The 72089-nt window shown below is 46.8% G+C and overlaps 1 protein-coding gene across 1 annotated transcript; it reads right to left on the bottom strand.

Moving 5' to 3' along the window:
* Positions 1-37845: 37845 nt before the first annotated feature.
* Positions 37846-57175, bottom strand: LHX2 (LIM homeobox 2; the record flags this gene model as incomplete). Its single annotated transcript, XM_082067802.1, has 5 exons — positions 57041-57175; positions 54172-54374; positions 52991-53373; positions 44757-44962; positions 37846-38133 (listed from the first exon to the last, which is right to left on the bottom strand). The coding sequence occupies exons 1-5, from the start codon at positions 57158-57160 to the stop codon at positions 37846-37848; spliced, it is 1200 nt and encodes a 399-aa protein (XP_081923928.1). The 5' UTR covers positions 57161-57175.
* Between the last annotated feature and the right edge of the window lie 14914 nt (positions 57176-72089).

Genomic DNA, 72089 nt, shown 5'->3' with positions numbered 1-72089 from the left:
AGCTGTGGCTGGAAAATAAACCTGCCCTGTCTGCAGCACAGCTTTTCACATCACAGGAGCCAATGAAAAAGTGCTCGAGTGTTCTCACTGCTCAGACATGTGCAACCTGGACCCTTCGCTGGGCTCATTGTTCCCTTGCAAAAGGCCCATTTATAGCAAGCCCAGCAAGCCTGAGAGGGGAAGGAGGACAATGGCAATCTCTCCCATTCAGCAGCAGAGGCCTAGGAAATATTTGCTACTCCAGGAGAGCAGCAGAGGCGCCTTTTCAAAGCTCCCTTTGCTGGGAGCTGACTGACAGCTGAATCACAGGGCTGCTTTCCGAGAGCCAGACCTCAGTAGCACTGCCAAGAGTGCCCGTTGTATTCAGAGCCCCGACACAGCTGCAGTTACTGGGAGGTCCTGCCATTGTCCTCCCCCAGCAGAAAGATGTTTCTGTCTCCCCTTCATAGACCTCCATCGCTGCCCAGTACAGGCAGGCTGAATGAAAATGTCAGCAGCAAGCATGGAGCAGATGTGAAGGGACCGTGCTCTCTGACCTGGATTCACCCATCACGTGGGCCAACACTGCTAGGTTCAGAATGGCTTTATACGGCAACTTCAGGGGGATGGGACGCTGCCATTTGAAGCAGCGTGAATGTGAAGCACAAATCTGGCTCACTCAGGAGCGGTGCTGCAGGGGAGGCAGGGAGAATCCTTCCAGAAGACATCGGGAGGAGATCACCACTGCTAAGAGTTCAGTGGGATTTGTGCCCTCGGAGTGAACTGCAAACTCTCCCCAGCTAATCCCACTCTTAATTTCCACATGGTGCGCACTGGTCGCAATTAATACTCCATTTTTGAACAGAGGCTGTAGATCCCAAATCCAAGCTTTTGTAGAAATAAATCCAATACAAAATAAAAGTTTTAGAAAGCATTAATAATAGAATGTCCCCAGGAAGTAAAGTGTCTGTGGCATCATTCTGTCTGCAGAATAGTAATATGAAATTTATTAAAACAAAAATATGAAAATAACTAGTGTAGTTTCACAGTCCAAAGAAACTAAGATGCAGAAAAATACAGAACTGAGTAAACCAAGAGAAAAATGCCATAGATGTTCAAAACAAATTTTAAGCAGATTCGGTCCCCACTATATCTGTGGCACTTGTGGCACTAGAACTGCAGTTCGTTAGTCCAGTGCTCACGTTGAGATCTTCAATATTCATCCGAAGTGCATCCAACTGTCTGACGATACAGAGATGCGGAAAGTGCCCGGTCCCCGTGCAGGCGCTGCCCCGCCAGCAGCACACGCCGCCACGTGACCCAGGGGACTGCCCGTGGCTGCGGCGGCATATGGGCACCGACTGTCAGCATCTGAAGAAAGGACCAAACAACACGATTGATAGCTGGGCCAGGAAAGGAAAGGAAGGAGAAAAGACTCGGGAGGTCTGTCACCAGGGCAGGCAGTGTGGTCCAGGGGGGATTTTACTTCATTTGGGAAACAACGGGACACTTACAGAAGGGACTGTGCTCCTGGGGATAGTACAGGAGAGCAGCTGCTTTACGCTGTCAGCCAGATCAGAGAGAATTCTGCATCCAAGGGCTGGATGTGAGCCAGGTGTACTAAACAACTACAGAGATACCTAAGATACGGGGATGGTAATCTCTCACCAGGTTTGAAATGCAGATGAGGGTCTGCAGAAAGGGCAGCACCACAAATATCTGGGAGCTGAGAAAAGCCGACTTTGAAGGGCAATGCAACAAAGCTGAAGGAAACTGGCTGGGATTCAATAAAGCCTGAGAAATGCACAATGGAAAGGGCTTGATGCAGTCAGAAAGTAATTACAGTGAAATAATTCTACTTTACAGCATTTTTTGTATCATCAGAATTTTTTTGGTGTTCTTTCTCGATCGGTGGCAGAAGCCAAAACTTCAAGAGGAAAAAGAAGTCCTGAAAGAAATCTCATGTGCCAGAGTGCTAAAGACTCAGGATCTGCAGGATCCAGGCTTCCCTGCAGCGGAGAAGGCAGCGCTGGAGCAAAGCAAACAGGCTCAGCGGTGTGACACGGTGTGAGTGCCGGTGTGCCGCCGTGAGAGCACCAGTGTGACACGGTGTGAGCGTGGGTGTGCCGCCGTGAGAGCACCAGTGTGACACGGTGTGAGTGCCGGTGTGCCGCCGTGAGAGCACCAGTGTGACACGGTGTGAGTGCCGGTGTGCCGCCGTGAGAGCACCAGTGTGACACGGTGTGAGTGCCGGTGTGCCGCCGTGAGAGCACCAGTGTGACACAGTGTGAGCGTGGGTGTGCCGCCGTGAGAGCACCAGTGTGACACGGTGTGAGCGCCGGTGTGCCACCGTGAGAGCACCAGTGTGACACGGTGTGAGCGCCGGTGTGCCGCCGTGAGAGCACCAGTGTGACACAGTGTGAGCGTGGGTGTGCCGCCGTGAGAGCACTGGTGTGACACGGTGTGAGCGCCGGTGTGCTGCTGTGAGAGCACCAGTGTGACACGGTCGGTGTGAGCGCCGGTGTGCCGCCAGTGAGAGCAGGGCTGCAGGAACGCTGCCCGCTGCTTATACTGGCCACTTCGAGAGCTTCCAGGTGTGCCGGCAGGAGAAACAGCTGCTCCATTCAAAGGGCTCCTGGGTAGAAGGTCAGTGCTGTGAGTGACAGAATAAAACTAGAGGGACGGAGTAACTTCTTACCCACACTTCAAACCAAGCGAAGTGCCAGTACAGACAGCACAATGGGGCCATTGAAACCAGAGAGCGATAATGGGAGAGGAGGCGGCACCATACAGCTTAAAACCAAAGCAGATTCTTCCCAGAACACGCTCCCAGAGGCACTACAAACCAAAGGGAAAAACAAGAGGGTAAAAATAGATTCAACTCTGATCCACAGTAATTGCACAACAGGGATAAGAAGGATCTCAGAGGTGGAGATCACAAAGTGGTAGAGTTTTAAAAGTTAAAACTGCAAGGACCAAGATTTAAAGCAGAAGTTGATGAATCTGAAAACTACAACCTAAAATGCTGCTTCAGTTCTGGGTTGCAAAAGTTCTTGAGTAACCACAAAGGTTAGAAATATCTATTTTAAAATGAGAGATCAAATTGCACAAGAATCCACTTCTTTCAGCATCTGGAAGAAAAGTCCCCACCAAATACTGGAGGACTTAGTCACACTCCCGCCAGGACAGCAGCGAGCGCTCTGCCAGTGGTCACAGCCCGAGCCAGGCGCCTTGTCCCCCCGGCAGCCCTGCCTGCCGCCACCCGGTGGGCTGCCCTGGCTGTGGGCACAAACACAGCCATGAAGAGAGCCAAATGTGTGCACAGTCACATGGGTTTTTTTCACGTCCACCAGATTATAACTAAAAATATTTCAACAGCTGTTTCTTTTTGCTGCAGGGGAAGGGAAGCACATGGCCCAAATTTTTATCTCAAGGATACTTGCCTTAATGTTGTTACTAAAAGGAACAGACAATATAGTCAAAAATTTATGTCCTACTGTGGACTGAAGAATGGGAATTCCCCCTTCCACCTGTAAGTAATTATTTAGCAGCCATCTTATGACAGAGACTTTGATGACACCTGAACAATCATTCCACTGTCCAATGTAATGGGTGAATTAGTAGTTCATGGCAGGTTCTTTCCTCTTCCTGCAAAGCACAACTGTTACTGAACAGGCTCAAGAAGGAAGGAAGGTCCAGGGTGTTAGGCTGGGCCTGGAGGAGCCCCTGCCTCCACTTCCTGGAAGAAGGTGAGATGAAGGGCCCCCCACATTGCATTTGCTGCACTGTACCATGTCAGCTCCTGGCAAGAGCAGGTGTCCTTTGGACTTCTGGACTCACTCCACAAACCCCTTGTTGTCTCAGCCTAGACCACGGGCATTTGTTCTTTCAGGTGATTTTACAAGTGCTTTAGGACTAGTCTCCCAAAAGCAAACCCTTGGCCTTGCTGCTGGCTTTGGGCTCCACTGCAGCTACCTTGGAGGAAGTGTTTCCTTCATGCTCACTCCTGGTGAGGTGCCTGATACGGCAAGGCAGCATCCCCTGTATTTTAACTGTCTAGTATATATTTCAAATACTTCTGGTTCACAGTTCAAGCATTAAAAACAGCCTTGTCCCAGGATAACAAGCTACCTCTGCCTAGAAAGAGCAATGGTTTATGCCTTTCTATCTGAGCACGTGAGAGAACAGTAGCAGAGTGTCACCATTCTTAGCTAATTTGGCACTTCAAGCAAGAATGGGGCTTTTATCTCTTCCTTTTCATTATAACATGGCGAGACAAGCATTAGATATCAATAAGTAACTAAGCTGGCTACAGAGGACAAACAAATAATTGCAGACTGTTGCTTGGTAAGTGATAAGTCTTTTTGGGCTCAATCACCACCTGTAGTCGAGCTTTGATTCATACATGAGATCATGGAAGAGAAAGTCGGGCACAAAGAAGACACACACAAGAGAGTCACATGTTGTTTCTTCAGGTACCTGGGACAGCAAACACAAGCAAGTACAACTCCTCTAAAACCCCAGTGGAGAAAGAGGCAGAGGGGATTACTCCAATGTTTTCTTTTTTCTACCCAATTTAGTATCTATTCTTTGTGCACGTGCTCTTCCCTGTTCCCACCCCAGTATACACACTGCACTGTGCAACGATATCTCCAGTGCAACGGCTGCTTCAAATAAAGAATCTCATGTTCCCTCGGTCTTAAGGGACTAGAGGTCAATTCTTCCTCACTCGTGTGTACACATAAGCACACACCAAAGCACCAACCTGACAAGCATTTCCTTGGGGCAGGAAACTCAGGTAGTGGCAGCAACACAACAGCTTTTCTCTCATTCACAAAGCCAGGTCAAAACAGAGAAAGAATAACTTGAACCATATTCTGCTGAATATGTACAACGTGGAGAATTTGGTTCAGCTTCAGGGAAATGCAGCCAGGCTGAGACACTGCTCAGACCAGGCAGAAAACCTCAGAGGCTCAGCCCTTGCGCTGCAGGACTGTGTGTGGAGCTGGTTCCCGTTTCTAGAGGGCTGAACCTGACACAAATGCTCCCGAACTGCAGCCTCCGGCCTGACGGCGCGATCGCAGCAGAGCTGGAACGCCCGAGGGCTGCTCAGCTGCAGCCAGCGGGGCTGGGAGCTGGGAGCTGCCCCAGCGCAGCAGAGTCAGGGAGGTGTCTGCTGCCGCTCTCTCCTGTCCAGCGGGAGCAACAGGAGAACCCAAAACACAGGTAGTTTTAACAAGGGGCTTATTCGCACTTCATTAACAAACATAGTAGCCACTAGATGGCAAACTCACAGCCAAAACTGAATACTGACCGCAACAGACCGCTCAAGTGCTGTAAAATCAAGGGTGCAAAAAGCCGACGGGGGACACACCAAACACGGCTCGTTCTTTTGTGTGTTTTCTGCTTCTCTGTGTATTTCTGTCCCATCACTACACTGCACACAGATGAGCTATAAACAGTGTGCTGTGAACTGCATAAACCATCTCCTGGTATTAATGGGCAGTTCCAAACATCCCAGGCACAGTTATGGCAGAAGGGACAAAATAAAATTCCAACACATCCAGTAAAAAACATATTGCTTAAGCCAGAAAAAACCTGCAGCCTGCAAATAACACAGCCAAAGGAGCCCAGATTGCAGATGATGTATTATTCATTGCTATCATCATCGTAAGCCTCCAGCCAATCTAGCTTTTCAGTGTGGGCTGCAGGAAAGGTGGGGCCACTATGTAAATCAGAAATATCTTGCAAATGACTCTTACATATTAGCTGCATGTCTATGAAAAGAAATGAATTGCATGGTAGCCAAAGCTCTACACAAGCAATCATCTTTGTCTTGCAAAGTGGCCATTTGTATTTTATGTCAGCCTGTTATTATCCTGAATCAGTTCTTGAGCAAAGATCAAAGCCCGTCTGGGTAAAGCAGTCCTCACTCATTACATGCTGATAATTTTTCTAAGTAGGAGTCCTTTCCAGGAGCTGAAGTCACAGCAATGGGCCCTGCTATGTGCACGGGTTCTGCAGAAGCGAGGTCACGCTGAGCCAAAATTTCAGCAAAGATGCTGAGGGCGGCTGCCGGCCCCGTGTCCAGAGAGACCTGATGCTCAGAATTGCTGAGCATCTGTAAAAACACAAGGGAAGCAATGTGATGACGATTTTAAAGAAAGCTCAATACTTGTAATTTAGCTACAAGGGGAAACATCCCTAACTTCAAGAATAATAGGAAATAGAAACATTTTTATTTAGTGTCCAAATGTACAAATCATGAGTGATTTTACCATAGTACTGTACAGGGCAAGACAGACTCTCGGGCAGTCAACTTCCCTTGTATTGCTTTAAAAAGAGTTGATCAAAACCATTTTCATTTTTACATCAATTTTGCAAGTTCATTTTCCCCAATAGTAGAGTTGTTTGCTGCATTCAAAGCAGCACCCGTGCTGTGTACCCAGGCTCAAATACTCCTTTCATCCACAATTACTTTAAGAATGACAGGCAAGAATAAGCTCCCAATCCTGCAAGCATTATTGAAAATATTTGCCTCACCTGATGCTACTATTTCATGCCCCTCAGCAAATTCAGCATAAATATATAAATATAGTGGATCTTACTAATCCCCATTTGTACATGTGCAGAGCCATTCAGCAGAACCCCTTTCCCAGATCACACTTTCACACAACTTATTAGTACATTTTGCACCGTCAGTTCTGAATTACAGTAGCTTCATGAGATCTGTGGATCAGCAAAGTCAGGGTGTATCTTGTTCATGAAACACAAAAACCATCTGCTCCTTGCAACTGTGACCTTCGGCTCCAGAAAAAGATATTTTCATTGATCCACTTTCCAAGAATCCAAACTGAGGTACTCAGAGGTTCGTTCTTACGGCTCACCCATACAAACCCTCTCTGCTCTGCCTTTTCCAGTTCCAGGGATTTACACAAGCTGGACACATTTCTCCTGAGCGGGTGCTGTGCAACCTTAAGCAACAACACATTGCTCCCTTTTGCTGTTCCTGTTCTGCTGTTTTCCTGCTTTCGCACCTACTCCTTTAAACTGTTGACACATCTCATAAGCGTGTCCGTTATGACCAACATATTTGATCAGTTTGTTTCGAACCTGAGCACTGCACTTGCCCATTTAATGAGCAATATTTTAGACGTTGTCCAAACTTCCTGTCACCAGCATTAGCTAACACACGAGTGAGCCAGGCAGACTCTTTTGTTCTGAGCAGCTGTGCTGTAGAACAGACTGAGTATCTTTGTGGCCACAAACTGCTCTCCAAGGTCTCCCCATCCCCAGTCTGCCATATGTTGCCCCTATACTTTGTACAAACTCTTTCATTTCCTCTCTATCCTGTTGCATTTCATCAGGTTAAACTAAAAGCACACACCAGCATCCAAAAGCCCAGTTATTCATATTGTTCTCTGTGCTCTGCTCTATTTTGCAGAGGGCACACAGCCTTTCAGAGAAGTTCCTTACATGGTCTTCCACTAAGCTCTCTGATTTTTAGGTTTTGCAGCATTGCAGCTCTGCCGCTTTCAAGGCACACGTTAGCGAGCGCTGAGCTCTGTGAGCACTGGCGGTGTCACATTCAAAGCACTCCATAGCAAAGACGCTGCTAGGTGGGTGTGCTGCAGTGGGGCTATTGCAGGTCAAAATCGAGAAGTCAAAGAGATTTAGATACGGAAAATCAGCAAAGAATTTTGAAACCATCCACTGCGGCTGGAGACAGACAGGGCCACTCATTGGTCAAAGCACTGGGAACCCAGATTAGCTCTCTGCTATTCTGCTGACCTGCTGCACAGCCTGGAGTTCATCGGGATTTCCCGCTCCCCCTCCATCCCACTGTGGACTGTTCCCAATACTGGGGACAGCTAATTAAATGAATATTGGTGCCACTAAAGGAGGAGCCAGTGGGGCCTCGCTAACATGACAAGTAGCAATGGTGAGAGTGAAGAAACATTCACAATCTCTTGAGTTCTGAATACCAGGAGAAGCCTCTTCAGATCTCAGATTCAACTTTGGAGGCCAACGAGACATGAATAGGTGTGAAGCTCAGTGTTAGAAGGGTGCCGGTGTGTACACGTAGCCAGTCTGACAGCCAGTCCCACCGTCTGCAGATTTTCTCAGCTCTGAACCAGCTCTAGCCATCCAGAAGCCGTGCACCGCCAGTCCCTGCAGTGAGCGCACTGCAGAGGCACAGCACAGCTGATGGGCAGCACTGCACTGTCTGCACCTGCATTTGCAGCACATGCACATGTATTTCTGTCTGGACAGGCCGTGTGAGAGCCGTACCCCTGGCCAGGACCCAGCTGGCTGTGCTCCGCACTCGCTGGAATTCAGGAAACATCTCTGCTCCAGGAGACACTGCTGCACTGAAGTTAGCAGAGCTCAGTTGAAATGCCACTTCTCCTGTGATCGCCGCGACTCACACCCCCTGCCACCGAGGGACAGCACATTTTCATTTTCTCAGAACAATCTCACCAAGCTGCAGCACCAGCAGCACTCAATTCCGCTCTCCTTTGGGAAGGAGCCAAGGCTGCGAGTGTAAAGCACAGGATGTGATTTCCTGCCCCTCCTGGAAAAGGAAGCTACAGTCCAAAAGGTAGAGAAAGAACTATTAATCCTAGAACAACCATTTTAATGTTGATGATCACATGGTGCAGCTGCAGAAATACCAATTCAATTCAAACAGAACTTGTAATGTGCCGAACATGCGGGACTCATCATACAGAAAAGGAGATATTATACTGGATCCGGGTGCTAAGAAGAGGAATTACTGTTCACAGGGCTATGAGGAAAGGTGCCTCTAGGACCATTGCTCTTCTGACAGAACTCTTTAATCAAGAAAAGACTAGAAAACCGTGAAAAACTAATGGCAGATTCTCTACAGCATCTCCTACAGTTCTACTTTATACTGTATATATGAGCCGATTAGCAGCAAGGTGCTGGACTTCTTGGGAAAGGCACAGCTTATGGAGTGAAAAGAAAACTAATGCACGACCCCAGCAGGTTTACTTTTGCACAGGCTTTAAAAAGAGATGGAGAAATAAGCGGTGCTATTGAGTTAGTGCAGAGATGGGCTGTACAATTCCAGTAGCTATTGCCTGCTATGCACAATGAAATAAGATGAATAGAAGCCCTAATGTGGCTGACTCACCCTCATTACCCAACAGCCTAAAATGGGGGGGTCTTCTGAGGAGATCAGAAAATATATTTTTAGATGTCTTAAGGTGTGAGTCTGTACGGATTATGCAGCCCAAGCCACAAGTGCCTGTTATTTTCCATCTGTGTGATTGTAAGAACTCTCCTGTGTGCAGAGCTCAACAACTACTTTTGTTTTCAGAGTGTCTGCAACCATTTGCCAAAGACTGACAGACATACACGCACAGACACACACACCGTGCTGTCATGGGGACTTGCCTTCTGTTCTTTCTCACTACGGTTTTCTTCAGCCTAAAATAAAAGCATGTTATGCTGTGCCCTTTGTGCAAGAAAACATAACACGAGAGTGTTTATTTGCCTATGAACACTATAATCTTCATAGATCAATATTAAACCCCTTCACACTTATTTTCACTGCCTAGTTCAGCTGAACTTAGGAATTCCAGCGTATCTTAGAGAGTGCTGAACAGCTGCAAACTAGCCAAGGGATCACATTCCCACAGCTGGTATTAGAGTCCAAAGCCCTTCATGTTTGACTGTGGGATATGTACAGGTCAAATGAGAAGTTATACTGTCTGGCAACAAAGTTTCACAATCCTTGCAGACAGTGTTATTTCTTTTTACAGTTCTTTTTGATTTAATGCTGTTCACTTGGAAACTGCTGGTTTACATGTTGTTTTCTTTTTTTCTACAGAGGTAATTCAAGGCCAACTAGCTCTCACCGGAGGCCATCTTCCACGGAGATTCTGGTGTGTCCAAATTTGGTAGCTTCTCCACCAACCAACTGATTAAACTTAAGATTTGAAGTAGTGTTTTCAGCACTAATCTGACAGATGTCCAAAGAAATGCATTAGGCTACACCGTGGTCGAAAGAAGGGATTAGGAGCTAGGACTCTTAAACTCCAGATCTGTTCAGTATTGTTAATTACGCTTTGCCAAATTTCCTACCCTCATTTGCAATCTGTCAGAGACATGCAGTGAATTTCCTGGCTGGGGAAGGAGGAGGATGTACGTGGCTGTTTGGCTCTTGCAGGCACTCTCTGGTACGGCCGGTGCTCAGCGCGGTGCAGCGAGGGTCAGACTCAGCCCCGGCCCAGCAGCCCCGCAGCTGCTTCCAGCTCCCAGCTCAGCACCCGGCTGAGCGGCCAGGCCAAGGACGGCCAGTAACCAGGGTTCACTCATCAAAAGGCAAATGGATCACGACAAACACGGGAACTTGCTGTTGGTTGTGATTAGTAGCACCAGAAAGGATGCTACTAAGTCCAGAAAGACCAAAAAGCATAGAGCACAGCACCTGTCTGAACAGGAACTGTTTCCATGTATTTACTGCTATGCTCAGTAGTGATCCAGAATTCCAGAGTTTTGGAACATGCATTTCAGAGGCAGTGACCTTCCAAATGCTTAGAAAAAGCAGATCTTTTCATGATGGCTATTTCAGAAAGCAGGTCAGCAGAAAACCCCAGCTACCCAGACTTTGGACAGTGTAGGCACAATTTTATGTCCAGATGCAGTAGCAACTTGTTCCCAACCTCTGCCTGAAGAGATGAACTCTGGAGTCATCTTTCATTATCTTTAACCAAAGCTCAAGAGCTCCTTGGCAGACACAAGCTCTGGATTGCTAGGCAAGCACAAGGTTTTATTGTCCCTGTGTGGCTGAGAGGCTGGCCTGACTCCCACAGGATTTTTGTTTCCTGACCTCATGTTTTCAGCAAACACTGTAAAGGGCACAACAGTCAATGTGGCAGCCTATCTGCAACAGCCAGGGCAACAGGCAATTATGCTTTGGAGACAAAATGATTGTATGCATCTATATGTGAGAGTAAGAGAGAAACAAGGGGGAGAAGAACTGGTGGGAGCAAAGCAGGCGCTGGCCCAAATGCCCTGCCTGCCACAGCCAGAGCAGCGGGCACCGCTCCTCACGCTGCCCAGAGCTGCCGCGGCCTCCAATGAAAGTGTCGCCTTCAAAACTGAAAGAGGTGAGCACAGCCCGAGATCTGCTGCTGATTGAGTTCCGCAGCCTTCCTCAACACCTGCGGTCCACCCACCTTGTGCTGGCCTGGCCTGGTCTGGCCACCCACAGCCAAGAGCCCACCTGGGGGGATCCCCACTCAAAGCTGTCTCCAGGATGCAGGAAGACAAGAATTATCTAAACACACCTGGACAGAATATGTATGCACTGCAGCAGGACGGCCAATCTCAGAGCTTTCCAGTGGTATTCACAGTGTCTTTCTTCTTGTGAGCTTCCAGAATTAATCACCAGTGTACGAATTTGGCTTCCCATCCCTTTCCCCAGCTGACAGGAATTGATGGCACCAACTGCCATCACCACGAGAAATAAGTGATTCCTTCACTAGCATGGCAGACATATGCCAGCTAGGAAGAGAAGATCTGATCATCAGACTTGCTTGTTTTGGCTTTTCAATGCACAAAAGGCTGTTTTTCTCAGAATTAGGGTGACTGCGACAATCTGTTTTTAGACAGAGTTAGAACCACAAGATAAAAGAGGCAGAAATCTTCTCATCTGCATATTTATCATCAAAATGCAGCAACTGCATAATTTAAGCTTAGTGTTAAAAATATTGTATGTATATTTTAAGGTTTTCCTGCTCAGGTGAAAAGGAGACATGCTTTCACTAAGGAGGTTAATTATTTCCTAATGGTGTGAAAACAACAGGAAAAAAAAAAAAAAGAATCAAAAGGAATTTTCTTACCCTCCCCCCTACCCTGAGGCGCAGCAAAGAGACATCTCCGTCCATATCCTTCACAGAGATATACAGTAAAATAACTCAGAACAATGGAGCGGAGGCATGCACTGGTAACTGGGGTCCTACTGAGCCCCGTGAGAGTCTGGACAAAAGTGCAACTTACAGGAGATGTACAGAGAGAGCAGGAGCATCCCTTCTCAGCTCATTAAACTCTCTACCTGGGAAGGGAAGCGCTTCCATGTGCAGCGCATGGGCACAGACACTGCCTGGCAGGCTCTGCCAGGGAGAGCAGGTTCTCCAGCACCCGGTGGTGGTGCCACCCTACTGGGCGAGCACCCCAGGCCCGTGCAGCACGGGGATGCCGGCAGCTGCCTCCTCTGCGGCCCGGAGCAGAGCTGGGCTCGGGGCCCGGCGCCAGCCTCCCCACCCTGGGCACACGCAGGAACAGGACAGAGTGCTCTTCACTAGCCCAGGCGCTGTGGGGCAGAAGGAACTAAACACAGGCTCTGTGGGACTCAGACCCAACTGAGCTCTGTCAGTGGTGCCGTGGAGGTTTCTTATTGTTCTTCCCTATCTCTGCTATACAAATGGAGCCTTTACACCCACAGAGCTGAAGTGACCAGCTGGCTGTACACGAGGTCCAGATTCTTAACAAGAGGACTTGTTCATCAAGAGGTGTCCTAGTTTATTGTTGCCTTTCCCACTGGTTGCTTCCTTAGCAGAGATGGTTTTTACATGACCTCTGCTGCTGAATGTGCAGACAGGTGGTGTTCCCTGCTTTCATGTTAGGAGACATCCTTTCCTCTCCAGCACTGCCCAGGAACCCCACAGCACGGTCAGTTGCTGCTCAGAAATGTTTCCATAGCTCTGCATGCCCCGCAAGGGCTGCCGAGCTGGCCGGGCGGTGGCGGCGGGTGCTCCCCAGCTGACACAGCCGTCCCATGTGCTCCGCTGGCTGCCTTTGTATCCTCACATGGCCACACAGTCCGCTCTCCTTTGACAGCCTCATCCCTCAGACCCTAGTCCCTGCAACTAGCTGATGTGCACATGTGCTTCTGTTTAAAGAGACAAGTTAGAAGGGCAATACATGACAATACAGCACAATCTGAAGACAGCCAATCAAACCAATAAATCCCCACTCGCTCCCCAACAGCTGTAGCCCAATTAAACTCAACAGTTCACAGGTGTTCATGTAATGACTTTAACACAAAAAAAGCACTGGTCCCTTTAGGGGCCTTTAAAAAAATTTAGAGCTCTTTAAATTTTATATACCAACAACATCAAACCAAAGTAGGAAATAATAAAGAAGGAAGGGAGATAGAGCAAAGAAAATGCACACAGCGTCAGCATCAACAACAGCCTAATTAAACAACAGCCACCAGAAAAATGCACATTCTGCTCAGGCAGGCACGGCCCTTCTTGAGTTCTATATGCTGATGCACAAGCAGTTTTCTGCACAGCCTTTTCAGCACTGTTGCACCAGCCACAGCGCCATTCATGAAGCCCCTCTGCCTCCTCAGAACAAGGCTGTGAATGAACTCACGCCAGCAAAGCAAAGGCCCGCATCTATCATTGCTCTCAACTCTCTGAGTCCCTCCCCAGCACGAGGCCGAGGCCGGGCTGGGCTGCACAGCGTGCTGGAGGCAGCTGTACCCTCTGCGAGTGACTGATGACCCCCCCACTTTGCACGGCCTCGCCGCACACGTCAGCGGATCAGGGAGCCCTGGCAGGGCTGACACCCTTGCTGTTCAGGTTGGCTGACCATCTGTTTGCTGCGTGCCAGTAGCAGGCTTTTGCCAGGTGCCTCCTTGTTCTTGGGGTTTGTTACACCTTGCTTGGAGTTCTGACCACAACACCATTACTTTCTGTTGTATTTTTCCCATTGATTGCAGGTGTTACCTCTCCTTCTAACTCACCGTCATCCCCCTCATTCTGACAGACCTGCACACACGAGCCCTTGCCAATGTCAGGATCACAACTAGGAGCTGCCACGTCTACTCATTGCAGGAGGGACGAGGAGACAGAAAACACAGTTCTCAAAAACCTAGTGCATCAGGCCCCAACCTGGGAGCTTCCTTTAGGAATTGCAGTAATATAAACAGTAAATAAATGTGAATAATTATATGAGGATGATAACCAGTGATTTAGATATGAAAAGGCCTCAGGATGCAAGTGCTAATCTCCCGAGATACTTAGCCATCCTTTCAAGATGCTTGAAGACATACAAGTAGGCTAATTACAAAGGGAACTGCCTCTTGTATCTAAATCTCATCTAAATTCAGAAGTGATGCAAAAAATAAGTTGAGAAGATAACCAGGAAAAGTTCAATAATGTTGCTGGGAAAGGTTAATTTTTAGAGATTTTTTTTTTAAGATAACCCGAAAGATCCTTAAATACAAAAATAGTTAAACTCCTAATACCAACTGCAAGTGTGAGAGCAGAAAGGCTCTCTGAAATGAATACAACTATTGAACTGTGGAAGCATCAGAGCAAAAACCACAACAATTTCATTTTCTAGTTTAGTTTCAATTTATAATTCACACAAGTAGCTTAAACACGTCGATTTGAGATCAAAACAGAACTGCAGGTTACATAGCATCTGTTCTATAGGAGGGTGCTGTGTGCACTGAGATAATTTTAGATGAATGTGTTATAAACAAGATCTGTGGAACATTGCAGAGTAGCAAGTTTTGAGAGAGAAAAACATACAGTTTAAATGCATAAATTGTTTAGAATGTTTAGTACATGGTTGTAAAGCGATCAACCAAGTAATCTTTTTCCAGAGTAGGACAGCTCACACAGATGAAACAGTTGCTTCCTCTGTATTTAATGTAAGACTCATTCAGCATTCAGAGAGACGTCTTCTGACTGTGCAGACCTGGCGATCACAAAGCCACAGCTTTAGCCGCTGCTTTTGCTCTTTTCCAACAGGTCCCCAGGCTGCGGCTGCAGGACCGGGCCTGCATGCACAACGTCTTCTAGCTGGAAAAGTCCCCTGACCGCCAGCCGAGACCTCTCCTGGGACACGCTGGTTAGCGTGGACCTACACTTGGATACTGTTATTTTGGGATATGGTCACTTTTGCTGTGAATTTCTGGGATTAAAGCAGCATGGAGAAATAAGCATATTTTTATTCTTTCTTGGGAGGACAGTTTTGGAGATACCCAGGAACCAATCTACACCATTGAGGTGCCTTTCCAGATTCATTTATCCACACATTCAAAGGACATCAGGCTGCCTTTTCTACCTATAGCAAGGCAAACACTTAGGGATACCATGCTGTCTGCTGCACTTTCAGGACTGGTTTCTAACAGGTTTTCCTACCCTAGTCCTAAACTGAACATTCCTCTAGTACTCCAGAGCTGGGTCATCCCTCAACGTATCTTATCAACCCCACAAGTCCTAGATAAACTTAGATGATAAGAATGAGAAATTTGAATCTAGAAAAGTAAATTAAACGCTGCATATTTCTGTGTAGCTTTTTTTCTGCTATGTGAAAAGGAACAGGTGTCTGTGTAACAGGAATTTCGGACATACTATGCATCAATTCATGGATACCAAAGTATTCTGCATTTCAACTCTTCCTTTAATCAAACCTAAAATCAAGTTCATGATAATGGTGTAGTTCAGCTCAGAAAAAGGCATTTAATGTGTGAATGCAAATGAAGATGCATGAAAATGCTTCTCCTTTTAGAAAAAAAAAAAAAATCCGATATTTCAAAAAGTGTGAAACAACATAGAAAATATAAGACAAAAATCAGTTCCGTTGGTTGATAATCCTGTTCAGGCTGCAGTGGAACATTTTCCTGAAACATTTCCTCCTTTGCTAGGTTATTTATGGTTTGCTTTCCAGCCTGACTGCAGCAACTGACACCCCACAAAGCATCAGAATAAGAAGGGGAAGCAGCTCGCACCAGCTCCCGCTGAGATCCTCTAACCTTCTGCCTCCGAAGCAGATGCAGCTCTTATCAAACCATCACCACAACTCGCTACAGGAGCATCACACTGTTGTAGTGCTGGGGAGCAGCTGCACAGCCACGCTGCACTGCTGAACACACAGCACCCGGCTGCTCAAACTGCGGGGAGGAGCTGGCGGGTGGACCAGTTCAGCTCAACATCAATGTTTAGGTGATCCGCTCCGGAGATCTGCTGAGGTCTACAGCCCTCTGTGAGCTCTCACTTGAGCAAAACCTATGCTGAACACTTCCCATCGTCTAGAGCAAGGGCTAAGCACAACCTGCTGCCCAGTGCCAGCCCACTGCCACTAAAGCACAGCGGCTGCCAAGCACTCCCTTCCACGTCAGCTTTTCCTGCCAGCCCTGAGCCTGCAGACCCGCGGTGAGCCACAACCGCAGCAGGCACGCTGCAGGCAGGGAGCAGAGCTGGCTCTGCTCTGCTGCTGCAGACCAGGGGCAGACTGCAGCAGCTCTGTTCTGCCCTATGGAGTGGAGACAAATGGGTCTGACTGTCTCTGTAGCACGGTCGCCCTCTCATTGCGACCTCCGAAAATTCTCTGCTGCAAGAGCGCAGAATGCAAGAGAACATCAGGCATTGACACAGAGCCTGAGCAGCATTAACAGGGACACATATTCTCACCGCAGCCGGGTAAACTACCCACCAGCGAGAGCTCCAGCAGAGCCCTTCTGCGGAGACCAGAGGTGTAAGGGAGAGAGGTCATGGCGCGTGATGTGAAAATACCCTCCTTGCAGTCAGTTCTGGTCTCCTAAAGCACTCTGCAACAGGAAAAATTACACCTGTGCTCTAAACCAGCATAAAACTGCAAGTAGACTACCAGAACTTGTTGCCTATGAGGACAAGGCTCTGGGTGTGGGGTAGAGCAGGCAGAGATGTCTCTTGGCTAGACAGACTCTCCACTCTCTGCTCACGTGTTTGCAGCTCCCCACCGGCCCCGAGACCAGGCCGGGGGGTCAGGTGCCCGTCTGCGGTGTGCACGGGTTGTGCACAGGACATGCGGTGACCTCCTCCCGCCCTGCTCCAGACACCAGCCGCTTCCACACATTCATCTTCTCGCACATTGAGCCAATGTGCTGTCACTCACAAAGTTTATATTTAAATAAGCCCTTCTGTTGAACTCAAATTAAATATAGCTTGGTTGAATCTGATACCATGAGAGAACCAAGGCTGGAGGCGAGAGAGAGAACGGGGAGGAGATCACAACTGAACAAATACATTTAAAGCTGCGAAGTTAACACCGGGCTGCACATCTGACTGGTACACACTGGGTTTGTTTCTTTTCAGCTCAGCTCTAGTATTAGTTGCACTGAGGTCATCCACACACGTCCTTCTGCTTTATGTCTCTGACTAGACAGACACACACAAATCTTCACATTTTACAGACAGAATGAAAATTCAGACAAACATTTGTCTCCCTGACCTGTCAGCACTTGCAGCAGCGCCTGGCTGACAGAGGCACAAGAGGGGAAGTCAGAACCTCTGAAGAGGCAGGTATCTCAGAACTAATTTTGAAGTCTACTGACAACAATACCAATCAGCTCTTAGCTAATGTCACAGTGCAACAACAAGGCCTGCGGCAGCTCGGGCTGCAGTTCGGGCCAGGGCCTCATCCTGGGCTCTCTCCCGATCTGGGTTGCCTTGCCAGCATTTTTCAACAAGATCTTAAAATCCATTTGGGGACAGTAGCCTGGGTGGCTGGATCTGAGAAAGGACCAGAGCTGTATGTGTGCATATTAGCAAAGATGTAATTAAGGAGCCCAGGCATGAAAATACAGACCAGAAAGAGTGACCATTACAGTGAAGGAGCAAAGCTGTAAGACAGGTCACAAGATGTAACACAATAACATTAGGAAACAGATCTTCAGGCCTGTGGGACTCAGGTGTTCAAATCCACTGAGCTGTGTGCTTGGTACTCTAAAACTCTTCATTAGGTTTCAGGATGAACAGCTTCTAGTAGCTGAACAGATCTCATCCAGGTCAGCCCCAAAAAGCCTCATCAGTCATCGCATGATTACTTTGAACCATCCGCATATATTTAAGAAACCAGTCCCATTAGTTGCATTGTAAGGAACCAAGCCAAGTTGCTCCTGTTTCTGTCCCAGTATCCTAAAAGCTAGTCCAGATGTACTTTGCTCTGCCTGGCTGACTTCCTTTATGGCCTCTCGTTGCCTCTGACCGCTATGAAATCCCCCTTGCTTAGTTATAAACTGGGCAAGGAGAAGCAGAGGAAGAGAAGGCAAAGCATGCTGAGCAAACCTGTTGGGCTTGCAAGAGTTAAAGATGCTGTGTGTCCCGGTGCCTGTAGACTGTCTCCAGTACCGATAAAACAGTGTGCGTTGAAACATATGGTAGGCAAGTTCTGCTTTGTCCCGCTGCAATCGCTTCAATTATTTTTTGTGTTGTGTATTTTACAAAGGATAAATCAGGGAACATTTCAAGAAATGTTTTCTCATTCTAAAACTTATCAAAATATTGCTGACACTGATCCATGGCTGGGAATGTCATTCCTGAATAAACATGATGTCATTCTCATTCCATTCATAGTTCTCCTGGACAGCTGCTGTCAGCCTCAGTGAAGAAAAATGCCACCTCCCGGGTGACAGCTGCCACTTGAGGTACTTTGTGTATCAGCCTCCATAGGAATAAAAAAAAAAAAAAAAAAAGGAGAGCCAGTCATGCAGATGCTATTTAAAGTATGTTGCATCTTGATGAGAAATGTAAAAGTTAATATGAGGCAGGTTTCTCAGTGTCAAAAGTCTGGACAGTGAAGAATAAGGAACTTTTCTGGTCTCACCTTCCTACGAAGCAAGGCTCAGACGAGACCCTCAGTCCTCAACCATATTCACTTAAAAAACAACAGAAGTGCTGGCTAAAATGTGCTTTGGTTGCTTTACTTTATTTTAGTCTAGACCTGGAAAATCTTCTAGAGCTTAGGACTCACGGAGGGACAAAGAAGTGCACGAGCAGCCCCAGTATGGGTGTTCGCTGGGACTTTATACCTTCTGTGTCCCCGAAAAAATGTAGTATTTTCCAGCCCGGACTAGAGGTGATAGGAGGCAAATAGCAGCACTGTCACTGGGAAGACAATTGAACAACTCTCAATTTAGCCAGCATGCAGGGATGGTACGGCATGCAGATTTGTAACAAATCATTCCTTTTCCAGTACCGCAATTACATTTGCAATTTGTTGGCACCCGGCAATTGCTCTAGGAACTGTTCTGGGCTGGTGTAGCTCTCCAGGTGCTTTCCAAGCATGGAGACAGACAATCCTTGCCCCAAAGAACAGCCCAGACTAAATCTGTTTTCTGTTCCTTCTGGCCTCCAACTTGCACTGCTGCTTCAGTGTCAAAGGGGCAGATGTATAATCTGGGAAGCTTTCCAGATGCATCTTGAGCAAAGCAAAGCATTGTGAATCATTGCTACGAAGCAGGATCTTTCAATCTGTCACAGTACCACTGGCAGCACTCAATATGTACTCACAGCACCTCATGGAGGGACACTAGTATTCGCCAGAGCCAGATTCTCAAAGAACGAATAAATAAGTCATGCAGACGGTGCCCCAGCAGGACTGCTCTGTCCCCAGTAGAATGGCAACAAGCCCATGCTAGGCATGAGCTCCTTTGCAGCCATTAATGTTGCATTAATAGGTTTCTTGCCAGTACTGGGCCAGCACTTTAACTTTTGCTACTTCTCCTGTCTCATAAATGCTCTCAGGTGCTCTTCCAAAGAGTCTGTGCAGATTGCCAAACAGAGGAGAAGAATGACAGTGACATGGCCTCTGGCTCTCCCCTGAAACAGCAGCTTTTCTGTCATCCCCTGGAAGTGCTCCAGTTTCTTTACAGCTCTGGAAGCGTGGCTCAAGCAAGGTTGCCAGCACATGTTCCTCCGTGTCAGACATTACTGTGATTCTGGAGCCTGTGAGGAGCCTGTCAGCTATCATTCTGCCAGGAATACCCCAGCCCTGGTTCCTCTGCTTTCAAATTCAGTCTGTGTTATGTTGAGTAAGAGGAGCTGTCAGGTATCTGGGAAAACAATAGCACCTCTTGCTTTCATTTGCATGCCCAGTATTTAAATCTTTTGTCACTAACTCAAGTGGGCAGTGGATAAAAACTAAGTGAAACATAATGATGCAATTCACATAAGCGTGCAAAGAGAGCATCTCTGCACCTAACCTCATGCCTGCCAACGTTCTGGTGCAAATTTGTTGTGTCAAAGTATCAGAAAATAAGTGGATATCCAGCATGCTGGAGTCCTCTGATCAAAATGATGTTTATCAAGTCTCCTCACAGGCTGTCCAGTTGTCCTGATTTCAGGGGAATGGCAAGTTACCAGTTCTCTCTTTAAGCTGCTGTGCATCCCCTGACCCTCTGCTGGGACTGCCCTCAGGCATGTCCCACACCAGGTGGCTTTAGCATTTGAAAGAGAGTAGTAAAATCTCAGTGCAGATTTTGTATGTGTGTTGCCTTTGCCACAGAGATCCTCTGCTTCTTCACCATTTCCACCTGCTTTTCTAGCCTGTGTGTGCAGCCTTATTCTCCCGTCAGGGCTGCATGGCAGGAGGGCACCGCGCACTTTGGGGAGCTGAGACGCCTCCAGCACCATCAGCCCCTCACAACGTGAGGCAGGAGGAGAGTGAGGGAGCTCCAGCATCTCAGCATTAAAGAAGAATGTTCATTTTTACAGCACTCTTACACAAGATTTTCACAGTCAGCCCTAGCGGAAGGTAAACGTTTCTCCACTGTGGAAGCCCTGCCCTGTCTCACAGCTGCGCTCCCCACTGGTGTCTGTGTCTCTGCAGCCATAGACCTCCACAGTGCTCGGATGTGACACACACCAAAGTCCCAGCCTCACTTTTTGTGAAGGACCGTGCCCCCGCCATCCCGTTTTTCAGGGGACATACATAGGGGGACGTACATATACACAGGGGACGTACATAGCTCTGCCTCTCGCTTTGCATCTCCCCACCAAACGCCCTCAGCGGCGCCCAGGACCCCGCGGCCCTGCCTGCTCTGTGTGGGGACGCAGCACCCGGCCGACTGACCGCCAGCACAGACATCACTGTCATTTGTAACAGAGCGGACCCAAGAGAGGGAACCAGGCCCCACGCCTCGTGTCGTGCGCGGCACCACCCAGCGCCCGGCGTCCTGCCAGCACCTCCTGAGGGGAACAAACGGCGGCTCCACCCGCTCCAAGCCCCAAATGCCCCAGACCTCCAACCTGCCCCGCTCCGGCCTTACCTGGTGCTGTCTTCTGGGGGATGTTTCCTCACACGGTGCCCACAAGAGATCGCCTGCTCCGCAGAGTCCTCCACTGGCACTGGCTGCCCGTCCCTTCACAAAGAACCGCCATTGCTGTCAGAACCGCCATTCCTGTCAGAACCGCCACTGCTGTCAGAACCGCCATTCCTGTCAGAACCGCCATTCCTGTCAGAACCGCCACTGCTGTCAGAACCGCCATTCCTGTCAGAACCGCCATTCCTGTCAGAACCGCCACTGCTGTCAGAACCGCCACTGCTGTCAGAACCGCCATTCCTGTCAGAACCGCCATTGCTGTCAGAACCGCCATTCCTGTCAGAACCGCCATTCCTGTCAGAACCGCCATTCCTGCCAGAACCGCCATTCCTGTCAGAACTGCCACTGCTGTCAGAACCGCCATTCCTGTCAGAACCGCCACTGCTGTCAGAACCGCCACTGCTGTCAGAACCGCCATTCCTGTCAGAACCGCCACTGCTGTCAGAACCGCCATTCCTGTCAGAACCGCCACTGCTGTCAGAACCGCCATTCCTGTCAGGGCAGCGGGCGCCAAAGGCCGGTTCCTCAGAGTTCCCGCCGTTCCCGCCAGCAGGTCCCCAGCTGGGTGAGGGGTCACTGTGCACAAGCAAATTCAAGGATTTCCTCCACTTTTGAGGATAAAACAGAGGCCATTGTCTCACTGAAAGCGTCTTGCACTTGAGCAGTGCCCCAGCTTTGACCAGCACCCACTGGAACAGCACAGTTCTGTGAAATGTTGTTTCTCAGAACACGGTTACCTCAGAAAACCCAGCATTTGCCTCCAAAGCAGCTCCTCCAGGTCCCTGCCTGCTGCAGCGCTGCCGCCAGGTCTGTGGCGGGAAAGGCGGCTGCTGACTGGGGAGCAGGAGCCCACCTGTGCAGCTCCGGAACCTGCCGGAACCTTCCGGAACCCACCCCAGGGAGCTGCGGGTTCCCTCAGGTTACTCCAGAGAGGTGAGGTTGTCTGTCCGTCCAGCCCAACAGACCTCCCTGGACGTGGGCTCCCCCGGCAGAGCCCGCGCTGGGGCAGCGGGAGCAGCGCGTTCTGTGCAGCGGCTTCTGCCAACAGGGGCAGCTCGGGAAGCAGAACATTGGAGCTTCAACCAGAAAGTTCAAAGAACGTGGGGAGAAAGCATGAAAAATAATTTTGACACTTTGAAGTAGAACTCAATTGTTCCATTAAGCTGTATTTTTAATAAAAAAATAACAATAACAGCATTCCAAATATCTATTTTATAAGCTTTACTAATGTATATTTTTTCAATACATGTCAGAAATTCTTACTTGAGGCAAATGCAATATTTATAGAAAGCAAGAGACTTCAAAACAGCTCCAGAGACTTTAAGCTCTCGATTTATTCACAGATTTAGAATAACTCAGGAATACAAAATGACAAAATGTACATTTTTTATATTGTTTACTAATGTATTGTCTCTTGTCCCTGATCCGTCATTTTCCTGACTGGAGGAAACACATTCGGTTTCTTCACTCCCTTTAATGCTACGTACTTCTGGAGGGAAATATTCCCACTTGGTGCAAATCTATCACAATTCTGTCTTGCAGAATATCACTCCCAGAGAATTAGGTGAAGATCATTAATAAATACATCTTTGCAATGACAGTCATTTCTTCTTTGGTCATGATTTGTATCTATTATCTGCCTCAGCCTCCCGCATTCCCAGAGAAGCTGCCGTGAGAGCGAGGAAGAGAAGCGGCGGCGCCGGAGCCGAGTCGGAGCGGCGGTTCGGGGCGGCTGTGAGGCTGACGATGCCGGGGGTGCGTTAACCCGCACTCAGACGTCAGCGGTGGGGACAGCGTCCTCCTCTGCGCCCCTGGGCCCACGGCACCCGGCGTGAGAGGTGCCACAAACAGCCCAACCACAGAGAACGGGTCAGAGATAGGACAACAGCCCGAATATTCCTTCTGTTGGCATGGTAAACCTTCACTTTTCAAACCCAATGACTCTAGTCGCATCAAAGTGCATTGCTTAAAGAATACCAAATATTAGCTCCTTTTATATATTAAATACGTGTGACATTCTTCAACCTGGGGGCATCTCTGGAACTGCAGAATCTCCCGTTCCGTCGTGGCTCCTCCGGCAGCCGGGGAGCAGGTGAGCGGCTTCGCTGTTGCTGGCCGTGTTGTACCCACGCAGTTTCACTTCCCGCCATCACCTGTTCTTTCATTACATTACAGTGCAGCTGTATTTTTACAGCCATTCCTAAACGCTGCTATAGTGAACACTGAACGTTTTGGAGTAACTGTTCTGTGACACCTCACCTGTGGCACAGGCACAATGTCGCTCCAAAAAGGGTGATGGGGAAGCAGCCAAAAACCAAAGAGAAGGAGGAAACCTTACAGTGTGAGCTGAAGTCTGGTGAACAAAGTCGTGACATTTGGTTGCAAGTATCTCTGCACATCAGTGAAAATTCCAGACCAATACCATGCTTTGTTAAGAAACCATAAACACTTGTGTATTTGCTTCTCCTTTTTATTTCAGCTCCATGTAAATTTCAGGGTGAAAGTTGTCCGATGTTCTTCTAAAAAGTAATCTAGCCTGCGAGTTTGGGGTGTACGTTTATTCCACGTATTTTGCTATGTGCCTAGAAGAGGACACTGGGAAGCAGAGGAATTTGTGACCCACATACACAAATAACTGTATGTGCAGCACAATACAGCTCTAGGCAGACACAGGGTTATTTTTCTTTTCCAAGAAAATCCTGGATCAGAATTAGTCAAAAAGACATGTTACCCTGGCAAAAGATAAGTCCAGAGCTCTCCCAAGTGTACTGCTGATGAATCAACAGCCACAGCACTCAGCCAGCTCAGCGTCGTGCTGGGTATACAGCGAGAAATGATGTGCTTTTGCTACACAAATTGCAGCAGTGAAGATCCGCCACAAAATGCGTAACTGTTGTAAGATGATAAGCACATCGGTTCACTGTACTGCTAGAGTTCCTTTCCTCATTAGACTTTTGCTAAAGTTTCCAACTTCTACCAAAGTCCTGACCAACCAAAAGGTTTCAGTACCAATGAACGACCACGGAGTTTGCCTACTCAGTTTCCTGAGAGAGAAGAAACAAATCTAAGGTTACGCTTCCAGCTGGACCCACGTGGGCTCCGCAGACACGCTCTCTGCCCGAGGTGCGTCCATCGGCAGCCGCACGTCCTCTCCACAGCTTGAGATCACACCGTGGCCATGGGGCTGCCTGCGCCCTTCAAACTGCCTCAGAGGCTTTTACTTCATAAATAGGTACTTTTAAAACCGATATATTTGCAGTCATTTAAATCACTAGCATCCAAAAGTGTAACTCAAAGCACTAAACAACAACTTAAAAGCTGGGATCTTTCTTTTTTTCCCGTGGTAACTCAAGTTCAAGCTGTAATTCCCCCCATAGTGCCTTGACTCTCGCAGCTGGGCTTTAAGAAAAAACAATAATAGTCCAAAGGCATGTGACAAAATCATGCAAGTTGGTAAAGGCGGAGCCAGAGGGGTGGAAGAAACTAGTGAGTCAGCTCATCACAGAAATATATTTAGAGCTTAACTGGCTGTAAAACTCAACAAGGGCTGTGTGTTCTGGGGCACTGGGCCAAAATATGCCCAGGAGCCTCCAGCTCTGTGTGACAGAATTAGCACTATCATGCAAACACACACTTTTCTGAGCAAAGGTGTTTAGTTGAGAGAGCCAGTCCTCTCTGTCTCAGCTTTGGCCATTTCCGCGCCGGCAGACGCGGTGCTGTCACCGGGGTGCAGCGGGGCTGGGACGGGGACACGCGTGTGAGCAGGACCCGCAGGCTCCCGTGCCGAGGGAGCAACTTCTCTCTGATACTTTGTCTTAGCAGGACCTCGCATTTTTGCATCTTGCTCCAGTGCTCTTTCACAGGCTGACACGTGTGGCTGGACCCTGTGCGTCCCCCACGAATTCATGACAACACGAGTGACTGACAAGAGCTGGCACCTTCCCCATCCACACACACTCTGGGCCAGCATGAGCCGCAAACCTACAGTCGAGTCATCTCTTAAAGTAAATGCTGGAGTGAGTGCCTGTGGCATCTTGCAAGTGCTGTTCAAGCGACTTGGCTCCTGGGGTTAGAGTAGATCGTCTCCAGTATGAACATTGCTGAAGTTAATATTAATGCTAGAAATATTAATGCTGCAGCTAACCCAGGCAGCTGCTGCACAAAGCAAAGAGGAGAGTTCACAGCAGAAAGGTCCCTGCAGCCTGTCAGTTCCCTGCGAGGCAGCCGTCTCGTCCTTCCAGATGTGCGCTCTGGCATTCAGCTCCGGAGCCTCCGAGCGCTGCAGAGCTGGCAAGCTCCACACATGCCAAACACGTGTCAGAAACACTTCTGAGAAGCATCTGCTCTCGCTACCCCTCCCACGCTGTCCCGTGCTGTTGCTGACATGACCGCAAACAGCCGTGTCGCACACCAGGGCTCTCCGGCAGGAGTGACGATCTGCAGCCCCGCTCCCCTGCTCAGCTCCAGCTCTGCCCCGGGCGCCGGCACCGCGGGGCTGACGGGAGGGATGGATTGTGTGGCTGCTGCCTTCGCCCCCTCTCCCTTCGACAAATAAGCTCTTTTGGGGAATTAGAGAACGGAAATATTAGCAACCACTGGCACTGTCATGGACACATGTCACAACCCAAAACAAAGGCACATCCCGATAGAGAGGTTCATGAGGCTTTTTTGGGGGGTGAATTGTATTTCCATGAAAGAGAGACAGTAAGGCTAATGATGCAGACGGAGGAATTAGCCCGGATGTGACACAGGCATAGTGAGTAACGCACTGGAAGTACCAGTGGGGAAAAAGGTTGAGTGACACGTGGTTTTTTTCACATTTGTGTGTGTACAGATAATACATCATCAGACCTCTCCATGTGTTCTATATCAGCCTCCCTGGGGTCACTGTCTGCCCTAAAGGACTGATGTTTCTCACTCTGCCCCTCTTTCCACAGAAAGTTTTCAGTGGCATCTACATAAGTAGAGAACAAATTTTGTTCCACCAAGTTCTGGCACATTAAACCTAACAAATATACAAGAGATGCAAGAGTAGCTAACGCCGTGTGCCTTTGTGAGACATCACTGCTGAGGGAGCGCAGAGGGGCCAGTCCAGAGCTAAACTATTGTTTGCAATTGCCTTTTCCTTTTGACATTTTCATTGTATGTTCTTTTAGGATTGTAAATCTCCTGCCATGTCTTTACAACACAGCTGCGAAGAGGCAATATCTAACAGGCTGAGGCAGAAAATGTCCTGCCACCTGGGAGCAGCACTCTTCATCTCCCCAGTACCATCCCGGCGCCTTGGGCCGCTCTGGCTCTCTTCTCTTCCCCTGTGATATTTTTCAGTCAATGCATGCCTGATTCTTTTTTTGTTCTTTCCTGAATTGCAGGTAGCTTTGAAAAAACACGCATGAACCAGCCCTGCCAGCTTAAAAATAAAGGCTCCTGATTGCTGTCATTATTATTATACTGCTAGACATTTTATTAACACTAAAGTCTGACATTTCCCTCCAAAGAAAGGCCTTCTTCTGCCCTTCTGCATGGCTACTTTATTGAATCCAAACTCCATTTCCGAGGATCTTCACCTGTTTAAACGCTGCTGTGTTTCTAAAAGCAATTTAACCTTTCATCTTTCATAGATGGTTCCTTTTTTAACAAAAATCCTATAGGGCCATTTTTCTCCTCATCTCCCTGTGATCTCAGTGATATTACGTGATGCAGCTTTTGAAGAAGAAATGCCGAAACAGCAGCTTCACCACCTGCAGCTACTGCAGCAGGAAGGCGGAAAAGGCAACCTGGAAAAATCCCTTTTCAACATTTCTCTCACAAGCTCCCGGTAAGAATCCCCCAAACCGACAATGTCTCTTGCATAGAAATGAAGGGCAAGAGCTCAGGAAAGGGAGAAGGGCCTGGAGATTTTGCCGATATAAAACCCATCAGCTTGTTTTCCAGCCTCACGTCCTCTCACACCAATGATGACTCAAGTGCCACCCAGCTTTAATTCTTTATTTTTGGCAATGGCTGTGTGTTGTCAAAGGTAACACTGTCTCCTGGGATGGGGAAAGTCATTCTGAACACAACCAGTGCCCGGGAGGCACCGTGTTTAGAGACAGAACTGTTTTCCAGGCATTGTTGGATGATTTTACTGCTTGCTTACTGCACGGCTCACATGGGACTCTTGGTTCAATAAAAACCAGACAAACTACAGACACTAGTACGTATTTTCCTCTACTAAATCCTCTAATCCTAGTTCAGTCCAGAACGCTCAGAGAAATTCAGCCTTCCTCCATACCAATCCCCGGTTCTCCTCCCTCCTCAGCCCTGGCACGTCTCTGGGGAAGGCAGGTCTGTCCCACACAAGCCCAGCGCCCCAAGCGCAGGGCTGCCACCCCGGGCAGGGGTTTACCACCAGGGACCACAAAAACACAGGGCTGTGCTGGCACCTGCCTCAGCAGGTCCCTTTGGCCTCCTCCCGTGTGTCCCAAGAACAAGGCCGAGTGCCGGCTGGAGTCCCCGGGTTTTAGACAGAGCCTGCGCAAGCGCAGAGCCCTGCACAGAGCCGCTGGCTCCAGCTCTGCCCTGTGCCCGTGCACAGGCAGCTGCCTCCGCTGCCCAGCCGGAATCACCGGTACCACCAGCCGGGATCACCGGTACCACCAGCCGGGATCACCAGTACCACCAGCCGGGATCACCAGTACCACCAGCCGGGTTCATTGGTATCACCGGCCAGGATCACCAGTATCACCGGCCAGGATCACCGGTACCACCAGCCGGGATCACTGGTACCACCAGCCGGGTTCATCGGTATCACCGGCCAGGATCACCGGTACCACCAGTCAGGGCGAGCACAGAGACCTGGGGCTGCAGGAGCACGTGGTGCCTCCAGCCAGCTCCGGACACCTTCTCCCCTACAGCCACATTCGGTCCCTTCCCGAGTCCCTGGCTGGGGACAGCAGGGCCGCAGGTGGCTGCCATGCCCTGGGAGAGACAATGCATCCACAGAGGTTCTTTAGTGACCCAACCCTCCGGTTATCCTACGTTCGCATAGTGTTAGTCCTGTTTCCTCATCTAATGGCTCTCGGAGGCTGCTCCACTCTCCCAACACTGCTCAAGGCACCAGGTCCCCCAGGAGGCTGAGTTGGTGAACACAAACAGCCACCGCCGCAGCCATAACAAGGTCCGCCGGCGCCACGGGCTTAAGCCACAGGCTCAGGACCGGCAGCCGGGGTGAGGAGGACGGTCAGATCTTGGCGAGCAAGCCCTACTGTGAAATAAACGGTCCCTGGTTTTCCTGACTCACTGAGAAGTTTTTAGGTTTTCAGGGCATTTTGAACAAGGGACGAGTAGAGAACTTGGATCTTTTCTTTATAAAATCTCTGGATCTCTGACCTGAGGACGAGCGAGGGCTACGGATGGGGACTGTTGAGAGCTGCTAACGGCAATGTCCTCCTTGGCGTGGGCAGGGGTCCCTGAGCAATCACAGCGCTCACTGACCCTGAACACGAGTTATTTTGCAGACCTCCTGCTCCTTTCCCTCTCCCCTTCCCTGCCCCTCTGCACTCCAGGGGGCAGCTCATAGTTTGGGAGCTTTGGCTTCAGCAAAGCTTCTCCCAGTCCCACCTGTGAACATCCTCTTGCTATGGACGATGTTATTGTGCATTTCACTCACAAATGAAAGATCGTGAAGTCTCACAGATGTGCCATCTCTAAGCTGCTGTTAAAATCTACATTTATCTGTAATTTACTTTAGAAAACACATTAATAAAAATAATTAAAACCACATAGCCCAAGCATCCACCAGCTAAAGAGACATCATTAACATTCCCTGCACCTGAATAACAAGCAAGGAAAAACAACACGGGGATTTAGAGTTCAACTTGCAAAAGATAACACCGTGCATTAGAAGCGAATGAGCCTCCCAATGGGAGCAGCACTAGAGAATGGAAAGAAAATAAAGTAGGGCAGTGTGCCAAATTCAGGAGGTTTAAAAAAAATAAGCAGCGTAGCCATCACAAAAGAATCCCCGTTTCAGCCCAGCATGGGAGGAAGTATGAACTGAAACCCAACGAGGATTTCCATGTTACTGTCTTAATTTGTAAAGGCTTTGAAAAATAACACAATGCTGAGCTGGTCTTTCTTTTTGGGGAAGAGGGGAGAGGGTCAAAGGGAACTGTATTGGTTATCAAATAATGACAGAAAAAGCTATTCTCTCTGGCTCCCCTAAACTCCCAAGTGACTTGAAGGGACACAAAACACATCCAAAGAAACCGTCGCAGAGGAAGGCAAAGCAAAGCGCGCGCCGCTCTCCCGCGCGTCCTCCTGTGCGCTGCGGCCGCCTCGCTGTGCGCTGCGCAGCAGCTGTCCCCGCAGGGACGGGACCTGCGCCTCGCAATGGAGACGGGCGCTTTTCCTCCCGCAGGAAGACGAGCTTTGGAGACTATAAAGCATCTGGCAATAATGGCAGGATTAGATGGCGTGCATTCAGGGCCAGTTCTGGGCACACACCGCCACAAAGGGCTCATACCTTCTAATTACTGGGCCAAGCTGGAGGGAGTTTATGCTAATAACGCCCACAGGTACTGGAACAGAGCCTTTCTGTCCATATTTTGGGGAGAAGCTGCATTCATATCTAACTTTGCCTCCTGTTTTCAAACCTGTGCAGGATTTTTGCTTTTCCCTGTCCTTATTCTGACAATTTTAATTGCATAAACCCAGCTTTTCACCTTTTGTTGCTCAATGGATACAGGAGAAGGCGAAATGCAGGTAGAGCACCACAAAAGCCAAAGGCAGGTGAGCTTTGAAGGAAAAGGGATCTAGGAAAGGGACAAAGAGGAGCATAGAAATGGAGGGTTGATCTCTGTTGTACTCACAGCATGGAGTAAGCCAAGCAACAGCTACTGTACCTTAACTAGGCAACCAGTAGAAAATCAAACCTGTGTGATCAATAGGATAGCGGTGAGAGTTTGATTAGCCTTGGAAAAATTACAATAAGGAGAGAACTTTTTCTCTCCGTGGGCTGGGTGATTTCCCTGTGAAAGTTTTTACAAGAATGAGGCTGCATATAATGCGTCTTGTTAACCCAAATTACATGCACTCGAATTCCCTCTCTTTCCCCAAAGAAATCAGGGAAGAAATCAGGCGTGAAATGGCGTGTGGGTGGGGCTGAGCAGAGCAGGCACCACACTCGTAATTAAATGAGACTCGCTGAGCCCCCACTTCTCTGAGCCTTTCGGTTCTTCTGCTGGGCTGCGCTCACTCCCCAGAAACGCGGGATAACTACGTGTGCACAGACTCTCCAGCCCCTGTGCAGGAGCAGCGTGCGGGGGTTGTGGGGTCCCTCTGGCCTCTCTGGGTCAGGAGACCCTCAGAGCTGAACTTCATGCTGGAGCCCTAAAGCTGCTGCTAGAAACGCATCTTCTACTGATTTGTCAAGTCCACTTCCTAACATCTCCAGCAGAAGGCTGGCTGCCCCTTGTCTCCTTCTCGGCTTGTGTCTCTGTTTCTGTTCTGCTGCTGGCGAGTTGTCACCTGCCTGCTGGGGCTCCTCGCTCTCAGGCCTCCCTGCAGTGTCTGGCTTTGTTTTTGTCAGTGAAGAATACGATGAGGCGCAGTGGCCCTGGTGATGCAAAGGAAGGCTACGATTGCAATAATAAGCAGAGTAAGTAAGCCCTAGGGAGAGCGACCTGGGACAAGGTGGTGCTGCTTCCTCCAGGGAGCAAAGACAAGGGAAAGAAACAAAGGAGACGCTGTGCAGAGAGGCGAGCGGCCCGCTGGGGAGGCGGCAGCTGGGAGCAAGGCAGCGGTGTACGGAGGATGAGAAGGGGAACGTAAGGGGAATCTGAAACCAAAGGAGGTGCTCGGGCAGGCACAAGGCACTGCTGAAGAAGGAGCCACATTTTAGGCCTTTGCAAGAACAGGCTGTGAGGAGCAGGTCTGCCGGAGAGAGGAGCAGCTCTCCTTGACTGACAGCTGCTACATGTGTCAGGAGCTCGAAAGGAGAGGTTTGCAGTGCGTGCACCTCAGGCTGCCCCTGCTGACCCGCTGCCTCAGCTCAGCTGTGTTTTATACACTATAAACCAGGAGCATCTGCAACAGTTCCTGAGAACCTCCCCTCCGCAGTCATCAAAATGCACCCCTCACCCGCAGCCTCCTCCCGGCACTGGGAACATCTCAGCCCTTAGCAACAGGTGATGACAGGGCACGACATGTTGTATCCGTGTTTCAGTCTCTAGAAGATGAAGATTAGATTTCTCCCACTTTTGCATTAATGTCTTGAGAGAAGCACAAGGCTCAGCTTGCAAGTGAAATATCATGTTTCCTACACACAGTTGTACAGCTGAGCTCTGCAAAACACAACTAGCATAGCGGTAATCCTTTTATCTATTATTTTTTAATTCAGAAAACCTTTATTTGGGGACAACTTAATGCAATGCTTTGACACTCCGGATGCCACATCAAGAACACATAAAATTAAACTCATTTTTCACTAGTGCCCCCTCACAAACAGCAGAAATACCTTGTGGAAAACACAGGCACAGCTGCATTTTTATTCAAAAGATGTTGTGTGCAGCTGAATTTACCACAGACCGGAGTGTGGGACTGACGGTCCTGTCCGGGTTGGTTTGGTGAGGAAGCTGCCGGGCTCTGGATGCGCTGCCCTGCCCCGGCTGCTCAGCACCGCTCAGCACGAGGCGCCGCAAAGATTCGCAAACCGTGTGCTGGAGACCAGTGCCCTTGGTCTTGATCTGTGTCCAGAAGCAGCAAGGAGAGTAAAGCAGAGAGGCTCTGATGTTACTTACGTATTTACTTCTTGTTCTTACTGTATCCGAATGCTCTCGGAAACAGTTATGGAATCTTAGCACGGGCTTCCAGGTCCTGTGCCTTGGTGGGCCGGGGGCTGTAAGCGCAGAACCGCAGCTCTGGGGAAGGTTGTGCTTTAGCACGGCTGGAAAAGCTGGAGGTTTAGTGTTAATCCAAAGAAATTGCTGCAGCTGGGCCACATCAGTCTGTTTCTGCAGATGAACAGAAATGTAGGGACAGGCAGGTTGGGCGTGAGGGACCCAGCCGGGGCAGCTTCGCGTGTGCCCAGGCAAGGGAGCTTTCCCAGAGCCGTGACGGGTCCGGCCCCGCCGCAGGGCGAGCACCACGCACCCCCTGCGTGACCACGAGGCTCCGGCCTCCCGCGTGAGCCCTGCTAAGCGCATCATTAACAGTGATCAGCTATGCAAATGGCAAAAGAGGTAACCAGTTATTAACAGTGGACTCGTTTATTGTTTCTGAAAATACGTGTGTGCGGCTAGGTGTTTTCTTGTTCTCTATGCACATATTAAAAAGAAACTGCAGAGCAATAAATGTTAGTATTTAAAAACCCCCAACTTAAGAAGGGTACATTCACTATAACTTCCCTCTTTATGAGGAATAACAAAGGATCCCTAAGCTTCTATGGTTCTACAGAGACTATAAAACGATTGTGAGTTTAACTGAATCTTTCCTGGCTTTGAAGGTATAAGATTAGTGTATGTCAAGGGAATATGCTTTGTTAATACTTGAGGTTCAGTCCAGCTGCATTTTTCCTGCATTTTATGGCGTCTGTTTTTGTCACTCTCAACAGTTCGGTACGGCACCGAGATAAGAAACGTGTCCAAAATTAAACTCTGTAAAACAAGAGGTTTGGCTCACAGTTTCCCGCTCCGGGCTTTGCAGGGCTGGAAACGCGGGCAGCCAGAAACGTGCGGCCCTCGTGCAGCAAGGACACCTTTCCGTGTCAGTTATTCATACCTAACGACAGATCTACTGCTAAGTAAATACATTTAAAGAGGAGAGCCAGCCTACAGGAGCAAAGAGCAGATTTGCCTGCAAAAGCAGCATGTGCTTGGGTTTGGCTCCGCCAGATTTCTGACAGAAAGCCTGGAAGCAGGAAAGAGAACGGTAAGCCCTCCAACACACTCTTGCATCTCTTACCGTCTGTTAACAGCAAGGGCCGGGACGCTGCGCGGTTGCTAAGTATTGAATGTTTCAGCATTGTTGCACACACTGGAGGTTGTTTTCTCCCGACCCGTACAGCACAAATCTGAAATGGTTCCTCAAACCAAAAGCCTTACGGGTGACAGGGGATGGCGTCACCTCTAACACCATCACCTCTCCTTATCCCGGCAATCCTGCTCTCCTGACCTCTGGGCCCGGGGCTCTTCCCAGACAATGATTTTTATACAGAAATGTACCTTTACCTTCTCTCTGCTGTAAAGCTCCTAGGACTTGCACTGTCTCTCAGGGCAGGAGAATGGATAGACTTCTCATGCTCTCGGCCTTACCTGTTTTAACGGTGTTTAGTTTTCCACATCCCTACTTCACAGGCCTGTGCTTTCTCATCTGCACTTACCAAATAATATCATCTAGTGTCTCCTTCCTGGAAAAGGAAGATTTCCTTCAGTACCAGCCAGTATAAATCCCTCTGAGTTTGTTGCATGTGATTCGTCTGTGCGTTCTCACATATCTTGCAAACCCCTAAATTGATGTGCAATAGTTTCTGGTTTCCATTTTCCAAAATAATGTAAATTAGGGTCTCCTGTCTTCCACGTGGCTCTGTGAAGCAGCGATTGGGACTTGGAAGGTGAGACTAGAGGTACACACACATGCTCACAGTCGTCTGCTGCAGCTCCGTTTCTCACAGCTTCCCACGTGAAATGTAACGACTGCCACTTTGCAATTGCACACGTTTTGCTCTAGTTCAGCACCGTTCACTCAAGGACTTCAAAGCACTTTTCCAAAAGAGCGTTAAGTGACCTCTGGGCAGAGCCGGTGCCGGTGCAGCGCAGAGCGGTGCCGGCGCTGGGAAGGGGCAGGAGCGCTGCCTTGGTCTGTGCCCCGACCAACAGGCAGAAAAAGGACAGAAATACCTGGAGTCCTGCCAGAAACACGTTCTTGCTTTTAACACTTGGCATCACCTCCAATATAATAGTGTGATTAAAACGGATTATATTTTTATGCAGATCTTGTAAAAGCAGCCTGGTTTGGTGTTAGGACTATTTCTAATGGCAACTCAAATCAAATTTCATTTGAAAACAGCAACAGAGTTGTGTAGTTGGTCCTGGCCTTCTGAAGGAAAAACAAACACACGCGCCCCCCACCAATGAAGCCAACCAGCCAACCCACCCAACGGAACACAGAGCGAACAAACCAAAGCTCATCCACCTGCTGTCCGGTCAAACCTCTGCTTCCCGGCCATAGTCCCTGTGAGGACCGTAAGCAGGTGCCGTTCTTGTCTTTGCTGTCATTGTGCCTAAGTGTGAAGCCCAATTCATATTTTAATTTCTTTTTTTTTTTCCTTTTCCTTTAGATGAAGATTATTATTATTATTATTATAGATGCCTAAGCTTCAGTCTTTATCTTCCAACAGCCAAAAAATAACAATCAGTTATAGAAAAGTGCTCTAAATATGTGGAATTTTAACAACTAGGAAGAAAAAATAGTTGGGAAACCAAAATATCCTGGAGGCACTTTCTCCATCCACAGTATATTTGATAAATTGACTCTTGCTTCCAAGGCAGGCATTCGGCTTCTTCATTAGTATAATGACCCTTAGTCTTCTCTCCCAAACTTAGATAATTTGAATGAAAACTAAGTTTTATGAAATGTAGCTATGAATAGTGTCGATAAATGTGAAGTTGTCATTACACATCACTCACGGTGATGCCATCCCCCTCTGCCGTAGATCCAAACCTATTCATTCAGCATCCTTGGGATGAAACGTCCTCCCTGCTGGCCTGGCAGGAGCCGTCAGTGTGCTGGCGAGCGCCAAGGTGCCGGGGAAGCTTTCTCACATGTACTCCCCTTTTGTATTCTGTATCATGTGTGAACTCAAAATATCTGCATTACCTTAAATAAACTAGGTAAAATGTATCTCAAAAAGTTTCTTGACCCGAAAAGTAGCAAATCATGGTATGTATTTTCCGTTTTTGTATAGGCTTCATTATATTCTCATTCTAAGTTGCTCTTAACTCTCTTTCATATTTAAAAAATGAGCTACACACCTATCATGCAAAATGTAAAGATGTTCAACTAGTTCAAATTAAATATACAGTAAAAATACACTTCCAAAGAAATATCATTTCCATTTTTGTTCATGTTTTTAACAGAATTTCAGACTAATACATCAAATGTGGAACTGTACAACTATGTGAAGACACATTAGGATCGCAGTAGTAAAAAAATGTACAGCATTCAAACCCAACAAGCTCTAAACAAGCGAACAATACCACAGGATTGAAACAGTCATGGGACAACATGGGCCATTGGAGCCGGTGAGTGAATCCTAATGCACCTACAGAAAGACCCTACATAGAATATTGTCTCTTATTTAGATGCAAAATCCCTGATTTGGTTAAACCAGACAATTTCTCTAATTGTCTCTGATAGGTTTCAGATAAGATTAACACGAGAGTTTTCCCCACCACAAACGCCAGTTATTTGAAAAGGCAATATTGAGACGCGATTTGAAAGGTATTTCCATCCGCGTAGATTCAGGTAGTTAAAATACAGGGTCACAAATAATAGCACAGCAATTTCAAAGAACCATTTGAATTATTATCTGCTACATTTGCTGTAACACTTAAGAATTCCGTTTTTTAAAACTGTTGACAGGTTAATACACAGGGTTTTTAATTACGGGCTGTATCCATTTAACAGTGGACCAACATTGCCTTTTGAATTAAGAAAAGATCCAGCTAAGCAGGTAGAAGAAAGATCTCCAAGGTAATTGACAATGAACAAACCATCCCATAGAGCAGAACCTCAGTCCGGGTGTCTGACAGACGGACGTGCACCCTTCACAGTGCACTAACCAGCACCATTTCCTTATTAGACATTTATATTATGAGGAAAGATGTCTTGGACAAACCTGTTACAGTTATTAATTCAGCCCAAATCACCTTTTAAAATATTTCATTGTTGTGCATAAACTCAGTGAGCTACACCAGCCTATTGGTTTTAGTGGCCAGAACATAATCCCTGTCACAGCCCTTAGCTAGTTACAATAATTTTAGGACTACCTTGCTTTTCAGATAACTCACCTGTGGGGATTTTTAGCCTGAAGTGTAAAAAAGGTTAATAAATGACCTAATTATGTCAGCGTTCCTATCCCACAGTCCTCGTGCGCTGAGATCTCTCGCTGATCTCGGGAGGAATTTGGCTTGCACAGAATGGCAGATTTGCAGCCGAGAAGGCTGAATAAAGGTGGCACTTTTAAACCCAAAACATGTTCCCAATGAGCCCGGCCTAGCAGATCATCCGCAATGCACCGAGAGGGCGAAGAACGTGAATCTCGGCACCTCTCTTGCTGTTTCTTTGGAATAATCTTTTAGCAATTTGGATCCAATGGGATGACGGGCTAGTTTTAGAGAGCTGGCCACATACCACTGAAAGGAACTGACAGGAGCGGGGTTGGAAAGGAGCAACCATATGCATCTTACAGACCACTCGAAATCTATAAAACTACTGGGCAAACAGCATCGTGTGTACTTGTTCTTAGACATATTTAAACTTTCTTGAGGTATTTCTTTAATTACAGAAAAGCATCATAAAAACAATAGAAAAAAAAAACTCAAAAAATGAGTTCTATTCTGCACAGATTTCTGGGGAGGAGGAATCCAATGGTACTGAAAGGTCCAGGATCATTAAAGGAATAACCACGTTTGTTAGTGTCAGTAATATAGTCTTTCTTGGCTTTAGGTTCCTTCAAAGTATTACAAAAAATGTAAGGCTGTGACTTTATAAAACGTATTTTTGCCTCAATTTTGCCCCCCGGTGTTGTAAAATAACCCCAAATACTTCTGTGTCTTTCCTAGGGGGGATCGGGCAGTGCCGCGTCCGGAAGGCCGGGCCGCGCCGCGGGGCCGCACACGGCGCTGCCACCGGAGCCGGGATGTTCCACCACTGCCGCCTCAAATCCAGTTTCCTTCACGCAGCAAGTTAAGTACAGTTTTTCTGTTGAAATTTTAGTGTTATCTGATCACTTCTACCTGCACCTAACGTTTATTTCTCTCTGATGAAGATATCTAGACTGTTGCACAAGCTGGTTTTCTCGCCTGTACGCACTTCAGGAACGGCAGGAACATATGCATCGGATTTAGAGTTTATCCCAGGCAGACACTGTGCTCGAAGTGCAGTTTTCTAATCCCTTTAAATACAATCAGCCTATCTTGATTGTGACACTAGTGTTAAATGTAACCGCAGCCATTACCAAGTAGTTTCCATAAGTGGTTTTATTACTGGTTAGATTTTACAAATTCTGGTATTCGAACAGTCTTTGACCTTAAAATTCTAAAACAACAAAGCAACCAATGAAAGGCTTAGGACTATTCAAAGTAACAAACTCTTAACATTTTTGCCCTGGTCATAAATATACAGAGAGAAAAAGAGAGAAGTGGACATGGAATCCAAAGTATGTAGATAAAACAGTATATAAGGCACATGGCAGTCTTTGAAAATACAGAAGCTTTAGCCAACTTAAATTAATTGCTGTTTCCCTTGCTCAGTCCACAAAACTGTACAGTTACACAAATGTTGTGTTGCAATAGATCTTCCAAGTTATTCTTCAGTCCATACTCCGCAATACCAGAACACTACATTTCCTTCTGTTTTTCAGGAGAGATCCTAATTGTGGTTAGTCGGTTGCTCAAAGCCTCTATTAAAATACACTTGGAATTTCAACTAAGAATAATTTCTTTTTTAAAGAAATTATTAAGAAAGAGTCATCAGAAAAGGTTTGTGAGAGTAGTCTGTGAAGGACTTCGAGATTCGTGAACCTCAAGACTTCCGGGCACCGCCGTCAAGACGGACGTCACAGTCGGCATGGTGGGATTCGTCAAGTCCGTTAAAGTAGTGGGAGTGCTGGATGGGCTCATGGAGGCATTGGATATTTCTGAGGCAGGACCTGAGGGGGTCCCTGCTTGGAGTGTGGAGTCTGAAGTCTTATCCACCCCTGTGTTTTCTTGACGTAAGAGGTTCCGTCTGAATTTGGCTCGAGCATTTTGAAACCAAACCTGAAATAGTTTAATATAACAGGGTAGCATTTAAACAGCTGCATTGTTTCAAAAATGAAAAAGCATACTCACAAATTCACCAACACTTGAATTGTGGAAGATGTTTTCACCGCTAACATGTTACAAAAGTAGCCCCAGCCATGAGAAGCGTCCTCTGCACATCTGCAAAGCATTCCTGCCTCCATCCCCTGCAATCCGGTACGACCGTCTGCCTGGGACGGGAGGGCACTAAGGACTCGGTCTTTCCGTGCACTGTCTATAAAGATGCTTAGAAACTTGGCAGCCCCCATGAATCCTCGATTGCCCACAATCCCAGAAGCACTTGTCTGGATGAGGCAGACATCATCTGACGAACATAAAATACCGAGTTTCAGCACCCGTATCTCAAGTCCATCTCCCACGGGGGCCGTGGTGACCCCCGCAGCCCCCTGAGCGAGCGCTGTCCCGGGAGCCGCCCGCGTCCCCGTGGCAGCAGCGCTCGCGCTTTTCTAAAGGATTGTCCCTCTTGCTCACTCTTCTCTCACTCTTCTTTCTCAAAAGCTTCAGCTCCCTTGGCCTACGCCAGTCTCCTTTTTCAAATGTATTCAGTACTGGAATGATGTTGGGAACAGAGGCTTGGATGGTATTAAGGACCTACATTGCATTCAAAACTGTCATCTCAGTAGAAATTATATCCACATGCAGGAATTTTTCCAAGATTGCTACTTCTTGCATTATTTGATTATTGCCTATGAGTGAAAGCTTAAAGCCATGACTTCATCCTTCTCAGTTAAATGTCAGTGTTTAGGTCCAGGTTAATAATGCTCTCCACTGTCTGCACATGTTGTTTAAAGATAAAGTATTTTTCTGACTTCTTTGAAATTACATAAAATAAAATGTATTTGTGAAACTTGCATGAAACCTACGTACAGCATCTGACTTTGACTATATTTGAAACTGTCGTTAAATACCCTGTGTCCAATATGATGTATGTATGTTGATAACAGGTATTTTTACTGCTACAAACCAGCTGAAATTTCACTGTGCTTATTTATCAGGTCTTCTGTCATTGTTACGTGCTTTACAATGGACTCAGTCCTGACCCTGCAGTCCTCACACTGACCTGCTATAAGGAACAGGGCTGATTCTTTCCATTCCAGATGTAATGAGCCCCGTCATCTCTGGGTCTGCCGGAGAAAGGAACTGGGCGAGTGAAGGGACCTGCGTGGCCGCACAGCGTGTCCATCGCACGTACAGGGAAACCGAGGGCGTGGAGCTCCCGGGGCCACACCAACCTGTACAGCAATTCTGGCTCTGCCTCAGAAACAGCACGGCCCCTGCCTCAGGAGCCGCTTTAATCACGGGAGCGGTCCACACACAGGAGCAGTCCTGCAGGGGGTTCTCTTTGCGCTCCCAGAGCTCATCAGTTTGTCTCAGCTGAGCTTTCTCTGCCTGGTTTTCTTCCCCTGCGGGGCTGGTCCGGCCCCAGGCTCCCGCACTGAGCGCTCTGACTCCTTCTCTGGAAAGCTTGTCCCCAGCCACGGGGCGCTCGGGTGCACACCCTCTCTCACCCCCTCTCTCACCCTCTCTCTCTCCATCAAGAAATAATCCTCAGGCACAAATTGTAGCAGTGGCCAGAAGAGCTGCACTCGTGGGCCATGCATAAACCACACACTTACGGGTCCTTGTTTCTGAAAGCTCAGGATTTTAAACCAGCTCATGCTGGCATTCCCTTTGCTAAAACACTTAGCTTAAAGGCTATTTATGAGTTTCATATATGACAAGAAAACAAAAATCTTCTCCTAAACTAGCACCGGCAAAAATACACTCATGATTTTATAACACAGCCCATTATAGTGATAAACCTGTTAAAGGGCAGCGATGTGGTCAAAGCCAGGCAAAAAGGAATGTGATCTTCTTGCCTGACACATTGAGCAGCAGCATCTCTGCTCTGCGCTCAGTATTTTTTCTGATTGTGATTTGAAACATGTCATATGTAAAGACAAGTGAGCACGATTATTGGTGTTTATGTGTTGCCCTTATCTTCCATGAAATATGAAAACCTGTGCTCAGCTGCCCTCACCAACGACCATTCATGCTGCTTCCAGGAGCCGCACCTGTAAGATGGTCCATTCTCTCTTTGGTAGTGGTAATTCATGTTACACATAGAAAATATTACATGATCTTGTAGGTATTATTTAAAAATAGAGCTTATATGACTACTTTCACTTCCATCCTTTCTGAGATATTGTTAAGGTTAATAGTTATAAAGTGCTTTAAAATTATCCAGTGATAAATATTCCTATTATTACTGAAAAGACATGTAAATATTTGTTAATTGAAATTCTGAAAATGCCTTGTCTTATGATAGAAAGGGACAACATAATTATCGCGATAGTGATCCTGTGGCATGCTCTGAAGGTGTGACAGTATGCAGCAGAGATTTCGGGCTGAAGAGCAGTGAAGGAACTAAAGCTCTCGCTGTGTGAGCTGCAGGGGGGCAGCGCCGCCCCGCTGGCACCCGTGAGCGCGTGGGGCTGCCCCGCAGCAGGGCTGGGCTCAGCAGGGCTGGGCTCAGCGGGGCCAGGCTCAGGGGCACTCAGGCCCTGCACCTGGAGTGGCACTTCAGCCAAGTGCAGAAGTAATACCCCAAACATATGCAACCGAAAGAATTGTTCCAGAAGGACTTCTCTCACATCAATTACACAATTAGGAATCTGGTCTTCAGTACTGAGGGATAAACAGAATAATGGGGAAGTATTTACTGTTTTTCTGTCCAACTGTATCATTGTAAGGCTAAGCTATTTCGAATCAAAGGTGAAAATATGGACCAGACCTCCCACCGAAAGAGAAAAGCAGCTGCGAGCCCCACCATGGACGCTGGCACAGCCGCGTCAGCGGGGCCGGGGGCCGGGCAGCTCACGACTGGCAGTCATGGCTACTGCAGTTAAAGTGTTACAGCAGCTCCTCAGTGATCTGTGCAGCGAACTCTCTGTCTGCATTGAGTAAAACGGGAGTAAAGTAACATCTCCATATGACAGGGAGGTATTGAAAATAAATACGCTAAGTATCGTAAGGGATTTGGATACTGCGGTGAATGAGATCATCTAATCACCTTAGATAACTTCATATTCTTGCTTGTAACACCTCCATTGTCACAACTGTTATATGTTAGTTTTATGAATAGCTTGTGCTAGAAGCAAGTTTTTAAACACAGTTTTGCTCATTCCCACAGCTACCTGGAGACATTGAGGTTTACTGAATATTACTAACTGACGAGAAATAAAGATATAAAAGATGTTGCACCACAAAGCAAACTGCATTCGCTCATTGCACACACATTCTGATTACTCTGTTGTAATTAGTAAGCACACGGTTAAAGGGGAACTATGGGGTATTTTATGAACCCAGGCTCAGTGAAGAGTCTGCAGTGTGTTATCCTAAAGGAAGTCTTCACCCAAGGATAGCGCAGGGACGCACGCGTGGCTGTGACAGTGCTCATGCTTGCTGGCTGCTGGACACTGAACGGGCCAAGTCCGCGTGGACGCAGCGATCTCTGTGGGGTTTGCACAGCAACTTTACTGGGGAGCGGCCCGAGAAAGAATGAGCAGCGTACAGGACACCCGCTTTATGTTCCTAAACTGCTTTTGCCACGGATTAACGTGCTCCGGACTCCTGGGGATACAACAGGCACGTACCTAGAGCTAGTAAAGTACTTCTTAGCGCTGTCTGCCTGCACCTTCCCTTCTAAACTCACAAAAAGAAATATCGCTTCCCAAAAGATGAACATTTATGCCAATTAGTTAGTGCACAATTAGCCGGTCACTTTAATTAGGAATGATAGCTTACAATAACAGGCTGCAGTACAAGAGGTATACGAATTAAGTTGCAAATATTAAACTAAATGGGAAAGAAAATAATAAAAATAGGGGTTAAAAATATAAATAGGCTAACTGTGCTGCTATCATAGCTACTTACAGAGAATAGGCTGCATTACAAAGCCACTGAAGGAAATGTAATTTATGAAGCAGTATGTTACATTTCCATGACATTCCACTTCTGGCCATGTGTAGCTGATGAGTAAATGTATATAAAGCAAAGAGAAAAGTCAGGTCTTCCAAATCCAGCATCACAGATCATTAAAAATATGGTCAAATTCTCTGCTCATCTACAAAGAAAGCACCCGCATCCCATGTTATGTGGGACTGTCTATACAGTACGGGCACTATGGCTGTTCCTGAATCTCTAGGAATGTGGGTTCAGGAACTACTCTGCTTTCAGAACAAGAGAATCTGATTCTCCTGATCTGCTGCCTTGTATTTTCTATTCAAATATATTCTGTTAATGATATATAAAGAGCCACAACCCTCCATCAGCTGAACTGAGATCTGAACACACAGAGAACACAACCGCTTAGAAACACGCCTGATAACAACATGGGGAGTGTGCAGGGACGTGTGGGAGCCCAGGCGCCTTCAGGTGTGCGACAGACTCGTGCTAACGATGCCTGTTCCGTTCAATAGTGTCAGTGAATTAGTTCGTGTTCAATAACTGACACGGACGGAACGTCAACCTTTCAAAAGGATTAGCAAGTGACACCGTCTCAGTAACCAACATCGGGAAGAGTTTTCCCCAGCAAAGAGCAACCCTGAAACTCATGTAGGTGAACTTCAGTGCTTGAAAAATCACCTCTCACAGGTTAGAGATGAACCAATTGGGCACAAAGGTTCTAAAATATTTAAAAAAAAAGTTTTCATGGCCCAAATTAATTTTCAAACAAAAAGTCCAAAAGAGGACGGAGTGGAGAGTGCTCAGAACAGACAGGAAAGCTCAAGTGACACCAGACAAAGCATCACTCAGAGCCAGTTTCCTGAAGTGCCTCCAGCAGCATCATCTGCTGGGTGCAAACCCACCACCACCATCACCTTCCGCACTGTGCAGCTAAAGGAGCCCACACATACAGGAGTATTTAACCATGAAAGTAAAGCAAGTGAAACACCAATTACCAAACCCATGAAAAAAGTTCAGTGGAATTGTAAGGGACTGCCACCAAAAAAAATAAAATAAAGAAAGGAACAACTAAGCACCTTAAAAGTGCAAGATGCAGTGCAGCAGTGCATTCCAGACACAAACAGAAGCAATGAAGAAACTGAAAGGACTGAAGTGCAACGGAGACGCAGAGGGGCCAAGGAAATGCATCCTGAAATGGAAGGAAAAGAGACAACAACTTGGAAAAGAATGGAAGGAAAGAGCCATTCGGTGAAAGGAGACACAGGACAAAGTTGGAGTGAGGAGAAGGAGCAGACAGGTGATCAAGAGAAAGATACTTTCTAGGCGCTGAACTCATTTCTTAATGCACTATGTGAAATTTCTCAGGTATTCCATGTGTGAGCACACTGTAACAGGCAGAATAGCTATCACTGCAGTGTCTAAACTCTGAGGGTAAAATAAAGGAGAAGTGTCAAAATAAGGACAGACAAATGCAGAAAGTTATTTCCCCCATGTGTGTGGATAAAGGAGAGCTGCCACGAGAGACACCACGGCAAGCGTTGGGATGTGCACGAGTTATCTTGGAGGAATCTGTTCCACCCCTGCAAATCAGCCTCATAAAACCAAAACATCCAGCTATGGAGGACGTGGCAAAGAGGAGTAATTACGTATGGTTTTTCATTAGTAGTTTTTACTGGGAAACCTACAAAACCTTTATTCCCTCTTCTGCTAAGTACGGACGCTGGGAAGTCCAGAACCTCCCTAGCAAAGCCGGGTTTTGTCACTGTTCCTGTCTCCTGCCCCCCTGCCCGTGGATGCGCCAGCGCTGCCCAGGAGGCGCCCGCAGGACCCAGCGCCGCCTGCCTCTCGGAAGGGAAAAACCCATTTTACTACAATTAAGACCCGGTTTTAAAATTCCAGCAATAGATCCTGGAATGCTATGGCTCCTATATGCCCAAATGTATCTCTAGGTATAATTATTTGGATAAGTGCCCATTAAAATCGGCTTATTGAATGAGAACTATAAATTAAAATGTAGCTGAATCCACTAATATTCTCTCCTTTGCTTCTCATAATAGTTCAAATAGGGTGTATGTCCTCGAAGCAAGAAAAATCCAGCTTTCAGAGAAAAAGTGCTTTAAAAATGCAATTTCCTCTCATTCTAAGTTACTAAACTACAAATTAAAAAATAAACTTTGAAAAATTAAATGTATGTCCACTTCGATTATGAAAGAAACTATATCCTCTTTGTTCTGACAAAATACATCCTGACTGCTGATTAATTTATTTTAAAGGCAAATATTGACAGTAATTTCTAAATTAAGAGCTCTCTATTTGCAGTGAACACATTAACTGAAATAATTCACTTTTTCTTACAGCAAATTGGAAGCTAAAATACGCACCAGAATTAACTAACTACAGGAAAACAAACAGGGCCACAATCTTCATGACTGTCATAAAAAATGAGAACCCAAGTGATCTACTTTTGGGAAACTGAAAAGAAATCACTTTTCTGATGCTCTCAAGGATGTAACTGAAGTCTCACAGAAGGGAGGAATGATTAAGAAAAGCCTGAAGATCAGCAAAGTCCACAGCATTTCAAATCTCAAATGGACGGTTTCTTTACTTTTCAAGGAAAAGACTGCTCTTCTTACCTGCAGAACCCTTTTGGTCAGGCCGGTTTTCTGCGCTAGCTGTTTCAAGTCCTTGGCATCAGGATTGTGGTTAATAGCAAAGTACGACTTCATTGTCCGCAACTGGTGGTGTTTGAATGACGTCCTCATCCGCTTTGTTTTTTGATTGCTGGGGTATTGCTGGTCTCGATCCAGGTGGTCACCATCGTTTTCATTGCAGCTTAAAGCTTAAGGCAACAAGAGGGAAAGGCGTGTAAATCTATTGCTCTGTGACCAACATTGTTTGCAGTTCATCTGAGTGCAGCAATTAAAATAACATACCATGGCGGGTATTGTACTGGTACAAATCCTACTTGCCTTCCCCTCCATTTCTGCATCTTCTATTTTTCCCTCACAATAACCAGCCTGCAAGGACCCTCACCTGCCTCTTTATGGCTTTTCAAATGTCAGCTCTGTTTCCTTTTTCCTCGCCCATCTCCACGCAGCTGTCCCCCCACGTTCTGCTCTAGGACAGGGACCGTCCTCAACTCCGCAAAGGGCTTTGCTGTGCTCTGTATCACTACAAATTGCATTGTAGCCTACAAAGAGAGCCGTACAATACAGGCCACTCAAACCTCAATGGAACAGACCAGTTAAAATTATAATTATTTCCTCCATCAAACTAAATCCCATAGAGTACAAGAGAGACCATTAAATGAAACTCTATAAAAGAAATAAAGTTTGTGGGTACCAGACAGCAAATTACGACTATAATTGGACTAGCTAAAGAAATAAAACTGTTAATACAATTTATCACTGGCATGGCAAATGAAAAATATCTTTTTCACTATTTATATGTTTATATTTCCTTTTTTTATAAAGTATTTGCAAATACTAGTTTGAACAATCTATTCTGTTAGATCCTTTGGAAATCACTGAATGACGCTGATTGATACATTGGCACAAATCAACCATCAAGCCTCTGGGAGCAAGGAACATTATAGTAATTATCAAGTACTATTAAATGTTGAATGCCAAGCAAAATAATCTCATAGAGTAAAACTAGTTTCTGGTTTATTTGTGCATACAGTAAACCATAGAAAAACTTCTAAAATAACATTAAGAACTGGGGTTAAATCCATTAAAAAAATCAGGGATGTAACTGAAAATTCGCTCCGACAAACTTAATTTACTTTTTCAGTTCCAATATCTACAAGTCCCTTTTAATTTCTGATAACGTTTATGTTAAAAGTAATTACAAATCACTACTACCTCTGTTCTATGTTGCATGCAAAAACGAGGGGAAAAATGTATTTTTAAAATGTGAATTATTGGTGAATTTCTTAAAGACACAAACAGATTTGTTTTCAATTGGCCATTATTGCTGGTTCATTATAACTGAGTACATCTCACAGCCACGTGTATCTTTATAGTCTAAACTCATGTCACCCATCAGAGGTTTTCAGCCCTATTGAAAACATACAAATTCTGCAAGGCATGCATTCAAAATGTTTGTTAAAAATATACGTCCTCATATGTCAAAACGCATACAGATTCTATCAATGGCAGTTTTGAAGCACGTACAGTAGCTGCTTTGCAAACTTCAGCTTTTCAAAAACTTCTCAAAAGATGTGGCACCATATAGAGCAAGGCCTGTAAAAACGCAGAGCTGAGACCAGAAGCGTTTGTGTAATAGATACATAGAAAGTGTCCAAAGCCTCAAGCTTTCCTGTGTGTTTCTGTGCTCTTATAGTCTAAAAAACAGCTTAAAAACTGGCACTGCATGTTATAAACGTGTGTGTATGTGTGCGTGTGTGCGAGCATGTGTGTACATTTGTATAAATCCTTTCCAGATCCAAGCATCTTGTGCCAAATTCTAGCATGAAGAAGCATTTTTCCTCGTTTTCCTGTGGTGTGGAAAGGCTGGAAGCACCTGAATTTAGAAGGTATAAGATGCATAAAAGGAGACAGTAAAACCGCAGTATTAATGGAGCTGGATGGAATGTAGTAAAATCGTCTTTTCTGGTTTAAGAACTGAAATCTCGTTGCCAAACTGGGGTCATCCCATGTGCTCCCGTCTCCTTCACAGCTACAGCTCCTGATGTCGAGAACACTGGGATGAATAACTGAAACTATATTGCTCATAGCAAATTCTGCTATGGAAATGTAAAACCAAGCAGGACTTGGGTTTAAAATCTACTTGCAGATTTTCAGATATTAGTAATGGAAAAGACCTCTGTGTGTTATCTTAAATGCGTTCAAACCCCACCCGAAATAAGGAGGCAGAGACTCAGGAGGAAGCGCATCAGAACACGGCTGAGGGCTGTGGGTGTTAATATGCAACAAAGCAAACCCCAGGGCTGCAAGCAGTTGGATTTGAACCTGTTCCATAGAGAACGAAATACATTCAGGATCCAAGGAAATCCTCCCAGAACGGAACGAGGGCATCAGCCTTTCAACAACCCCTGACTGGACAAGGAACAATTTACTCATTATTCTCCTGATTCTGCCTCCTCATGTACTAAATTAAAATATTAAAATGACGGTAAATATGTACCATTGGAGACTGCCTACCTATTGTCCTTTTCTATGAAGGCAGTTGCAGAACAGATTTTGAAAGTGCACAGGGGTGTCTGCTGCTCGCTGTCTTGCACAAGTGGTTTTGGTGCCCCCAGGCACCACCCGATACAACACAAATGTTCCTAGTTAGTGCCAGTTCCCCTCTCATATTTGGTTGTGGTGCTTGGCACCACCTCCAAAACTCTCTTATATTAGATCTAATATATATAATATGCAACTCTTGCAGACTTTGAAATGTCCATGGGCATTGCAAGCCCAGAGACACAGAATGCCAAGGGCATAAGCATGTAGGGATTTTAAGAGCTGAGGAGTTTCTGCAAAAGGCATCATGGCATAAGACTAACACTGTACATGCTCCTCACACAACCCTCTGGTTTTCCCTGCTCCTTTGTGGTGTCCCAGTGTATCTCCCAAAGGAATCGTTGAACTATCCGTACATAAGATTTCCATTCACTTGCAGGATCTAGGGCTCCTGCTGGGAGTTCAGAAATACAACTGGTGAAATTCCAGTCAAGTAGAGTCTTAAATTAACACGTTTCATTCCTATTTTGTGATAAAACAAATTCTGAAGTGGTGCCCGGTCTCTGTTTTGACCCTAGAGCACTCGTGAGGCCCTGGTGCCTCCCCCCAGCCCCCTCCAGCCATTGCCCTCCTGCCACCGCTGGCCGGCTCCCGTGGCCGCCACCGGAGCTCCGCGATACACACGGCCCCTTGGCCACAAGATGGTGATGTCCACGGAGAGCAGCACTAGAAACTCAGAGTAAACCAGTATATTTTCATATCGGTGACCAAAATATCCTCTGCAGAATAATGCATAGTACAGCAACATGAGTGTAAAGGAGGATGTGCTGTTATCTTTGTGACAAACACTATTTGAAGATGAAAACTTTGGAGCACTGTTTCACACTCAGATCGCCAGATCCCCCCACATGGCGGGATTTGGGGCAAAGCATGTGCTTTGTATTTAGTAGGTCGTTAAGTACGTGGCACATGAAGAAGATGGGAAAAAAGAATTTCCATTGGGGGAACTTTTGTTAGTAGCTTGTGTTTGACATGTTAAATTACCCAAAAAGAAAGCAAACTAATCCAGATTCTGAAAGAATGATGAAACAAGAGACACGTTTGGTGCATGCATCAGCTCTCCATATTCAGTGGCTTAGGAACATACACCCCTTTCTTTCTGTAATAAGAGTCAAGGGGGTGTTTTAACCTTCTGCTGCCTGGAGAGGGAACTTGTGATTAACTAGACTAGGCAGGGGTGCAGCCATAGCTGCTGTTTGGCAGGAGTGTGTAAAGGCCTTTGTGGCACCCACATCCTTGAAGGGGACAAAAGTGAGACAGAGCCCTCTGAACGGCACTCGGGACAGGAACAGAGACAGAGTCTTTCTCCCTGGTGGAAGGAGACACCTGGAGAAGGCAGATGCCTGAACTCCTTAGCACAACTGGGATTAAAAGTGGCAAAGCTGCGGCACTTGGGGCAGGCAAGGTGCCCCTCGCTGCTTCCCAGGCGCCGGGCAGCACTGAAAGGAGGGAACTTCTGCCAAGCTTTTGGAGCAACAGACACAAAAAGCACTGCCTCAACCTTGAAATTTCAAGAGGTGTTTCTAGGAACAGGCAGATAAATCCTGTCTTAAGGAGCGACTGTCTTCCAGGCTGAGCATCACAAAGCCATGCGAGAGGAGAGCTGGGATGAGAAGGCCTCCTTCCCCCGGCCTCCTCAGCCGCCTGGGAGAACAGGGCTGCGTGTCGCGCTGCCCCCGGGGCTGCTCGGGGCCGGGCGCAACCCCCGCGGCCGCGGTGCCTCCGGGGGGAGAGCGGCCGGAACGGGGCTGCGGCGGGCGGGAGAACAAAGGGGCCGGAGCGGGAGGAGCCAGCCGCGGAGGGTTTTTCCCCTCAATTAAACCAACTGAATGGCGCTGAATAGCCGGTGCGAGCGTGCGGTAATTCCCTGAGCGCCGCGATTAACCCGGGCAGCCCCGGCCGAGCCCAGCCGGGCTCCTCGCTGCCCGCCGGGCCGGGTGCAGGGCCGGGCCGGGATCGGTTCCCTCCCCGTGCTCTTCCCGAGGGACCCCCCGGCCCTGCGCCACGGCAGCGTCCCGGGGAGGGAGGGAAGGGACGGAGCGCTCCCGGGACCCGCTCGCCCTTTGGGAAGAGCCCAGTGGCGGCTCCCTGGCCCTGCCCCGACCCCGGCCCCTCCGCCTGCCCCAGCCCCGACCCCAGCCCCTGCCCCCGGGGAGGGGCCAGATGCACCGCGGCCGGGGAACCCGAAAGGTGACCAGGGCGGAGGGGGGGACAGGAGGAGGAGGGAGAGAACCGGGGGAGGGGAACTCTGATTTTTCTTAGGAAATCGCTGCAAGACATCCGTTTTTCAGCTGCGACTCCTTTTTGCTCGTTCTGCAACTGCAGTCCCAGGAAAGCTTATTCTGAGCTTTTAGTCCCAGGGGAAACGAGGAGAGGAAGAGAAATTCGCTCTTCAAAACTTTCCAGGCTTTTCCCATTTTTACGGGGGGAGTTGAAGCCACACCATTGCCAAACCCCTTTGGGCGGGTGAGCTCCGCACGGCCGGGGCAGCGGGGCCGGGGAGGGGGCACCGGAGCGGCCGGACCGGGAGCGGCTCCGCGCTCCAGCCGCCTCCCGCACCCCGCAAACAGCCCCCCGCACCCCCAGCACCCCAGCCCCGCCCGGGCCGTGTGCAGTCACCTTCCTACTGAAACACTACACATCTGCCTGCTAGTAAAGGAGGGAAATATTTCTTAATATCTTCGCTGTTTGCGCAGATTATGGGTATTTTATCAGCTCGTCCTGCCAAAAGTTTCCTCAACACTTCTGTCATTTTCGCGGATGTTTTAGTGTCCTCATATTAAAGACAGACTAGATACGAATGAATAAAATATAGCAAGCTGTGGGAGGTTTGGGGTCTAATTCACAAAGGGAGTATTCAGAATACTTTACAGGTGCTTCTGTGTTCAGCAAGCTTTCAGCCATTGATTTACTGACCTAAAAAAACCCCATCAAACTCCATTCCAACAAGTGAAAGAAGAAATTATGATCACAGGAACACTCTTTAAAAAAAAAAAAAAAGGCTTTTTGAAGTTTCAGCATCCTTCCAAGCTGCTTTCCACTTGTCAGGCTCCATCCACATCTAAACCCATCACCCCGCGCAAACAGGCTCGCCTTTAAGTCGGAAAAAAAAAAGTCAGTCCAATTCGTGTTGCAGAGGAATATTTGCTGCAATTTACGAAATAATTCCAGTCTCAACTCTCCCTAAGTTTATGGGTCCCCCTTTTCCCACCGCCTCTGGGTGTAGGTTTATCTGCACCAAGTATCCTACACAAATTACCAGCAACCGGTCCCCTCAGAGGACAATATTGTGCATTTTGGTGCGTTTCTGAGAAGGAAATAAGGAGTTCCCTTACAAATAAAAAGAGAAACTATCACACTCTTAAAAGGTCTCCCCTTCAAAGGCACAAAATCGAAGGCTGTGCAATTATTTGGTAGTTTGTGAAATTTGACATCAACGGGCAACCTGGTCTGATTTCCAAGATCAATGGCACTTATTATCGTATAAATTAATCGATTATTGGTTTAGTAAATAGTTAAGTAGATAAATACTTTGAACAAAGAAGCTAAAGGTTCCTCAAGGAAAATCTCTTAAGCTTCAGCTGCAGAATCTAAACGAAAATTTAAAAGACCAAAGAATCAGATGGCAATTATTTTGAAAACGAATTTTTAAAAGGAGAATTAAAGACGGTTTATTTAGGAAGTCGGGGAGCAGCAGGATTTCTCAGGCTGTGCTCCCATCCAGGACAGATGCGGCTGGTTCGATTTACAGGTCCTTTGAATCTGAACATCTGCCCTGCACAGGGAGATAGCGGAAGGACAATTAAAATCTAATCCCTCCGAAAATGAGAGGTTTTTAAACGTGAAAGATGCTTATTTTATGTATGTTTTAAAGCTCAGCTGTTCCTCGGGCAAACACTACATATACCTTTCATCGACCTTCACCACTGGGACAACCACTGATTTTTATACTATTTCCAAATTATTCAGCAATTAGTTAAACCAATAATGGCTGGGAATCTTGTTCCTGAGCTGCGTTTGCCAGTTAGAGATGCGCCTTTTCTCCCTGCCATTTTCAGTGCAAACCTCTCAATTTTGTCGCTATGTGTTTAGGCGCAAACCCCCCGCAGCCTCACCCTCCCGGCTCCACCGCCTGCCCCGCACCCGCAGCCGCCGGTGCTGGAAGGTGCCCGGTACCGGCTGGACCCTCCCCGCCGCTGCGCTTCCCCCGGGCCTCCCCCTTCCCGGCCGCTTCCCCCGCGCAGGCGGAGCCCAGCGCAGCAGCGCGGAGCCCAGCGCAGCAGCGCGGAGCCCAGCGCAGCGCGGAGCCCAGCGCAGCAGCGCGGAGCCGCGGGCCGGGGCAGCCGCGGGCGCAGAGGTGCGGGTCGGAACGAACCGCAGTGAACTTGGCCTTTACCTAACGCCCTCTCCGGAAAAACACACAAAAAAATGTTGAGGGCAAATATAGGCCCTGTGGGACATATCTAAACTTCGCAGATTAAAAAGGGAAACATGCTCGAAACTGTGGAGAAACGCAGACAATCCTGAAGCAGCACAAGGAAAGAGGTGAACGACTTTGGTCTCCAGGGTCTAATGGGAGGGCTGAGATCCCGGGTTAGGGAAGTCGGGTCTGAAATAAACCCCACCTCCACCTTGAATTCTTCTAATAAAATCAAGATCTAAGAATTTTCTTTTGTCCAAACACTTTTTCCTCTTGGCTCCAAGGAGCAGTGCTGGAATACCCAGTGATCACAGCCGTTCTGGTGGGCAGTTACATGGACGAAGAAGAGGGGAAGGGGGAGCACCGGGACTGGGGGGCAGGAGCCTGCTGGAATTTCCGTGCCTGCAAAATCACAGTGCTGCGGTTGGGAGGTTAAACGAGGAAACACATCAGAAAGTTTGCCGCTCGATGCAGGGAGCCTGGGAGAATTTCTGCAGAGTGCAGGCTGGGGGCTGCTGCCAGCTTTGCGCCCTTTCTTCTCCCTGCCCATGTCGGTTAAGAGGCAGGGGCTGTGGCTCGGGGCAGTGAGTGGTTACAACAGGGATGCTGCGAGTTTCCCGACTCTTCTCCGAGTCTCATCTGGTGAACAAAACTACAGCCGAACTTGTCACTGTAGGAGCGGAGCCCAGGCCGCCTGCAGACACCTGCTGCCCGCAGCCCTGCCCAGGCACCCGCACCCCAGCCCTGCAGCCCCAGCAGCTCCTTGGGAAGCAGCCACTTTCTTACTTCCTCGCTCTCTCTTTCCTTCCAAAACTCTGAGGTGCAAGCGCTCAGGACAAGGGCAGAATAATTCACCCATCAGCAGCCCTTGAGTGTAGCTACTAAAGAAAATTCACAGCTCTCTGAAGTGCTAACTTACAATCTCTGGTTTCCAGATTTTATTTCAGGCTACGCTCCCCCTTCTCCCCCTCCTTAACCAGATGACCTTGCTTCAAAACATTTTATTTCCAGCTGAAGTGAAAAATGCTAACATATTAGCTTCTGTAATTGCAGTTTGACAGCACTTGATCTCAATAATTATGCTGCAGCTAAACTATTATTAACGGTTTAAGCTAAAATAAACGGAAATCCCCCTTTGGAAGTGAACAGAAACAAGCCCTTTGAATCGTTCTGGGGGAAGATGGGAGTCTCTTACCTGCGTTGTAGGCTGCCAGATCTGCCCCAGGCCCTGGGCTCTTCCTTTTCCTGGGTCTCCCCTTCTGGACAGTCCCCACGCCGTTGTAATAAGGCAGTCCCAAAGTGCTGGCAGAGCCCGCTCCCAGCGCCGGGCCCTTCCCAGCGGCTACATCCGCGTGATTGAAATGCACCTGGTACTCCCCCTGGATGAGAGTCTCGAAATGGAGCCGGCAGTACACCAGATTGTCCTTCATGCCAAAGTGATCGCCGGTGGTCAGCATCTTGTTGCAAGTGGTGCAAGTGAAGCAATTTAAGTGATATACCAAATCCCTGGCCCTCATGACCATCTCGGAGGCGGAAATCCCCAGGTGACATCTCGCACATCTCTGCACCGAAAACCTCCTGCAAAACAGAACGGCCAGAAGAGACGGTGAGAGGTGCATCCCCCCACCCCTTCATCGGGAGAGCGGTGCGGGGCCCGGGGCAGCGGCGCAGAGCCGGGATGTTCGCGGAATGGCTCCGCTCCCCGGGCGCTGCCCGCCAGCCGGGAGGGCACCGCGGGCCGGGAGCCCGGGGGCTCCATCCCGCTGCCCGCCCCGCAGCGCAGTTCCTGCCCCACCTGAAAAACGCACCGATGCCCGTCCCGCAAACCTCCCCGCGCCCCCGGAGGTGGCTCCGGGACCCATTTACCGCCCGGGCCCGCGCAGGAGCCACCGCGGCCGGGCGAGGAGCAGCCCCGCTGCGGGCTGAGCTGACAGCGTGCCCGGGGTCAGTCTCATCCCTTCAGCGCTCCGAAGGGACACTGGAGGGGCAGGCAAGCCCCTCCCGAGGGTGAGGGTGCCGCTCCGTGCCGTGCCCTGTCTGTTCAGGGCAGGAAACACGCTCAGCTCCCCTTGGCCGTTTCGTTTCCCTCCGCAGCCCACGACGCCTGGGGAGGGGCCGGCTGCTGAAGTCCCCAGCAGCCGCAAGCGGGCACGGGGTGAGCTGTGCCCAGGCCATGCTCCCTGCCCGAAAACACGCGGCCCATCCCCACCCGGACTGTTCCTCTCCAGTGGGAGGTTTCAGGAGCCCACAGCCTGTCCCAGGGGAACCGTGTGCTCACGGATTCCCTCCGCAGTCCATTCAGGACGGGGTTTGCTTAGCGTGGGGGCCGCGAGCAGGTCCCCCCAGCCCAGACTGGTGGCTGAAGGCAGGCTGTACCTGTAGTAATCCTCCTTGCAGTAAATGCTGCCGTCTTTGCTGAAGCAGGTGAGCTCGGACTCCAGGTTGAGTTTACATTCACAGCACTTCAGGCAGCGCATATGCCACTGTTTATCCACAGCCAGGAGGTAATAACGGTCGGAGATTTTCCCCCCGCAGCCGGCGCACAGGGCAGCCCGGTCACTGCTGATGGAAGGCATGGTCTGCTGGGAGAAAACAATTACAGACCGTTAGCGAGAGGGAGAAACTCTTGTGCACTGCTGGGCTCCCCCCTCCCCCTGCCCGGCCGGGGCCGCCTTCTCCTCCTCCTTGCCGGGCTCGGCAGAGCGGAGCGGGCAGAGGAGCGGGGGGTCCCCGGGGTCCCGCCGCATCCCACCTTCCCGGAGGAGGAGGGCGAGAGAAGAAGAAAAACACCCTGGGTTATGTGGAAGGCGTTCGGATAAGACCCAGGATTTTTTGGGGGGCGCTTTCCAGTCCCAGAACAAGAAAAGATGCTGTTCAATAATCACAGAATAGGGAAATCGCAGATAGCTAATTTTCAGATTTATTAATATGGATATACCGAGAGCCTGCACAGTTAATGCTCTGTGAGTGCGTGTATGTGGAGCGTGTCTATGTGTGTATTTTCCCAGCTATAAAATTCCGAGTGAATTACGATCAAACCCCCCAGTAGTCACAGCGCTACAGCCACAGCTCTCCCTGCAAGCTGGTTCCAAACAACACGGATTCAAATCTGCTGCCACCCAAAGCACTAAAGAGATCAGTAAAGAAAACTGTGGAGGAGACATACATTCCTAAACCCGACGTGCAGAATGTTTTATCAGGAAAACGAAATAGTGGGAAATGTGTCGGAAAGAAAGCGGGGAAAAAACAACAGAGCACTTTAGATTATGCTGGGATAAACTTGGAAGCAATAAAACTAAATGTAACCCCTATATAATTTAATAGTTTAGTGTCAAATCGCAATCCAATCGAAATCCTGCAAAAAACAAATAAATATATATTCTGTCAACTACTACCAAAAAAATAAAGACAGAAAAATATCGGAAGCGGTGGAAGCACTCGGATTTATTTCAGCCGCAGCTGCACATCGCGGTGCAGGAGGCTCGGACGAGCGGCTGCGGCGGCGGCTGCAGCGCCCGCGGGTCCGCGCTGCCCGGGCCGCCCGCACGGCAGCTCACCGCGCGGTGTTCGTGTGCAAGGGAAACACAAGCATTATTGTCTTTGTACAGTTGTGACAAACACGCAGTTCGTTTTGACTCGGAGCGGAGAAGTTGTTTGTTTACTTTTACCTCCTCTAGAGCCTTAAGTCCTTGAGCAAAGCAAAAAGCAAAGAGAGAGGATAGGGAAGAATCGAAAGAAACTACAGCTATTTTTCTCAGCACATGCTGGACCGGCTGCTTTCATGCAGTCCTTGCAGAAATCACCAAATCCCATCGCCATGAGCTGTTCGCGCTCCACCATCCCCACTATCAGAACTACAGATCAATAAAATGAGGGCACTGCATTTCATGTTTGCCACACCAGCCCATCGACAGCTTGTTTCTTCCAGGCACTAACTGAACTCCGATCAGGAATCTGTTTATAACCAAAGTAGTTTCTCGTAAATCCACTTTAAATGAAATACGATTTTTCTGCTTTGCTTTTCCGGTAACGAAAATATTCTGAGTTCCAGAAATGGTACCTAACGATCCAGTATTCTATCCCACTATTTGTTACACACACATGTGTATGCATATACATTAAATATAGATATATAAAGGTATCATGCCACAATATTTATTCCAGAAAAAGGTCATTTGTTATTGTTTAGTTGCACGGAGAAATAATAACTTTTTCCAAAGAAAACCAAACCCGTTTAGATTAGAAATCACGTTCCACCGTTATAATATAAAGGGTGTTTTTCAGCCACTATTTCAGGATTAAATACTCTCACTGTCACCTTTAAGTAAATTTCTACGTAGTATTAAGAGAAATAACACTTACTGATGAAGTACTAAAAACCGAGAACAGATATGTTTCTTGCCTATGCCTGTATCAGCTTACAAGACAGCATTTAACCCGAGTACGGGATAATTTCACTTCAGAATTATTATTTTGTAACAAAAAAGTGGTATACACAAAATGTTGAATCAATTAGCACACTTCAGAAATCTCTTCCACCTCGCTAGCTTAACGCCCGTTAGAAGGATGCGTCTTTTTATTATCTAAACGTATTAATATAAAAGTGCTACGCATCAGCAGATATAAGATAAAAAGTGAGAAAGTTCTAAAAATTTGCATCCATCCGTCTCCCTGAAACGTATCTTCTAGTTCCGTTTGCCATGTTTGCAAACCCAGTGTTCATATATACCAAAAATATTTTTTTAAATCACATTTAAAAAGAATAAATGCTATAAATTCCACCTCAGTGTAGACATCCTACCTGAAAAATAACACAGAATTGGATTCTTTGGTGTTTGTGTATCCATTCTGCAGACAAAAAATTCGCTGTGCCACAATGTTATCTGTACAAAAGCATACTTTGCTCTTCCCAAAAACTTTGGAAGGCCGGACAGGCTGGGGGAAGGGAAGGAGTTGTTGGACGCTACCAAAAGGCTGGTCTATCTTCCCGTTTTCTCGCAAGAGCAGTACTGTTCGTTTCACCCAAGCATTACTATTACTATGCATATTATTAATAATTAACAGTTTCATGCCTTTCCCCACGGTTTTATTTAATCTTTGGGGGTGCCTTTATGCTTAATTTTCTTCTGATTTAGCATTTTGCATACGTTTCCCCCCGATCTGTTATTTTAAGGGAAAAGCTGTATCTTTGAGGGGTTTGTTATGTTCAGGGGATTGAAGGACTCCCCCATTCCTTCGCTCCTACCGTTTCGGTCTCTCCCCTGTCTATAGCCGAGCTGATGGCCGGTGCTTCGCTTTTGGTTCTTCGATCCATCTCGTCGATGACCCCGTGCATCTCCGAGCCGGACAGGCTGTGGAAAAGCATCGCTGAGGAAGCAGAGGAGGATGCCCCGAGCGGCGGCTGCTGCTGACAGTTGTCGGGGTCCCTGCAGGAGCCCAGAACTTGCATTAACCGGAGCCCTCCCCCATGCATCTAGCACGGCCGCCCCGTCTCTCCTTCGGCTCCGGGCTTTTCACCCCGGCAAAGATCGTCGGAGCGCAGCGCAGGCACTGATCCGAAGTTTCGAGGGGCTGGGGTGCAGAAAAGGCGGGCGGAAGGGATGAGAGAGAGGGGATAACTGGTGGTGTAAGCTTCGGGGCTTGGATCTAGTCTGCTGCGCGGCCCCAGCACATCCCTCTAGGAGGCTTCTTCAGTGCCGGGCTCATTGCCCCAGGTGCAGTCCCAGGCGTTATGCTCTGGCCCAGCTGGCTGAAGGCTGGGCAGCTTTACGGTTGGGAGGGATTAATAAGTAATAGAAATATAAAAAATGAAACCATCTTCGGTGAGAAATAAATTAAAAAAATAATAACGACAAGCCCCTTACATCGTACTGTGCGAAATTTAGAGGAGGAAAGCAAGGGAGAGGGAGGCTGCAGCAGGCGGAGAGAAGGCTGGTGCTGCAAGGAGGATGGGGCGGATGCCCACCGTACGCACTCACAGTCCAGAGGGCTGGCACCGGCAGCAGCTCAGGGGCAAAGTTTGCTCCTTCCCCCGCTCCTCCCCCAGCCCGCTGGAGCTCATTGGGAAAAGAAAGAGCCAAGGGGAAGGAAGAAGAGTTGGATGGGCACCAGATGGGACGGGCACTCAGCGGCCCCCCTCTCTCCTTAAAGCGGCGGGGACCGGGGCGGCTGCTGGCGGGGCGGCCGCGCGGCGGGGGGGCAGCGCGGCGGGGGGGACGCGCAGCGGCGGGGCCGGAGCCGCCGCCCGGGGCCGAGCGGCGCTGCGAGCGGTGCTGCGAGCGGCGCGACTGCAGCCCGGGCGCCGCGCGAGGCTCCGCGCCTTTTCTACAGCCCCTCTGACATCATGTCCTGCCCCGCCGCCATTGGCTGCCGCCGCGCCCGGGCCCGCCGGCATGTGCTCGGGGCTGGCGGCGCGGAGCGGCGCGGGGCTCGGCCCGGCCTGCCCGCCCGCACTGCGCGCCCGGCCCCGCCGAGCCCGCCGCTCCGGCCCCCGCGCCCCGGCCGGCCGGGCACCGGAGCGCTGCCCGGTCCTGGGCCCCGGCGCAGCGCGGGCGCTCCGTGGCCTCGGGAGTGCCTGAGGCGGGCGCTGAAGGCCGGGGCGGCACCGCCGCCCGTTGGGGGTTTGCGCTTGGCGCCCGGTGACAGCCAGCGACGGGCCCGGCCTCGGAGCGACAAAGAGGCTCTCGGGGAAATGCCTCCAGTGCGGGAGAAGGGGGTCAAAAGTTTGTTTACACTCCCAGATCATGATACCCCAAACATGGATTGCTAATTGAATGCGCCCAACAACACTCGCTATGAAAAATATTCGCCATTCCAGTATAATCGTCCGTGTCACTCAAGTTTGTGAAGCCTTTCACTGAGCGGGGCCTCTCCCTCCTCTGATAACCAAGTGCTCTGCAAGAAACCCAGGCCAGGAAGGTCTCTGAACTTGAGGAGAAGCTTCAGGAAGTCTCCGGAAAAGACAAATTGTACACAAGTGAAACTGTTCGTGATGTCTAAATATTTATCCATAAGGTGGGTAGTAAAGAAGGACTAATTAGTATTTAAGATGTCAAATATCACACTTCTAATTATATTAGAAAAGGTAGCACAATGGAAAGTAAATCTGAACGCACATCTGAGATCATGAGACTCGCTGCTTAATCCGTGACTAAATTATCACATCACTTCGCATGTTACTGTTCGGTGTCGTTCTCTGACCCAGTGATTTGCCTCTTACGGATGTAGCACAGTTAGGGCTGTCTTCGCTAAAATCGGGATGACACCGTTGATTGTCAAACTTTGTTGGTTTTATGTGTTCCCTTCTTAAAATAATCTAGGATTTTATAATCTTGCTGTTGGGAGTGCTCTGAGTAGTTAAATACATTTGCACGTCACAGAGAACCAAGTGTCTCTGGTAGAAATGCATATGAAAAGGCCACAAGACCCCTCAAGAAGCCGGACGGAATACAAGGTAATTTGTCATCTGTGGGAACTACCCAAAGACTGTCCTAAAATCAGACCTTGGAAACAATGGCAGTTGGTGTTTTAATTCAATTAGAATTCTGCAATAGGGTTAGTGGGGCTGTATAGTATTGGTCTCGATGAAATAAACTTTCCCTTCCTCAGTTAAATTGCAAGACGTTTCAGATACTGTCTGCGGTGGGAGATGTGCCTCCCGTGCAGAGGTGTGGAATACTGCTCACCGACAGCACATACCCCACTGGGGAACACCGTGGGCAATTCTCTGTGTCTGTCCTTATCTACAGCTACATACTGTACTATCCTTACAGGCTTTAATACCAGTTTAATTCCCTATCACGTAATTGGTTATGTACATTTCGTAGTTAAGAAAGCTCATGGATTCGTACACTCTGTCTGACATTGCTGATTATTTAAACATTTATGTATTTAATGGAATTAAAACACACTATTTTATGTAACAGTATTGCCAAAGTGGTTGGAACCAATAATACCAGTAGCATGTTAAAAAGGTATGGCATGACCTCCGCTTCACAGGCTATCTCTGATTATCTTCTTAATGGATATACAAACACAAGAAGACATCCAACCCTTGCTACCAAAACACAAGGAGAGTAACAGAATGTAAACACAAAACTGCTAATGTACACACTGACACATGAATGACATTTACATTGTTCAGAATAAAATCCAGGATATTCTTGAATAATGAGCAACAAAAAATCGCTATCACAAAATAATCTTTAGACTCAAACACGGACTCATTTGAAACAAGAGTTTTTTCATTTAAAAATGGTGCAGCTAATAATAAAGTCTTTTAACCTGTATTTTGTTATAGGTGACAGGTGAACAAATCACAGGTCTTGAGTTTCTCTACCCTGCCTCTCTTGGTAACGTCATCTCCAGTACCATCTGCTACCTACCAGACAAACAGACCAACCACATAATGAGGTACCAGCTTCCACCCAGCTACCGTGACTAAATCAGAACAAAAGATTCAACGCCTCCTTCAACAAAGGAACACAAGTCTAAGCTGTCTTTGCTAATTGCTGGGTTTCAGGTTGTCTGTTACAGATTTTAAGTGAGCTACAAACTTCCGTCAAATACTTAGAGCTGTTGGATAAAGGTACTAAGAATAAAAGATACATGGAAGCAAAAGGTAAGAGAGAAGAAAGCTTAGAAAATAAGAAACTAGTTATGGTAATTTAAAGGCTGTGGAATAACCTAAACGTGAAAGACCAGGGGGCAGAGTGATTGATATCTCATATGTTTTCGATGCCCCTATGGTTATTAGACTGCAATATATGGGAACATACAATAAACTATGAATTAAAATGTAATTGTAGCTTCAGGCATCTTCTTCATTGTCTGCTGTGGTGTTATGTCTTCATGCACCGTGATTGACAAGGTGTAATTAATCATCTTACTCAGTTGTAAATATGGGCACCCTTCACAGTAGGCATCAGGAAGTGTGTACCAGCAAAGGAAGCAATAGTTGACGCTGATATACCATTAAATCAAAATCACAGCGCTTATATGTTCAGAAATGTGTGTTTGGTGTGATGCTGTTACCATTTATTTCTAAAATACTGTACCAACAGATTTACTTGATTTGCAAGTTAACTACAACACTAACTGGTTTTATTTATTTTGTCTCTTCTTCATTTTTATAGGCAATGGTGTTGTTCTCCTGAAACGTGAGACAGTTTGCTTCTTGTCAGCAAGAGGAGCTCAGCCCAGCTCTGCATCGCCTGCGCGGCCGCAGACGGACTCGCCTGCTCCACGTTCAGTTGCTCTATGGGCTGACTTGAAATGATTCGGGGGAATCATCGCTCCATTCATACAGCACTTGCACTTCTTGTATACCCCGTTAGACACTGTGGGTGATTTTAAAGTGAAAGGCAATAATGAAATAATCTTATTAAGAAACACTGCTCAGTTTAAAAATAGGAGATTTCTTGCCACAAACGTTGTCCCCTAACTGTAAATGAACATGTTTGTAATTTTTTTCCTCAGTATTCCAGGGCAAGAAGCATCTTGTATCTGTTTCTTTTCCTAAATGATTGCTATCCTTAGCCAGTTAGCGCAAAAATGGTGCGTGAGTCACAGGAAATGTAAGTGGTTTGTCTCAGGGAAATTTGGTGGTATGCATTTTTTTGATGCACATAGAGCTGCTGAATGAATAATTGGCAACCTATTTAATGTCCTCTGCTTTAAAGCTGTCTAGTACATTTGCTGTTTAAAAAAATGTCTTTCAAAGCTGTTAAATATGTAACAAAAAGAGGCTGCTCTCACCATTCTGACATGAACAAAGCCATACAGTGAGCTGCCTGAGGTACTTCCAGCATGGTATTAATTACAAACACAATAATAAATGAGAATTTGCAAAGTTCTCAAATTCCATTTCTTTGCAATACCAGCTGATGAATGTTTTATAAAAGCATGCAGTAAAAATATCAGTCCAGGAATTAGCTATTAAATATTACCTAAGCCGAGCGTTTTGGGGAGAGTATGGAATCTGTTGCTCTATAATTTCACTATTTATCCCGATTGAATAAGATCTCCGGCTGCCTCTGAAACAAACCGAGCTTAAAACAGCGCACTTTCGAGAAGATGATCGACTAAGATTGTGTTTTACTTTGATTTGAAAAACTGTCAATCATAGATAAAAAAGACCAAATAATATTCTTATATAATATCAGCTAATTGTATTTGTCTGGTAAACCAGGAATGCGCAGGAGAGAGAAATAATACCGTTCAAAACGCAGATATTCAGAATGTTTTGCCCAGATGTTGTGCTGAAATTGTCACTGGTACAAGCAATAGATTTCAGATAAAAATACAAGCACGGATCTATAGATGTGAGCGAGACACGACGTATTTCAGTTTATACAGCCACAGCTATTTAAACAATTCCAAAACTGCCTCCACGGGTGTCAGAGAGGGAGGGAAATCTTCAACCACATGATCTTCTCTCCAGAGTCCTGTTAAATCCACTGAACTTAAAACAGAACAAGAAGTGTGAAATATGGGTTTGAACATGTTATGTCAGAAATGTAAAGGTTGGAAGCCTTTTTAGTAACCGATATTAATATTGTATTAAATGTTATGAAAAGGTAGGTGTTGGAGAGAAGGGCTGGGCTCATGTGCAATTTTGTCAAGGTTTTTATCTGTGATTATGATTCCAGATGTATCTATTCCCTGAGGAGAAAAAATGAAGTAAAGTTGGCATGTGACATGTGTTTTAAGGTGTTTGGCACAGTTTCCTGAAGTGATGACAAAATGTTCATTTTTATTACAGTGATTTGGTAAAGAAAATACGATTTTGAAGGTCAGTAGCTATATATTTAAGATAGCTTCGGAGTTTTCTTTTGGGGAATATAGATTTTTGGTGGTAGGTTTAGATCTGATTGGTTGACTTCAGCATCCACCATAGTAAATAATTTAAATAGACTAATTTTTATGAATTGTGTAGTGGTGGTTACTTGCAATGGAGTAAACTTCATGCACAGAATATGGCAGAGATTGCAAAAATGTCTTTCTTCGCATCCAGTAGTGTGGTTGCTTCTTAGTAATTGTAAAAATCCATTTACTACCAACTCATCTTTTTGCTCTACAGTTAGAGCTTGAGCAAGCGTAATGAGGTTCTTTGTAGGAACACGTTTGCAGTGGAAGTGGACAGATCTTTTTCCCCGAGTGGGAGCGGTGTTCGTGGGGACGCTCCTTTGTGCTGGGCCCGAGGCCGGCGCTGGGCTGCGGGCGCAGCCGCGTCCGCGTTGCGCTGCCGGCGCAGCCGGGGCCGCGTGGCCGGGCAAACGCTCCTCCGAAACGTTTTACAAGTTCAGGATCAGCCAATCCTGGAGGTTTGCCGGCCCTGATTGGGTGTATCGTGGATTGGGTAAACACAGCTACAGAACAAAAATAAGGTTTGTGGAGAAAGAGCCCAATGGTATTGCCTCTTTGGAATGATCAGAGGCTAAGAATCCGATTAATTCCATGTTTTATAAGTAAACTTCCCCAGCTCTGTATCCATCTGCAAATATTCAGTGATGTGCTCAATACATTCCTTTCTGTTCTACAACCACATTTCTTTGTGAATTTAACCACATCAGAAAGCACTTCAGATTTCTAACACAAATATTAGATGCGTTTAATGTAAGGAAGCTTCCTTTATTGGAGGTGATTGGGAACATTTTGTATTTTATAGGTATATTTAAGAGGTTAGCAGTAGGGGGGAATCGTCTGTGGAAAATCTGTCTACAGCTGAAATTTTTAGATGCAGAAGTGTTGCTGAAATGCCTAATGCATTCACATTCTTTTGTTAAGTAGCTTACAGATACTTCTTAAGTTAAAAAACATGTCTCATTTTCTCCTTATTTGCTGTTTTCAGGAGTACATACTTGTTTATATTTTTGTGTGCGTGCAATTCTCAAGGGCTTTTTTATCTACAATTGTGTTGTTCTTTTCAGTAGTCTTCTGTAACTTTATTTTCTCTTCAGTGCATGCACGAGTAGCATACAGCCCCTCACTTGCTAGTCAGTTATTGATAGTGATTTACAAGTCTTCACAGATTAATTTTCCATGGGGTAATTTTTCTCCAATATAACATAGCTCCAATTTAAGAAAAGAATGCCAAAGGTTAAGGTATTTTATAATACAATCTAGAAATTAGTTTTTTAAGTTCTCGTGTTTGTATTTTAAATTTAGAGTCCTATTTATACTTCACTATAAGAAAAATAATATGGGGAGTCTGACAATTCGAAGTCTGGCATTCTCCCCATGTTGAAACGTGCCTGCCTAACGAAGGCAGAAGACTTGCTCACTAGATTTATTTTAAAGTAGTGCTTTTAAGTATTCATAAATTAAAATGGCAGTTTCCAATGAGATGCTTATTACTATTTTATTTGATATTTGCAAGATACCTGACCGTTTAATATTTATCCTTTATTTTGCTGGGCTGATCTAATTGCACCTCTCTATTTTGCATTTATTTCTCTTTGCAAGCACTACATTATTCACTCTCTGCCGTGCTTATTAAACAGTGCCACCTGCACCAAATGAAACAAAGCTTCTCCATCAATCTATCCCAGCTAAAGAACCCTGACTATATATTATAATTAATTGAAGCTCAATTGAACACTTGAGTCTGAACTAGATACAGTAACCTGAAAAAGCATTAAAAAAATTAGGATGTACTTTAAAGAAATCTTTTAAATGAAAATGTTCACTCCAAACTGAGAACCTAACCTTGTACCGAGCACTCTTCATCATCTCTGCACAGTACCTCAAGTAGCAATTAGCAGGTCCTTTAATTAATTAACTATTCCCTGTACATCACAGGGATTTTTGTGGCACTAACGTCATCCTTCATAAGTGAATACCCAATCTAGTCAATATTTTGTCACTCTCAACCCTTCTCTGGACTACCTGAATGCCCCGCGCATGGCTCTGGAAACGATCCGCAGCGCAGAGAGCAGGTACGGCAACCGGGGGCAGGACAGGGCCAGCCTGGGCAGGACAGCAGGGCCAGCCTGGGCAGGACTGTCCCAGCCTGGGCAGGACAGCGCCAGCCTGGGCAGGACAGTCCCAGCCTGGGCAGGACAGGGCCAGCCTGGGCAGGGCAGTGCCAGCCTGGGCAGGACAGTCCCAGCCTGGGCAGGACAGCGCCAGCCTGGGCAGGGCAGTGCCAGCCTGGGCAGGGCAGTCCCAGCCTGGGCAGGGCAGTGCCAGCCTGGGCAGGACAGCAGGGCCAGCCTGGGCAGGGCAGTCCCAGCCTGGGCAGGGCAGTCCCAGCCTGGGCAGGACAGCGCCAGCCTGGGCAGGGCAGTCCCAGCCTGGGCAGGGCAGTCCCAGCCTGGGCAAGACAGCGCCAGCCTGGGCAGGACAGCGCCAGCCTGGGCAGGACAGCGCCAGCCTGGGCAGGGCAGCCAGGAGCAGGGGACGCGCCGGAACCTTCCACGGAAGTGTTTGCAAAGGGGAGAAATCGGACAGGGTGCAAACTGAAACAGGCATGATGAAATCTTACAAATGTAGTTAAGCAAAATTATTTTATAAAAAAAAAGCTGAATACACTCTCAACTTTCCAAGAGCGCGGCCTTTGCTCACTGTGCTCTTATCTGTAACACTGTCCGCTTGCAGACAAGAACAGATTAATTAAGTGGCAGGTCAGACACAATAAGGTGAAAGGGCATTTCCAGCCAATCAGGGACATTTTGCCAATTTTATACTTTGCAAACTTTTTCTGTAAGTGTGGTTGATTATTTTCAATGTAATTCGCATTTGGAAAAATATTCAGTAATTGTAAGGGAATTGACATCTGAAAATGAGACAGAAAATATGGACTGCTGCTTTTAAGATTTGCAAAAGATGCAGTATGTAAATTTGTTTATATAAATATGTATAAGATAGATGACTATATGTGGCGCTGTGTGTGTGAATGAACATCTGTGTGTGTGTTTATTTGTAGATTCAGACACAGACATGTTATCAGTTCTTAGAGGCAAATATCTGCAGAAATAATTCTTTGTGTTCAGGAGTTTTCTTTAATGTGCAGTCAGTTTATCTTAAGAGATTTCTGTGTTCAGGAAAGATTTTGTGAATTTATGTAATGCACAGCATAATGAAATCAAGTAAAGTAGATAATTAATAAGTAATAATTATTCAGTTACCAAAAACCAGTAACTGCACCTCAGAAAGATTTTTGATTTTGTAAGAGTAGCAGGAATTTCCATTTTCCCCTCTGGATTCTCTCACGTCACTGTTACTGCAACTTCAGGTACAAAAATTTTGGCATGAGCAAAGCATAAGGTAAAATGTAAAGGTCAACTGACAAGCTATGATTGTGTCTCTGCTTTTGCTGTGTAAATCTGCTCTTATCAATAATTCACTATGCATGGTCTACAAAGACTCTCTCTATTTTTTCATTAGAACCTATAATTTTACAAAGATAATTCAAAAAAAGGAAATATTAATCTCTATACTTGGAGTCCTTATGTCATAATTTACTACAGGTTTTTCCAATAGATTTGGCAAACGAATGCTCTGTTTGGATACATCAATCTCAAACAAAGGTGAACTCCAATGCAATTTTTCACTGTTCATTTCCCTGAATCTTTTGGGATATAAAGAATCTTGAACAAATACTTAACAGCCTGATCAATACTCATTGACCGTTTTGAGCCCCGCGTACCCTAACAAGCACAGCTTGATCATGTATATTTGATCATTGTAAAATTTCAAAGCACCTTGATGCAGCAGAGCAAGTCTTTCTATGGTACCTTTTTGTTGTTTCATAAAGTACATATTTCCCATGATTTAGCTTTGCCATTAATGGAAACCTATTGCACATATATTTCATGAAGCTCGAGATCATGGATTTTAGCCTTATATATCCATAGTAGTTCATACCAATGGCAAATATAAACCATTATCCTGACATTTTAGGAGAGGAAACTCTGGATGTGCCTATGGATTCAGTGGACCCCAGAGTGCAAATCTAAAAAGCCCCGTCGTTATAAATCTTGCATTCCTGTTAAGTGTTGGCATGTACATTACACTGAGGTGTGTTAAGTTTATTTTAGTGGAAAAATTGTAGTAAAAGCTTTTCCCTTGATATCCTTTTAAATACATGTTCACATATGTATAAAATAAAAAATCTGCAAGTTGACAGCTGTGTTAGCCCTCAGCCCTATTAATATCACGTAAAGAGATAAAGATCTGAGTAAAAAATATTTACAGTGGAAAATGTCTCTGCAGAACTTCATTATTGTTTGTGATACCATGTCCAATGTTTTTCATACAGGAATTTCAGATTATCATTAAGCTAGAACATTGATGCTACATTTGTATAGCTGCCTTTTCTGCTTATGATCATAATGTTTATTCTAACTTTCTGGGCTTATTATTTTAGACAGGTATCAGTTTAATTAGCTTAAGCTGTCATACTCTAATAAATACAGACGGGTTGCCTGGTTCGGGAGGAGGAAGGTGGCTGCAGATTTCAGCAGCACAGACAGTTAATTCTTTGTACACTATCATGTAAACAGCAAAAGGACAAAAACAATTACCTGATAAACTTCCAGTTTCTGAGTCTCCCGTATATGCTTTCTGACCATTTTTTCTATAGAAAATCCATTCAAATTAGGCAAGTCCTCTAAATATCTGCAGCATCTGCTGGTTCAGACACCTTCCTTTATGCAGAGTACCATTTTCATATGATAATACATGTAATATGATATAGAATGACAGAATGCATGACAGTTGCCCATAATACATAGAAAGTCACTCAAAGGACAGAAGCGACATTTGGATAATTAGCATCCATTGGGCAGTCAATCATGCGAATAGAAAAAACTGAACAAAACCCACAATGGAGTTAGAAAACAAAAGGGACCCTAGCCAGTCTCAGGATTAACTGCTCTAAAGCGATCTAAATGCTTTTGTATCTAAAGAACTGAGGCTCCCAGGGCTGCCCTGTTCCCCTCTAGATACCCAGGGAACTAATTGTGGCGATCAAAGTTAAAGCATTCTCTCTTCTTTATAGACTGCTAAATACACAGAAAAATTATTTCTCCATTCGTGTTCATTAAACTATTTTAAAGTTAAAAAACTGATGCCACGTTCTTTTGCCAAGTGCAATGAGCTAGAGTATTGAGATTGTCCTGCTTTTATGGGAACACAACAGCCCATTTAATTTAAAGTCTGCCTTTGTTTGGTTAATATTATTTTGCTGTTGTCCAGTCTGCTATCTCTTTCTTTTTGGATAATGAAGGCAATTGTCATTAAAAGCTCTTGTGTGAGAAAACCCTGAAAACAGCTAGGAATAATAATGATAATAACAAAGCCCATTAACAAAATTAAGCAGGAAAGATCTCACAATTTCTTAGTAACTGCCACTTTATAAAAGAAATAAAATATTTTGTCACTCAATATATGCAGCTCAGAGCATTTCCTTTCCCCAGATCAGTTGGAAGACGAGGGCAGCCTCCTTTAAAGCTCCATCTAACAGAAGAGAGAAAGAGAAGAGATACAGAGAGAGCCCCAGGATGTGGAAAGTCATGAAAATACCTACCCTGGAGACAGTATTCCCATAGGATCCTTTTCATACAAATTCCAACTCGCCTAATGCTTTTAATGAATGAAATAAAGAGAGAATTCAGAAAGGCCCATGCTGATGGCTCCTGCTGGAAAGTGTGTGGTTTAAGGCATAGCTGCAGCAGTTCTGGGAGGGAATCGGCTCCGGTCCCCATCAGCCAAGCAGACAGGAATCACTGGGGAGAAATCTTCCCCCTCACACATTTGCAATTGACTTGAAATAACATCACGACACCTTTGGATAATTGACGCCTTCTTACCTTTCGTTGTCCTTTGTAATTAATATTTGTAGATCTAGAGGTTTCTCCCAGCCACAGATAACAGGAAGGTGGAAGGGGTGGGGAGAGAGAGAGTGCGTGTGTGTGTGCGCGAGTGTGTGCGAGAGAGGCAGAGGAAGAGCAAGGAGAGAGAGGCTTTGGTTGTGTGTCTCTGTTTGGGGAATGGTGTGTTGGTGTGTTTGTGTGGATGTGTATCTGGGGCTTTGCAAACCTCCGAAGTCCTAAAGGCAAGATAGAAAGTGACAAGTACGAGGAGCTGGATCTCCCTTGGCAGTCGTTACAGAGTTTCAGTGGCAGTGACCTTCAACCCTTGTGCTCTGTGTCAGCCCCAACTTGAGCCCCTTGCCCAGCTGCTGTGCCAGCCTCAAAATGCCGCGAAGGAAAAAGGGACAGCAGAGGTAAGGAAGCAGAGAGGGATTGAGATCAGAAGGGCTTTTCGCCCAGTCAAATGGGCCTCTGGTGACAAATCAATCACGGCCCGCTCAAGCCAATGATGCTGCCAGTCTGGGGCTCGCCAGCCCCTGCTCAGCCTCCCCCGGCTCCGCTGCCGCTGCTGCGCGACGCTCAGCTGATGCTGGGGCTGCTCCGCGGGGCTGCTCCTCAGCCTTCAGCTGGTCATTAGCATCATCGCTGCTCTGTCTGCCTCTTGCTCTGCTTTTACCTACCATCTATTTACTAAATACTGAAAACTAATATTAGAAGGGGGATCGTGACACACAGAAGCACTTGTCAACCAGTTTATATAGTGCCTGGTGAAAAAGACCTCCGTTCATTTATTTATTTGATTTACACAAGTAGGAAGAGCTCCCTGTTTTAATGTAATTAATAGATCTGATCAATACAATCAGGGACAAAGAAAGTAGGCCTTAGAAGCTGCTCACTTCACTCCCTCCTTCCCTTTATTTATTTTACACTAGTAAAATTGGCTTCAGTAATTTTCTTCCACTACACCCATAGGACAGGAATTATTTGTCAATTATCTTTTTTTGCGGACATTTGTTAAAATACAATTTTTAAGTCCTTTTTAAAGCTATGAGGCAGATCCTTAGCTGGAACAAATCTGCATTGCCATTGAAATTCTTGTATTTTAAGGAGCGTGTAGTGATAAAGTCCTAAGGTAGAAAAACACAGAATTGCTACTAAATGATAATAAATACTTCCTTTAACAATGACTTTCAGCTGAATATCTGAACAATGTTTCAAAACAGAGAGAAGCAGTAATACAAGAAGAGCACTTAAAAGTTTAGGAAGAACAAAGTACTCTCTTGCAGGTTTTGTGACCTTAAGAATCGCATTCTCCGTTTCTTCCTCTCTTCCCTCCTTGCCCACTCCCCTATCCCTAATACAAAGGGGGAAAAAGTCAAAATAAGGTCTTAACAGGGCATATCTTGCTCTCTCTTAGCCCTCTCTAGCCTTAATCCACGGAATTAAAATCCTCCCACAGACAAGAAAAATAATATTGCACATTAAGAAAAAGGGAGAAGTCCCTCCTCGTCCTCTCTCATCTTCAGTGCAACCTCTTAGTTTAGAGATATCTTGTCTGTGTGGTTGCAGATGTCAGTGTACATTTTGATTAATGAATTTACATGTTGGCCAGCCAAGAGCAACTGGCCGCTCTGACCTAGTGTGGTGGGAAGGAATGAAAGACACTGGAGATGTGTAGGAGACGAGCTCTTCAAGGCTCTGTAAAGAGAGCTTGGGCAAGATACGGCAGTATCAAAAATATAGCAAAATATACTAAAAAATGTCTCCCCATCTCCTTTCTAATGTGACTGAACTCTGCAAAACTGAAGTGCAGTGCATTGCAGATAGCAGTGTGGGGTGTTGAACAGCCTGTAGCTGGAGAGTGCTTCGGTCTTTATCTTCAAAGCTGTCCTGTCAAATACAAGGTCTTTTAAACATCAGAGGGATAAAGTTTCTGATTCTGAAGGGTTCGTTTTCCTCTTGGTTTTCCTCAATCAGAAGTTAAGCCCATCCGACCCCCACAGTACGCTGGCTCCAGGATTGCTGCCCTGCTACTTGCCCCGTGATTTGGGGATGCTTGTATAGAGCAATCTTGATTTGCTCACTGTTTGTTGAGTTCAGTTTTCTTCATGTTAGTTCTTTCTTCCATCTTACTTGTCTGGAGGCTTTTGCCGTGTGGCAGTGAATTGAGTCTTATCGACTTAAAGGAAAATTGTGGCTGGGACTTGGAGAATATTCATCTGTTGCAGAAAATGCTGAAGTCTGAACATGTGAGAATTGAACTAATGAGTTTTTTCCTCATTTCAGCCCCTCAGTCTCTCTTTTAGCCATACCTTAATTGCAATATTTCCTGACAATATAATTCTAGCTCCTAAAAAAATTTAAATGTGCACCTTCATTTCACTGCTTGTACTTCCTTCTACCAACATAATACAAGAAATTACGATGATTTACAAAATAATGTGTCTTTCTGTCATCTTATTGTCAATAAACAAGTACTACACCTAAATCTAGTTGATTTCTAAAATGAAAATTCATTGCATTTCTTGAAACTTGAACTATCAGCTCCATGCATTTTAATTAGATTGTCTGTTTTTTCATTTATTACTAATACAGACCTCTTAAGTATGATTTATTTGTTAAACAAAGTGCCATAATCCGTCACTTATTCATCTTAATTTCAGCAAAATTAAAGTAGTCGCTGTTATATTACACCTAATTGCACTTGCAATGAAAAGAACGGAGATGTTAATCAAAATAAATTGAAGATAAACAATAAAATCATTAAATCTTTGCTGCAGTAAGTGTAACTAATCAGTTTTGACTTGAAGCGACCGAACACAAATAATGAATCTGTCAGTGAAGACGCGCTCATTAAATCCAGCCCCGTCGGCGAGGGTCCTGCAGGCAGCGCACGCAGCCCCGCGCAGCCCGCGGCGCCGCCCGAGCGGGGACAGCCGGGGACGCCGAGGACACTGGGTGCCACTTCCAGGGCCAAGCGGAGCTACACAGTGCAGCTTGAGGAAGCGAAGATGCAAATGCCACAGGTATAGAGCGGCTCCTGTAAACACCATGCCAGGAACAGTGACAAACTATTTGTTTTGTTCAGCAACCAGCAGGTCACAGATTAGAAAAAGGGGGGAAAGGGAAATAAACCCCAGAAATTCAGAGATATGAAGCATGTGGTTTTAAAATTTGGTAGAAGTACTAGATTCATATCAGATCAATGAAGCTGGCATTGTGTTAAATAATATATGTTGAATAATGTATGCCAAATAGTAAGTTTGACACTAGTACAAGGTAGCGATTATAGTCCTCTGCTAGAGCCACAGAGTGGGGACAGTGTGTGGATTAGCAGTAGAAGCTGTCCATAGACTCATTGTCTTTCCACTCTTCACCACTTCCAACCTTCCCAGCTGACTACAGCGGACGCAATGGGAACTCCAGTTATTTCAGGTATGTTGTTATGCTGGCAAGGAGTCCTGCGTCGCAGCAGCC

Source organism: Streptopelia decaocto, assembly GCF_964273445.1.
Source record: "Streptopelia decaocto genome assembly, chromosome: 17".
NCBI classification, from domain to species: Eukaryota; Metazoa; Chordata; class Aves; order Columbiformes; family Columbidae; genus Streptopelia; species Streptopelia decaocto.
This window is presented reverse-complemented; position numbering and strand designations above follow the sequence as displayed.